This window comes from Xenopus tropicalis, chromosome 1 (genome assembly GCF_000004195.4).
Source record: "Xenopus tropicalis strain Nigerian chromosome 1, UCB_Xtro_10.0, whole genome shotgun sequence".
Classification (NCBI taxonomy): Eukaryota; Metazoa; Chordata; class Amphibia; order Anura; family Pipidae; genus Xenopus; species Xenopus tropicalis.
The window spans coordinates 5,502,353-5,572,190 of NC_030677.2; the positions used below are offsets into that span (position 1 = coordinate 5,502,353).

The 69,838-nt window shown below is 45.4% G+C and overlaps 1 protein-coding gene, 4 non-coding genes and 5 pseudogenes across 5 annotated transcripts in view; 5 read left to right on the forward strand and 5 right to left on the reverse strand.

Annotated features, from left to right (window-relative positions):
• Positions 1-17,806: 17,806 nt before the first annotated feature.
• LOC116408516 lies at positions 17,807-17,932 on the reverse strand. Its single transcript, XR_004221019.1, has one exon. It is a non-coding gene; the product is annotated as a U4atac minor spliceosomal RNA (small nuclear RNA).
• Positions 17,933-20,811: 2,879 nt separating this feature from the next.
• On the forward strand, positions 20,812-20,966 carry LOC116408550 (annotated as a pseudogene).
• Positions 20,967-28,234: 7,268 nt separating this feature from the next.
• LOC116408517 lies at positions 28,235-28,360 on the reverse strand. Its single transcript, XR_004221020.1, has one exon. It is a non-coding gene; the product is annotated as a U4atac minor spliceosomal RNA (small nuclear RNA).
• A 6,510-nt stretch (positions 28,361-34,870) lies between these two features.
• LOC116408538 lies at positions 34,871-34,981 on the reverse strand (annotated as a pseudogene).
• Positions 34,982-36,209: 1,228 nt separating this feature from the next.
• Positions 36,210-36,364, forward strand: LOC116408552 (annotated as a pseudogene).
• A 3,730-nt stretch (positions 36,365-40,094) lies between these two features.
• Positions 40,095-40,252, forward strand: LOC116408549 (annotated as a pseudogene).
• A 5,189-nt stretch (positions 40,253-45,441) lies between these two features.
• LOC116408558 lies at positions 45,442-45,599 on the forward strand (annotated as a pseudogene).
• Positions 45,600-53,196: 7,597 nt separating this feature from the next.
• LOC116408518 lies at positions 53,197-53,322 on the reverse strand. The gene has a single exon (XR_004221021.1). It is a non-coding gene; the product is annotated as a U4atac minor spliceosomal RNA (small nuclear RNA).
• A 508-nt stretch (positions 53,323-53,830) lies between these two features.
• On the reverse strand, positions 53,831-53,956 carry LOC116408519. Its single transcript, XR_004221022.1, has one exon. It is a non-coding gene; the product is annotated as a U4atac minor spliceosomal RNA (small nuclear RNA).
• Positions 53,957-63,704: 9,748 nt separating this feature from the next.
• The window catches only part of LOC116408400 (vomeronasal type-2 receptor 26-like), a 19,152-nt gene continuing 13,018 nt past the window's right edge, over positions 63,705-69,838 (forward strand). The window contains exon 1 of the mRNA XM_031895180.1: positions 63,705-63,757. Coding sequence (XP_031751040.1) covers positions 63,705-63,757 — 53 coding nt within the window. The remainder of the gene's footprint in view (positions 63,758-69,838) is intronic.

Genomic DNA, 69,838 nt, shown 5'->3' on the forward strand with positions numbered 1-69,838 from the left:
AGGGTGGCGCTCTTTCCCTTAGAAGTTTCCTGGAGCCAGGGGGGCAGTTGGGAGAACACTGGGACTTTAGAGTCTACAAATCAGATAAAAAAAGAATATTTAAAAAAAATGATGCTGCTATTACTGTTTCAGCTTTTTATATTAAAAAAATGAGATACTGAAGAGGATGAAAACACTATTCAGTGACTGGGGAAGGGGAGGAGACACAAGAGAATGGGAGGAGCATCATGGCTGTGCTCACATCAGTTCATATATATATATATGGGCTGTACTATCAGTACCCAACAGCTAGATACAGTGTTATACTGTCCCCGGCATCATGGGAAGCATAAACCCATGTCTATTCCATACAAACAGCTGCGCACAATACTGATTGCAATGCTCCCTCCGGCCTGCAGGGCTCGGGGGCAGAAACTTAGCCCAATGGTTTATGTACAATAAACACAAAGTTTTTTCTTCCTACCTGGTTATTGGTGTTTTTTTTCCATATTATCTTTTGGGTATTAATTTCAAGGGAGCTTCCAGATTTCGACCAAAAATATTTGCCAACTAGCGTTTCTTTGAAAACGAACTTTGCTTCACCGTACAGGGCACAGATCATGTAACTCACGGGACATTTCTCAAGTTCATTAAAAACGATTTCCCTTCCTCGTCCTTCATTATAACGAACATTTCTTAGATACCGGTGTAACTGCAAAATGGAAGGAACCATAAGCTGAGACTTATATTCCGTCACTTCCCATGGGTAACGCATAGGGGCAGATTTATTATGCTGTGTAAAACGCATTTGCTGAAAAAATGGCGTAAAAAGCGGAGTAAAATAAACTGAGAATATCACCGCCTGAACGCCAGATTTTACTCCATTATTTTACGTAAGTTCAGGCGTAAGAAAAAACGTATAAAACAATCACACCGATTTTGCGCCGGTTTTTACACGTGCGAAGCCTGACGATGTATGGAGCATTTTCTCGTTAATGCAAAGTTAATACCCCAAAACTTATACTCGCATTTTAGTAAACTGCTGATGTGGCGGCAAATTTTTGTTTTTGACAAATTGGCAGAAAATGTGGCATCTTGCTCTTTGGTAAATGTGCTTTAATGTGAGAATAACGTGGGTACGTGGGTACCTCTCAGAGGTGGATGCTGTAGCACTGTGATTATAATATTGAACTCTATACATATATATTTCTAATATTCTCAACAAATTCCATTGTTACCTCTCTTCTGTGAATGTTTATGGGCGTATCTTTATTATGGGATGTAGAAAGCAGGTCATGTGCTGCATGGGCCAATCCCATCACTGCTCTGTGCACTCGGTGACTCGGATACAATATCTGAGCTGATAATTTAAAGCTTGAGCAATTCCAATACTTATAGTTATAAACCCGTTGTAATAAATCATCCTTCTCTTTATCATGTGTCAGACAACTATAAGTAGTTGTCAGTAGGTCTTTAAGTAACTCGTCTTCTTCAATAGCCATTACATAATTATTAAATTTTGTTTTATCACCCAACCCTACAATTGTTTCTTTGTAAAGGAGGCCGCCATTAAATAACAATATGTTATATAAGGGAACCCAGGTTACTGGAACCAACAAAGTCTTATTTATTATCATTTCCTCTACTTCAGATGATAAAGATCTGGTACGAAAGAGTTCCCCACACAAGATAACCACCTCTGCGCTAGATTTCTGTATTCTCACTAAGGTTTTTATATCTCTGTCCTTATCTTCGGTAAGAGCGGCAATGAAGTCAATGCAGGCGCCATGTTTGGTGATCTCGTTCCTGAGGTTCTTACTCTCCCTTTCCCCATAGTCACCACTAGCTGCCAGAATGATCACCCAGGTCCAACCCAGACGTTCCACCAGCTCTGCTATAGCAATGTGCTGAATGTGATCATTGGGCCCAGTACTAAAATAGTGTGGGTATTGCACTCTATCATTTAGCGCAGGGTGTGTGGCACCGTAGCTGATCTGAAACATAGGAACAAAATTTGAAATGTTATTAAATTGAATAAAACCAAAAGCAAGTTGTCCAATAACTTTTAAGAATGCTTAATTCTATATTGTGTGGGAATACACTCAAATGGTAGCTTTGGCAATAACGTCTCGAAACAACACATGATATCCAAGGTAATTTTGAACAGAAATCTGTCTCTTTTATTTACAATGGATGTTAACAAGAGATAAATAAATGATAGCAGTGCATAACTAATTAACAACAAGTTACAGTTTTTTTTCATTAACCAGAACCGGCTGTTTTACTGGCAGACTGGCTACATGGGTCTTGCTTCCTGCTGCACAGTTCTAGTCCCACTTAGGCAGTCATATCACTCCCAGCCACTGCTACTCTTCTTATATGCTGGGTCTCAGAGCATTCTGGGAGATATGTACTTGTGTTTTCCCCTTGTGTTTTCCTGTGCCACAATAGCTATATCTATAACACATTTACACAGCATTTTGTAGAGATTATACACCATCCACATGATATCACAGTATCAGCACAATGGGGATATTCCCTGTATGTCCCTCTGAATGGTCTGACCATTTCATTATATAAGAAATGTTAATGATAACATCATTAACTAACATCTAGTATAAATAATTCTAAAGCAACTGGACTTGTTAGGTAATCATTGAAGACGTTTCCCTACTCATCCGAGCAGCTTCTTCAGTTCAACTGACTGGTATGGGAAGTTCAACTGAAGAAGCTGCTCGGTAGGGATGTAGCGAACCTAAAAAAAAATGTTCGCGAACCCGTTCGCGAACTTTCGTCGGAAAGTGCGAACGTTCGCGAACTTTGCGAACCCCATAGACTTCAATGGGAAGGCGAACTTTAAAACCTAGAAAAGCCATCTCTGGCCAGAAAACTGATTTTAAAGTTGTTTAAAGGGTGCCATGACCTGGACAGTGGCATGCAGGAGGGGCATCAAGGGCAAACATTTCTCTGAAAAATACGTTGTTGACACAGCGTTGCGTTTTGTGCTGTTAAGGGGAGAAAACACACTACATTCCTAAACTTATGTAATAAACTGCTTTAAAAAGTCCGGCGTCTACATGCCAATCAAGTCGTGTAAAGGTTACGGCCGGTTCACACGCAAAGACAAAACGCCGCGTTTACTGCAACGAAAAAAAACGCAAAAAGCTTTAATGATACTGTCAAGTGTGCGAATATTAGTTTTTACTAGTTGCTTGTCACCTCCAGGACATTCGTCCCGTCGGTGGGAATATTTCTGTAGTGGTGTGTTTAGCAGTCACCGTGCTTGTGCGCACGTGCATGGTCAGGCAGAGGTAATTCAATGTAGAGTAACGTGAACCAAAAAACACTGATTCTGCAGTGTGGGCCCAGGTTTGTCCTACCTTTTCGATCACCTGCGGTGACCATAAAAGATACGATTTTGCCGCAGTTGCAGAACCCTGAAAAATCAGGAATGTGTACATTCCTAAAAAATTATGGTTTTTTTGTTGCAGCCACTGAAGCACAGAGGACAGAAAAAATATCTTAGATAGATGGTATCATAACCATGCCCCAGGCAAACCCTTTCAAAGAACTCAGATAGGGTGACAACAAGCACAGAAGACATTAAAAACATCAAAGCTAGATGGTATAATAACCATGCCCCAGCCAAACCCTTTCAAAGAACTCAGATAGGGTGACAACAAGCACAGAAGACATTAAAAACATCAAAGCTAGATGGTATCATAACCATGCCCCAGCCAAACCCTTTCAAAGAACTCATATAGGGTGACAACAAGCACAGAAGACATTAAAAACATCAAAGCTAGATGGTATCATAACCATGCCCCAGCCAAACCCTTTCAAAGAACTCATATAGGGTGACAACAAGCACAGAAGACATTAAAAACATCAAAGCTAGATGGTATCATAACCATGCCCCAGCCAAACCCTTTCAAAGAACTCATATAGGGTGACAACAAGCACAGAAGACATTAAAAACATCAAAGCTAGATGGTATCATAACCATGCCCCAGCCAAACCCTTTCAAAGAACTCATATAGGGTGACAACAAGCACAGAAGACATTAAAAACATCAAAGCTAGATGGTATCATAACCATGCCCCAGCCAAACCCTTTCAAAGAACTCATATAGGGTGACAACAAGCACAGAAGACATTAAAAACATCAAAGCTAGATGGTATCATAACCATGCCCCAGCCAAACCCTTTCAAAGAACTCATATAGGGTGACAACAAGCACAGAAGACATTAAAAACATCAAAGCTAGATGGTATCATAACCATGCCCCAGCCAAACCCTTTCAAAGAACTCATATAGGGTGACAACAAGCACAGAAGACATTAAAAACATCAAAGCTGGATGGTATCATAACCATGCCCCAGCCAAACCCTTTCAAAGAACTCATATAGGGTGACAACAAGCACAGAAGACATTAAAAACATCAAAGCTGGATGGTATCATAACCATGCCCCAGCCAAACCCTTTCAAAGAACTCATATAGGGTGACAACAAGCACAGAAGACATTAAAAACATCAAAGCTAGATGGTATCATAACCATGCCCCAGCCAAACCCTTTCAAAGAACTCATATAGGGTGACAACAAGCACAGAAGACATTAAAAACATCAAAGCTAGATGGTATCATAACCATGCCCCAGCCAAACCCTTTCAAAGAACTCATATAGGGTGACAAGCACAGAAGAGTAGAAGAGAGAAAAATTCAGGATTTACCTGTCCAAAAAGTTTGGCTTACAATTAAGCCAGTAGGATTTGCACCCTAGTTTGTACGGTGGTGGAGGAGGACGCTAAAGGACAGCTGTGTGTGGTGTCAAGCGGCGTGCAGAGAAGGACAGCTGCATGGGCAGTCAGAACAAGTCTTCCGGCGTGCAGTAACCCTCCGAGATCCATGCCTCATTCATTTTAATAAAGGTCAGGTAATCAACACTTTTGTGAGTTCTCTTCTCAGTTACAATCCCTCCTGCTGCACTAAAGGTCCTTTCTGAGAGGACACTTGAGGCAGGGCAAGACAACAGATTTATGGCAAATTGTGACAGCTCTGGCCACAGATCAAGCCTGCGCACCCAGTAGTCCAGGGGTTCATTGCTCCTCAGAGTGTCAATATCTGCAGTTAATGCCAGGTAGTCCGCTACCTGCCGGTCGAGGCGTTCTCTGAGGGTGGATCCAGAAGGGTCCTGGCGCTGCCTTGGACTGAAAAAACTTTGCATGTCTGACGTTACAGAGTGGCCAAAGTGCATTGTCCTTGCAGGTGTGCTCGTGGGAGGATTACCGGCACCTCTGCCCCTGGAATGTGGAGTGACATCACCCTTAAAAGAATTGTACAACATGTTTTGCAGGCTGGTTTGGAAATGCAGCATCCTTTCGGACTTGTGGTACGTTGGTAACATTTCTGCCACTTTATGCTTGTAACGAGGGTCTAGTAGCGTTGCCACCCAGTACAGGTCCTTCTCCTTAAGCCTCTTGATACGGGGGTCCTTCAACAGGCATGACAGCATGAAAGACCCCATTCTCACAAGGTTGGATGCAGAGGTATCCATCTCCCCTTCCTCGTTATCAAGGACTACGTCCTCATCCACCACCGTCTCCTCCCCCCAGCCACGTACAAGACCAGGGCTCCACAAAAGGTGTCCACAAGCCCCCTGGGAAGCCTGCTCCTGTTGGTCTTCTGCCTCCACAAAGCCACCTTCCTCCTCTGACTCCGCTTCTGACACCTCTCCCTGCGTTGCAGCAGGTGCCTGGGAATGTTCTGGTGATTCCGCCCAGAAATCAGGCTCTTGGTCACGCTGGTCTACAGCGTCATCTGTCACTCGTCGCACGGCACGCTCAAGAAAAAAAGCAAAGGGTATTAGGTCGCTGATGGTGCCTTCAGTGCGACTAACCATATTTGTGACCTCGTCAAAAGGGCGCATCAGCCTGCAGGCGTCGCGCATAAGCACCCAGTAACGGGGGAAAAAAATCCCCAGCTGTGCAGATCCAGTCCTACCACCCAGTTCAAATAGGTATTCATTGATGGCTCTTTGTTGTTGCAGCAGACGTTCAAACATGAGGAGCGTTGAATTCCAGCGAGTCTGGCTGTCGCAAATTAAACGCCTGACTGGCAAGTTGTGCCGCCGCTGAATGTCAGCAAGGCGTGCCATGGCTGTGTAGGAACATCTGAAATGGCCAGACACCTTCCTGGACTGCCTGAGAATGTCCTGCAATCCTGGGTACTTCGAGACAAACCGTTGGACTATCAAATTTAAAACATGTGCCATGCAGGGCACATGTGTTAAATTGCCCAGTCTCAGTGCTGCCAACAGATTGCTTCCGTTGTCACACACCACTTTTCCAATTTTCAGTTGGTGTGGGGTCAGCCACCGATCGGCCTGTGAGTGCAGAGATGACAGGAGTACAGATCCGGTATGGTTTCTACTTTCCAGGCACGTCATGCCCAAGACAGCATGACAACGGCGTACCTGGCACGTCGAATAGCCTATGTGGAGCTGGGGGTGCACAGGTGTGGAGGAGGACACAGCAGCAGAGGAGGAAGAAGCCGAGGAAGAAGCCAAGTTAGAAGACGACTTAGAAGACGACTTAGAAGACGAGTTAGAAGACGAGTTAGAGAGCAAAGGAGGAGTAGAGGTGGTGGCAGACCCACATGCAACCCGTGGCGGTGACACCAACTCCACTGTTGTTGAACCACGCATTCCCTGCTTCCCAGCCATCACCAGGTTCACCCAGTGGGCAGTGTAGGTGACATACCTGCCCTGACCATGCTTGGAGGACCATGTGTCAGTAGTCATATGGACCTTTGCCCCAACACTAAATGACAGAGATGCTGTGACTTGGCTCTGCACATGCTGGTACAGGTGTGGTATTCCCTTCTGTGAAAAAAAATTGCGGCTGGGTACCTTCCACTGCGGTGTCCCAATTGCTACAAATTGGTGGAAAGCCTCAGAGTCCACCAGCTGGTATGGTAAAAGCTGGCGGGCTAAGAGTGCAGACAATCCAGCTGTCAGACGCCGGGCAAGGGGATGACTCGGAGGCATTGGTTTCTTACGCTCAAACATGGCCCTCACAGAAACTTGGCTGGGGGCAGATGAGCAGGAACTGGAAGGCGGAGTGGAGGGTGGTTGAGACGGGTCAAGGACAGCAGAGGTAGAGCAGTAAGATGCTGGAGCAGAAGGAGGGTGGCTTAGCGTTTGGCTGCTGCCTTTGAGGTGTTGCTCCCATAGTGCTTTGTGTTTGGCGTTCATGTGCCTTCGCATAGCAGTTGTACCTAAGTGGGTGTTGGGCTTCCCAAGACTCAGTTTCTGACTGCACTCATTGCAAATTACAGCGCTTTTGTCAGAGGCACACACATTAAAAAAATGCCACACTGCTGAGCCTTTTGATGTAGGCTTTCTAGCAGTAACAGTAGAAGTTGGCGGGTGCGTTGGCTGGCTGACCACAGGTGCCGATTCTTGTTGTTGCCCTACTGTTCCCTGCGAGCTGTCCCTGCTTCTTCTAAGTCTTAATCTCCTCCTGCCTCTCTGACTCTCCGTCTCTCCATCTGAACTATCCTCCTCTTGCTCTCTTCTTGTGGGCACCCACAAAATATCACTCTCCTCATCATCATTCTCCTCAGATGCATCAATTTCTTCTGACAGCTCACAGAAGACAGCAGCAGCGGGGACCTCATCACACCTTATGTCCATCTCTGTTGTGTTGCCTGCCTGAATTATGATATCTGGTGTAACGTCCGCATCTCCTTCATCTTCTTCTGGCAATAATGGTTGCGCATCACTCAGTTCAACAAACTCATGAGTAAATAACTCCTCTGACTCCAGTGAAGAAGGGGTGGCGGTGGTGGAGGAAGTGGTACGTGGGGTGCCCATAGCAAAGGAGGATGAGGATGTTGTGGCAAAGTTAGAAACAGTAGAGGATGGGGTGTGCTGTGTAAGCCAGTCAACTACCTCTTCAGCATTTTGGGAGTTCAGGGTAAGTGCCTTCGGAAAACTGGGCAATTTCCTAGGGCCACAGGATATCATAGCAGCACAGCCCCTAGTGCCTCTGCGTGGCGGCCTGCCTTTGCCTGGCATTTTTTTTATTTTTACAAAACAACAACAACTTGGGTGATGTTTCTGGACACGGAATTATTATTGTTATTTAGACAAATTGTGAAAAAGATCACACAGCTAGGTGGCACTTGGTTGCAGACACCGGGCAACAAGGCCTGCAAGGGCAACGTATACAGTAGTGGATACGGAATATATTATTGATGGTGGAAAACCGTCACTCAAGTGATGTTTCTGGACACGGAATTATTATTGTTATTTAGACAAATTGTGAAAAAGATCACACAGCTAGGTGGCACTTGGTTGCAGACACCGGGCAACAAGGCCTGCAAGGGCAACGTATACAGTAGTGGATACGGAATATATTATTGCTGGTGGAAAACCGTCACTCAAGTGATGTTTCTGGACACGGAATTATTATTGTTATTTAGACAAATTGTTATTTAGACAAAAAATACAGAGCAGTAGAAAGTAGATTACTAGCCAGAAATCCTACTTAAACTCTCCCTGAAATGAATGCACAGCTCCTATCCCCACACAAATACAGAGCAGTAGTAGATTACTTGCCAGAAATCCTACTTAAACTCTCCCTGAAATGAATGCACAGCTCCTATCCCCACACAAATACAGAGCAGTAGAAAGTAGATTACTAGCCAGAAATCCTACTTAAACTCTCCCTGAAATGAATGCACAGCTCCTATCCCCACACAAATACAGAGCAGTAGAAAGTAGATTACTAGCCAGAAATCCTACTTAAACTCTCCCTGAAATGAATGCACAGCTCCTATCCCCACACAAATACAGAGCAGTAGAAAGTAGATTACTAGCCAGAAATCCTACTTAAACTCTCCCTGAAATGAATGCACAGCTCCTATCCCCACACAAATACAGAGCAGTAGAAAGTAGATTACTTGCCAGAAATCCTACTTAAACTCTCCCTCAAATGAATGCACAGCTCCTATCCCCACACAAATACAGAGCAGTAGAAAGTAGATTACTTGCCAGAAATCCTACTTAAACTCTCCCTGAAATGAATGCACAGCTCCTATCCCCACACAAATACAGAGCAGTAGTAGATTACTAGCCAGAAATCCTACTTAAACTCTCCCTCAAATCAATCACAGCTTCTCTCCCTACACTATCTCTTCAAGCACACACAGGCAGAATGTAAAATGGCTGCTGGGCTTCGGTTTATATATGGAAGGGAGTGGTCCAAGGGGGGGGGGGTGGCCCAGGAGGGAGAGCTGCCTGATTGCCTGACATGTATCTGCTGGTCTGGGGTGAGAGGTCAAAATTTGGCGCCAGCTAAGGCGAACCCAAATGGCGAACATCGCCAAAAGTTCGCGAATTTGCGGACTTGCGAACACCCGATGTTCGCGCGAATTAGTTCGCCGGCGAACAGTTCGCTACATCCCTACTGCTCGGATGAGTAGTGAAACATCTGCAATGATTACTTAACAAGTCCAGTTGCTTTAGATTTATTTATACTAGATGTACCATGACCTGGATGAATGAAAATCTTCATAGACATCATTAACTAACCTGTGAGTATCCATATACACCCAGTAGCTGGGCTATAGGCAGGGATGTTACAGTTGAGCGATCTCCAATAAATCCAGCAATTTCCCCTTTGCCCCTACAGGAGTAATTAGGCACCGCATTCCCAGGGCCAGATAATATCTGCAGGGCACTCCCTATAGCGAGACGGGGATCCCCACAGGAATCATATACACGGTATCCCAGGGTGATGTTGGGTAACAGATCCGGGTTCCTGTTGATCTCATCAGCTGTAAATAGTAAGGCCTGGATCTCCAGGTAGTGATCAAGAATGGGGCTAGGGAAATATTATTTTTGTTAGTAAGAAAGTATTTATATTGATTTTTTCCAACCCCCCACATCCACTTGTAATGTAATTTACAGATATGTAACATTTGACAGTTTATGGCAAACGTTGAGATATACTTAAATACTATCTGGAACTTAACCTATACATTTTATTATCACAAATTTCACATCAGTTTATGTCCAATGAGTAGTTTTATTCAATATGTTTGAATAAGCTAGATGCATTTCTGCAACTTGAGTCAGATTAAATATGCAGTGTGGCATAAGGCTCAGAGGGATTTACTGCCATAGGCAGTCGGTAAGTAAATGCCCACTACTTGCCCCCTCTGACTCTCCCACATAACACACAGGAGTGCTGAGAAAATAAATAAATAAATTAGACCTGATAAAATAAGTAAAATATACCAAAATATTCATTCTAAGATAAAATACAAATAAATCAGTATTAAGCTGGTTTGTTATTTTGTCATCAAAAGCAAGTATTTAATGGGAAGCACTTACTTTATGCAGAGAGGTATGTACTTCCCTGTGTTATCTGGTATATAATACACCCCACAATTTACAGAGAACACTCCTCCAATGATGATATCTCCATCCTTGATGTATTTGTATTCATACTTGGGCTTGGTCAGGGGAATACGGCACGGTGAGTCTGACCCACTCAGCTCAGTACTGCAGGCTGTTACCCATATGGCTGCCAAACAGAACATCACGCTCAGCCGATTGGTTGAAGACCACATACAAGTAAAATGAATCATTTTCATTCTTTGAAGCTGTTGTTAAAAGAAGTTATAAACAAGTTATTATTTGCCTGGTAATGAATCTCCTGCAAGTTACACCTGTGATCAACTTATTTCTAACATAGTTCAGTTTCTCATTATGGTATGTGACCTGTTATCCAGAATTCTCGGGAACTAGGGTTTTCCAGATAAGGGATCTCAATACCTTATGTCTACTGAAAAATCATTAAAACATATATCAACCCAATAGGACTGTTTTGCCTCCAATAAGGATTAATCATATCCTACTTGGGATCAAGTATATTATTATTACAGAAAAAAAAGAAATCACTTTTAAATATTAGACCCCATACCTGTACAAATTATTAGCAATGGGTAGTGATGAGCAAATTCTTTCAACAAGCATGGATTCACAGCGAATTTCCGCATTGCGCTATTGGCGAATTGTTTCACGAAACTTCCATGAAAATTTGCCGTAGAAAAATTTCTCGTGCATAAAAAAAAAAAGAAATGCCGTCCACTAAACACTATCGTCCCTGTATTATTACAATTATTGATCTGTTTTCTTTTTGCACTGAAGAGGGATCATATTGTCCAGCAGTCTACCCAGAACTTTCTATAAAGATAACTCTTACTTATACCATCCTTAATGTTATTTTTAATTAAAAAATACCTTCAAAGCCTCCATGTATCAGCAGCCAAAATGTTTTCATATTTCTTTCTATCATAAGAAAAGGGGAGACATAAAAAACATCTTGTCTGACCTGTACCCATATTAGCTTTGTTAGGGAAATAAAAACATGGATGCAATTACCTATACAAGGCAGGGGGTGTTGGGCTGTCCAATGGCAAGTGAGGCCCCTTTCCAGGCACCGTATTATAAAGCTCAATACTGTGTCTCTTTATGAAACTAACACCATACACACAGCACTTTATGCCATTTTACTTGCCTATGCAGTACTGCTCTGTCCATTTACTTTGGTAGAGTCCAATATTGAAGGAGTACAGTAGAACCCCCCACTCTGCAGGCAACTTCAACCGTCTCTTCAAAACATTATCTAGTAGAATTAAGTTTAAAACAACTGGAAGGGTGGATGGGTAGAATTCCCTACCATGCAGTTGAACTGAAGAAGCCACTCGGATGAGGGTGAAATGTTTTCAAGAAAACTCAGAAAGTCCAGTTGTTTTAGACTTAATTCTACTACATACTGTATATCATGGGCTGGATGAATGAGAAGCTTCATAAACATCTCTTTAAAACATTATTAACCAACAATGGGCAAATCTGCCCCTTTTCACTGCGCAAATAAAATTGCGAAATGGCAAAAATTCACAAAGCACATTGAATTTACAAGAGTTTTTTCCAATTCTTGGCATTTTATTTTCCAGAGCACAATACATTGGAGTCTATGGAGCAAAGCCCGGCAAAAAAAAAGTTGCTTATCACTATTAGTAAGTACAGCACCAACATATTCCTAAGGATTTGCAGACATGCTTGGATTTGTGCAACAAGTGACATCCTAGCCCAAAGCCATCGCTTGATAAGGTTATAGCAATAGGACAAGCCATATATACCCTACTGTACAAAACTCTAGTTCATGTTTTTATCTGTATAACTATATAGGCTGATGCCACACGGGGCTGAGGTACACACAGTGGATTTCGGTGTGGAAATGAATCCTCACGTATGTACCTGCCCCGGGCTGGGGCAATGGTTCTGGGTGCAGCCAAGGAAGGAGGTTGATGCCGGCGTGGGGCTGATTCTCAGCCTGTGATTTTCCCACATTCACATACATTTGGCACAGCACATACATAATAATAGTAATAATAATGCTTTATACAATGTTAATTTTGCCTAAACCTTAACCTTAAGCTTTAAACTTGATTAGATCAGTGATTCTGCTCCTGTACAGCAGGGCCCCCCATAGAGTTACAAGGAAGAACGTTACCATTTAGAAGATGAGACAAATGACTTCTTGCTGCCAGAGATGTAAAATGGATCATTGCTCCTTCTATATTGCTGCAGTTGCAGTTGGTCAGTGCCCTCGGTGGAACAGACAGGGAGCTGCTCTATTTATTAGGACAGTGAGGGTGGGTATCATGGTGCTTATATACAGTTCCCTGTTTGCTGATGGCTCTTATGTGATGCTTGGAGCTACTGGGAAGAAATGATTCCCAAAATACCAGTGTTTAATTCTAGCTCAGTGATACCGATATATAGAAAATTAAACATTTATAGGCACAAATGGAACTCACAGTAGATGGATTTGCTGAGGTAAAGAGGCCCAGGCACACTCAGTACCAGAGCGTATCCCACACTCACACTCCTCTCTGGGGACTGAGCAGGATCCCACTCCCCTCTGTGTGACACCCTGTAGGGGGCCTGGGTCACTTCCAGTGGAACCTCCAGGCCCTCAGTCTTCGCAGCAAATTTCCACATTTTGCCATTGGCAAATTCTTTTGCAAAACTTCTGTGAAAATTCACCATGAAAAATTTGGTGCGTTGAAATTTTTTTGTTGCGCGTCAAATTGGGCATGGTAGTGTCAAAAAAGGGTGTGGTCGCGTCAAATAAGCGAGGGCGACAAAAAAAGACATGGGTGACAAAAAAATAGCCACAGGCGACAAAAAAATCGCAGAACAAATGCATTTCACTAATTTTTGGCCATTTCGCGAATTTTCTGGCAAAGCGAAATGGGACAGATTCGCTCATCACTACTGTTATGGCAAAGAAAGCAGCGCCAGAGTGAAGCCCCGTGATAAATACATCACAGAGTCAGTGCAAGTTCAGGAAGTGGTGGTTGCACCTACGTTGGGGGGGGGTGCCCCTTTCCAAACCCACGGCAGAGGGAAGCAGCCAGAAGGAATTGTGGGCCTCACTCAAATGGGTGCAGCTGAGCTTTAGAAGACCTGCTCAGAGCATGAAGCAGATGTGAAGGTGAGATCCAAACCTACAAGAGACACTAAACCCTGCTGTGCAACACTGCTCAACCAAACTTTACTCAGTTAGTAGTGAATTAAAAATCCCAGTGTAGGGGACTGGAAAAATATCTACCACTTTCTCGGGCAGTTTCTCCTAGACAAGGCTGGCACCAGGGGTAGGCAAAAGAGGCACCTGCCTAGGGCACAACTCTGGGGGGGGCACCAGTCAAGTACCTCTCCTGCCTACCCCTGGTCCTAGGGCGCCCAGTCAGCTTGGGCCTCCCCTGTTCCTTGATCTTAGAAAGCTAAGGAGGATTCTTGGGTATAGAAGGGACCTAAAGTCCTGTTCCTAAGGTAAAGTTTGCCCCTGGCAGTTTAGAAACTAAACCAGAATCCAGAGAGAAAATCTGGAGAGTAACTTCTAAAACTTCTATATGCACCACATTAAAGGGAAACTAAAGTCTAAAATAGAAAATAATTAGAAATTCTGCATTTTGTATACAGAACATAAACATTCTGCACCAGCCCAGAGATTGAGAAGCCTGATTAAAGTAAAGCTTTAGGGTTTCAAATTTGTCCACAGGGGGCCGCCATCTTATTACTTTGTTAGACCTTTATTATAAGGGCTTGCACATGCTCAGTGAGCCCTGGGCTGCTGTAAGGAGGCGGAGCTTAGGGAATGTAGTAAATTATCAAAACAAACAACACAAGTCACATTACATCTGCCATAGAAGCTGATACAGCAAAGCTGATTAATAATTAGAATCATAATATGCAGCCTGCACTGGTTCCTGTGTTGCCCTGTAATGTAATGTGGGGTTTAGAGTTTTTTTCTTTTGTTTAATACAAGTTTTCCCAGCTCCTCAGTGTCAATGGCTGCATTAATATGCAAAAGAATCCTCCAATGAGAATCCCAGCTGATGTGAGTAAATCCGGCTCCCTGTTCTCTGTTCCTGCAATTGGAGTTGGGAGCAATAAGCACAGTTTCCCAGCACTGAACAAGTCTGTCCCTTTATCCCCATGTCTGATTCCTGTGCCATATAATGACGGGAAAATGCCATCATTATCTCTATATGTAAGATAATATCAAAATGGCTGATATAGTGCTGGGAATCTAATTAGCATTCTCATTGGTCAATGCTCTTGTGTATATATTTGTTTCCTTCAACCTCCATAGAGAACTAGGTAGAACCTACAAATGACCCCATTGGCACAGAGACACAGGTGCATCATGGGTACAGGTACATATAAACTAGTGCTGCCCTATTATACACATTGTATTACAGGATATCAATACAAACAAGCTTTAGCTCAGTATTTAGACATAACTTGTTTACAGACTCCCAAATATTCCCATATCCCCATCCCCCAAAATATCAGCTCAGGAGATAATTGGGGCTTTTTCTAATATAAACACATTCTGAATTCTATCCTTCTACAAAAGACTTTCTCTTATACTCACATTACACTGACCAAAGCAAAGGGTTGTTGAGCAGACTGGGGGTGCCATACAGCCTGGGGGTGCCATACAGCCTGGGGGTGCCATACAGACTGGGGGTGCCATACAGACTGGGGGTGCCATACAGACTGGGGGTGCCATGCAGACTGGGGGTGCCATACAGACTGGGGGTGCCATACAGACTGGGGGTGCCATACAGACTGGGGGTGCCATACAGACTGGGGGTGCCATGCAGACTGGGGGTGCCATACACAGCCTGTTTATAATAGTGAGACACAAACTCTGAGCTCAGTGTCAGTCACTTTGCAAATCAGCATGCCTGGGAAGGAACATAGTGTTTGTGCAGAGGTTCCCCTGTACATGTTGTTCTGCCTATACACCTACTGGCACAGTTTGGCCTCTCCCCGTGTGTAATGCACACACACCCCCATGCAACTGCTTCATATACACTTTGAGAGAAGTTTTTTGTCTGTTGTGTGGTTGTATATAACAAAAAACAAAAAACAAAAAACAAAAAACAAAAAACAAAAAACAAAAAACAAAAAACAAAAAACAAAAAACAAAAAACAAAAAACGCAAGCAAGCAAGCCCCAGTGCTAAAGCTAGTAATATTCTGTACCTTAGCCCTGGGGGGGAGTGTAAGGGGCAGATACAGTCACTGTGTTACATACAGAGAAACCTTTACAATGGGGCAGTTTATTCCCAGAGGGGCTGTTTGTAACAGCAAAGTGACTGGAACTTTTGTCACAGCTTCTGCCTCTGTTTCCAACCTTTGTAACTTATATTTGTTACACAGCTCAGTATTTGGGATCATTACAAGGGGGAAAGAGAAGCCCCACTAAAGATTCAGCTAAAGTCTCGCCCCAAGCTCAAAGTGCCAGAGCAGGACTTGAGTTATTTAGAGAGCAGCCAGACAGGACTGTGATTGGTTAGCAATAGCAGTATTGGGGAGCTAAACCCTCTGTTAACTTACCCAAGCGGGTATCAGGTGCAAATACTGGAAGAACCTCACCTTGCATGGGGGTCAATAGTCAACAGCAAAAAAAAATAAAAAAAATCCAGTAGCACACAGAAGATGCAAGCCGTGAAAAAAATGTGTTTTATTTGCCCAAGTACATATAAACAAGCAAAGAGAAACGTTTCGGGCCCCTCCGGACCCTTTCTCAAGGACTGTGATTGGTTGGCTAGTATACATGTTTAATAGTGACCAGACCAAGCAGGCAGGGGAAAGAAGAATATTGTGAGTTGATCCCTAAGCTCAGTGACATCAGCCAAGAGCAGACTGAGCATGTGCAGTAGTTGGGCAAAAGATGGAGAGCTACTGTGGGCATCTTCAGGGCCATGGGGCTTTATTTCTATAGAGCTTTGGTGGCTTTGGGCTAGTACAGGGACTCAAACACATAGCTAAACATTTCTAGCCATATTCTTTTTTAGGCTTTAGTTGTCCTTTAAGGTTTGGAGCTAAAAATCACCAGGAAGTAAATAGAGCAAGCATAGGAAAGAAGAATATTGTGAGTGGATCCCTAAGCTCAGTGACATCAGCCAAGAGCAGACTGAGCATTTAGTGTCCTTTAAATGCAGCCATTAGCTATAGAGAGATGGAAAACAAAACTAACAGCTGTCAGAAGCCCCATATACCCAATAACTGAGTAAAAGCCAATAGCTGAGCCCTCATTGCACTGAATGATGATGGTTCCAGGGGAAGTGTGAATGTCCAGTTCCTGAAAGGGAGGAGAAATGGCCAACCAAGTCATGCAGATGATTATTTGAATGGATGAGCAGAACAAGACTACAGAATTGGACAGTTTGACTCCCAGCCATTTTCTCCATGAGCTCCCTGGCTTGGTGGCTTTGAAAGCAACACAAACCATGATAGTCTTGGCCAGGAGAGAAGAGACAGCTATGGAGAAGGTGATTCCAAAAGTGATGATGCGCAGCATGCAGGTTATATCCACAGGGCGACCGAGGAACAGAAACACACTGAGGAAGCTCAGCTTGATGGAGACAAGGAGGAGGAAGCTCAGGCTCCGGTTGTTGGCTCTCACTATGGGGGAGTTCCGGTATGTAATGAAGACGCCTAATATTAGTAGAGTTATAAGAAAAAACAGATCTGAAATTGATGAAAAAATCACAGAAATCCCATCATTAGTGCACGAGAGAATTGTTCTGTTCTTGCAACACACTGATTTTTTTCTCTCATTGGGCCATTCCATGTCTGGGCATCTGATGCAGTTCTCATTATCTGTAACAATAACAAAACAAATGCAAAATAAAATATATTTGGTTATCGGTGATAAACGATTAAAAGAATAAAATTAAGAGTGTACTTACTAATGCTAGCACTGCGCTACGAAAACTGTCATTTACAATTAGGATCATTTTGTAGGTAAATGAACACAAATCCCAGCACTAAAGCTGCCCCACTGCGCCCCCTAGTCCTATAGAAGTTGATAAAAAAACATAATTTTACATGGAAACCAATTCCCCAATGAGAATTCTACCAAAAACTTAATTAAAGATACAAGAGAAGTGACCAATGAGAATGCTGATTCCCTGTGTCAGGCCCCTTGCTGGTACCTTACATATAGAGATAATGATGGCATTTTCCCGTCATTATATGGCACAGGAATCAGACATGGGGATAAAGGGACAGACTTGTTCAGTGCTGGGAAACTGTGCTTATTGCTCCCAACTCCAATTGCAGGAACAGAGAACTGAGAGCCGGATTTACTCACATCAGCTGGGATTCTCATTGGAGGAATGCTTTGCATATTTATGTAATAGTTCATCTGATTTTTATACAAACTTATGGTTCCAAAAATTGCACCTTCCTACTGTGGGAACAGCAGTGGCGCCAAAGTGTTATCAGTGGTGTTAGCAGTACTACTCTCACTACTCGCTCATTGAGCAGCCACTCACCCCAAGACAAGGATGGTTATCAGCTGCAATATTGGATTTATTGGGGGTAAAAAGACAAATCTTGTTCTAGTCGGGGAGACTTTGCCTGTTGTTTCCAGCTGATATGTAAGGGGGTAAATCATGATTTAAACCCAACCATGATGCTGATGCTACAAAGGTTACCAAAAAAAATAATTATAGATGCAAAAAAATTTACCAATGAGAATTCTACTAAATAATAACTTCATTATAAATGCAGAAGGAGTGACCAATGGGAATGCTGATTAACTGTGTCAGGCCCCTTGCTGGTACCTTACATATAGAGATAATGATGGCATTTTCCCGTCATTATATGGCACAGGAATCAGACATGGGGATAAAGGGACAGACTTGTTCAGTGCTGGGAAACTGTGCTTATTGCTCCCAACTCCAATTGCAGGAACAGAGAACAGGGAGCCGGATTTACTCACATCAGCTGGGATTCTCATTGGGGGATTCTTTTGCATATCAATGCTGCCAATGTGGGCACTGGGGAGCCTGAAAAGTTTTATTGTGCAATATTGCTTTAAGAATACAACCCTGATGGACTTCAGCTCCCAGCATGCCTCACCCTTCATTATATGTTACATTATTCTGGGATTTGTAGTCCAACAACAGCTGAGTAAAGTTTGGTTGAGCCGCACTGTGCCGCAGGGTTTAGTGTCCCTTTAAGACTTCAGTTTGGCCAAATTCAAAAGCTGAATCCTACATGACACAACTTCTAGATATAAAAATTTGTTTATATAAAATAGAGAGCCATTAAACGGTCAGTGGTCAGTGGTCAGTGGTCAGTGGTCAGTGGTCAGTGGTCAGTGGTCAGTGGTCAGTGGTCAGTGGTCAGTGGTCAGTGGTCAGTGGTCAGTGGTCAGTGGTCAGTGGTCAGTGGTCAGTGGTCAGTGGTCAGTTAGGGCGAGCCCCTACACCCACGACCCCCAGGCCAAAAGGCACTTAGGTGCAAGGGTCAATGGGAACCTTCACACAAAGGCTAGGGCGCACCCCTTTATCCCACGACCCCCAGGCCAAAAGGCACTTAGGTGCAAGGGTCAATGGGAACCTTCACACAAAGGCTAGGGCGCACCCCTTTATCCCACGACCCCCAGGCCAAAAGGCACTTAGGTGCAAGGGTCAATGGGAACCTTCACACAAAGGCTAGGGTGAGCCCCTTTATCCCACGACCCCCAGGCCAAAAGGCACTTAGGTGCAAGGGTCAATGGGAACCTTCACACAATGGCTAGGGCAAGCCCCTTTATCCCCCAGGCACCAGGCCAAAAGGGTCATTAACTCACCTTCACCTGAAGGTTAGGGAGAGCCCCTTTATCTAAACACACAGCGCAAAAGGCACAAAGGTTGTTGGTTTCACATTCACCCAAAGGCTTGTAAGAGCCCCTTTATCCCTGACCCACAGGCCAAAAGGCACAAAGGTTGTTGGCTTCACATTCACCCAAAGGCTTATAAAAACCCCTTTATCCCTGACCCACAGGCCAAAAGGCACTAAGGGGCAAGGATCATTGGATTCACCTTTGCCTGAAGACTACACTTGTTCATACAGTTATAAAACATCCCTTAGACCTACTACAGTACCCCCAGCATGTGCCCAGTCCATTCACCATGGGGGAAAAGGCAGAAGGTCTATAGGCAAAACCCCACGCTAAGTACAGGGAAACCATTGCACAGACACTATATACCTTCCCAGGCATGCTGATTTGCATATGCAAAGTGACTGATTTTAGGGTGCCCCATTGCACAGCTCTGTCGGGGGGGGGTACGGCCATATTGAAGTTTCCTATAGAAGGAATAGCATTTTTCCCCCTTCTCTAAATTCTCCACCTTAGAGACAAAGATATGCCTGGATTTCCCCTGAAATAAACAACACAATTAGACCCTGACAAATTCACTGACATAATCACAGTAACATTGCTTGTGGCATCTCTTCGCTCCCCCATAACTAGAGATGTAGCGAACTGTTCGCCGGAGAACTAATTCGCACGAAAATCGGGTGTTCGCAAGTTCGCGAACTTTTAGCGATGTTCGCAATTTTGGGTTCGCCTTAGCTGGAGCCAAATTTTGACCTCTCACCCCAGAGCCAGCAGATACATGGCAGCCAATCAGGCAGCTCTCCCTCCTGGACCACCCCCGGACCACTCCCTTCCATATATAAACCGAAGCCCAGCAGCCATTTTACATTCTGCCTGTGTGTGCTTGTTGAGTTAGCATAGGGAGAGAGCTGTGCAGAGATTTGAGGGACAGTTTAGGTAGCTTTGCTGACTAGTAATCTACTTTCTACTGCTCTGTTTTAGCACATAGGGAGAGAGCTGTGCAGGGATTTGAGGGACAGTTTAGGTAGCTTTGCTGACTAGTAATCTACTTTCTACTGCTCTGTATGTAGCTGCTGGGGACAGCTGTCCTGCTGATCTCATCTGCTGTAACCCAATAGTCCTTGTAAAAGCAGTTTATTACACAAGTTTAGAAATGTAGTGTGATTTCTGCCCTTTACAGCACAAAACGCAACGTTGTGTCAACAACGTATTTTTCAGAGAAATTTTTGCCCTTGATCCCCCTCCTGCATGTCACTGCCCAGGTCGTGGCACCCTTGAAACAACTTTAAAATCAGTTTTCTGGCCAGAAATGGCTTTTCTAGGTTTTAAAGTTCCCCTTCTCATTGAAGTCTATGGGGTTCGCAAAGTTTGCAAAAGTTCGCATCTTTTGGCAGAAGTTCGCGAACGGGTTCGCAAACTTTTTTTCTGAGGTTCGCTACATCTCTACCCATAACTTCCTGCCTTCCCAGCAGGTCCGACCTCAGCTTCATGGGGTTTGGCCTGGAGGGAATGTGCCATTGTGCTTGCTGTACTAGTGATTGGCAAGTTAAAGGGGATGTAAGAGCTCTGCGCAGGGGCAGTATCATAGCCAATGAGGTCAAACCGAGGTGTGATTATTGCTAATTGTGATGAAGCTGAAGCTTGATGAAAGCGGAGGGGCTGTGTTCCCATTAGGGAACTGCTGGCTTATTTTTTGTCGGGGGCTTCGCACATGCTCATTATGCCTAATCATGCTTCACTTCCTTTGCCCCAGCCATTAGGCGGTTGGGAAGTATTTTTCTTTTATTCCTTCCAGCTGCCAGCTGGAGCCTTACCAAGGCAAGATTTGTGCACCCTGGATAGGTGTCATTGTCCTTTAGGCTTGACCCTAGGCCAAGACTTGGTGGGTCTCACCCTAGCTTCAGCGAAGGTGGATCTGCCCACACATGCTGTTCATTGGCAAAAGCCTTGGACACATGAGCATCAGAGCCCATACCTTCAGGTACGACTCACAGGCATAAGAACTGAAGCAACATTCCCAAACACAGAAAACATCCCCACACAGATTATGTAGAAGATCCAGCCCAGCAGCCCTCTCCCCCCACTGATACAAACCCCCTTGCACTTAGGGAGACTATCTTTAGAGACATGCAAATGTGCAGTTGTTACACCATGCAGCCATATTAGGATTCTGTAGAACTACAGCTGAAGAAACAAACATTCTGCGGGTTCCCCACACTCTCACTTTCCAAATTGCAGGAGTCTCGGGGCTGGAATATGAAGCAACCCCCTCAAATCCCCAGCAGTAAAGAGAGGAGATGGTTTAGCTCTATTAGCCGGACTACACACTTCATGCACAGCAAGATTTTTGTTCCCACTTTGCACGTCCATTGACTCCCCCACCTTATCCCCAGCCATGTCCCAGACAATCTCTCCAGGGATATTTCCATCAGAAAGTGGACTCACAGAACTTCCAATCAAGAATTCCTCCAATACACCTGCAGTTTGGCTCCCATCATGGGCCCAACCCCCTTCCACTGTATGCCCCTCCCCCACACTCTCCAGTGTAGCCCCCTCAGCTGTTGGCTCAATCACAGGGAATAATTCAGTTTCAGCAACAACATTTTCAGAATTGTCCCTCAGAGACAGCCCCCCCATATTCCCCTCACCCCTTCAGCCTCAGGGGGTTCAGCCCTTCTCACAATCCCTGCATAGGGCACCCCAGCTGCTCAAACTCTGGGGCAGTTTCTAGCCGGATGCTCCTGGCTTCCCCATATATCCCACCACCTTGGCTGTATGCAAGCACCAGCTTCATGGCCCACATTAGCACAATTGCCCCAGCACTTACCCTTAGGGCAGGCATCACGGATATGGCCATAAGTAAAACCTTGCCTACACTACTTGGGTACCAGGGTAATACACAAAACACCTGTTCCCAGCAATAGAAACATTTGCCGGAGGGTGTTTAACCCCTCCAATGCCATTCAGGTCAGGCCTGAGCTTCACCCAAAATTTCAGCTTTCCATTAAATATTTTAAGCAGTTGGTTTGCCTTATACCTCCTTTAATTTTACTGCAGTACTTTTTCGAAAAGGCCAGAATCAGGTCCTAATCCATAAATGGGTTAAACATGTACAGAATAAGAGATTGTTTCTCCATAAAGTATAGCGGGAGCACATCAAAACCTCTAAAGGAGCCATGTTTCATGTTAAATCTTTCAAAAATATCCCCACACACAGATACATTATATAATCACATCATACGATCTAAGCAATATATAATCCTGCCGGCAGAAAATGTCTTTTACCTGAAGCTCAAATTCTGTCATTTTTATCTCTTTCCCAAAAGATCCCAACCCAACTCCAGCCCCACATACAGACTTCCCCTGAAAATGTAGAATTTAACTTGCAGACACAGTCTCCTTCATTTCTATTATGCAAGAATTACAGCACAAGCCAAAACAAAGTTTGCTGAGCAGACTGGGGGTTCCATACACAGCCTGGGGGTGCCATGCAGCTTGGGGGTGCCATACAGACTGGGGGTGCCATACACAGCCTGTTTATAATAGTGAGACACAAACTCTGAGCTCAGTGTCAGTCACTTTGCAAATCAGCATGCCTGGGAAGGAACATAGTGTTTGTGCAGAGGTTCCCCTGTACATGTTGTTCTGCCTATACACCTACTGGCACAGTTTGGCCTCTCCCCGTGTGTAATGCACACACACCCCCATGCAACTGCTTCATAAACAGTTTGGGAGAAGTTATTGGGCTGTTGTGTGGTTGTACATGTAATCCTAGCCTCACCACTTCTGGCACTGACAGTGTTACACTCCACGTGTGGCGCTTACCTGATGGCACGGGACAAACCTGAATCACTCCGCAGTGGTATTGGGAGAGACTGGGTACCTGGTACTTATTAGCACAGCGCCACCTAGTGGGATCTGGGAGTGCACCTACGGGTGGCCCCACTAGGAACAATAATAATGCACACACAGTACTTGATAAACGAAATAACTTTTATCTGAAATAAAGGGGAAACTAATACATATAACACTCCTAACAAAATGGCAATAAGGGCCTTACTAACTAGCTTTGCCAGCGCAAGCTGTCTCACTAACTGTGTAACGTCCTTTAGCTCAGTCCAAAGGAAACAGTTTATATAGTTTAAATCTTCAAGCGCTCCTTTATTACTGTCACTTTAATGATACTCACTCCAGGGATCTCTGTGGATGCTTCACACAGAACCTTCAGGCGAGTCCAGCACTTACAGACATGCAGTGCAACTACCAGCCCCTTTAGCTACTCAGATGGGCTCCCCCTGCAGGCGAGTCCGGCACCTACAGACCTGCAGTGAGACTACTAGCCCCTTTAGCTACTCAGATGGGCTCCCCCTGCAGGCGAGTCCAGCACTCACAGCCATGCAGTGAGACTACTAGCCCCTTTAGCTACTCAGATGGGATTCCCCTGCAGGTGTTTGTTCCTCCAGTCAGGACTCCTCACAGGATCTCTGTCTCTCCAGGTAGCGGATCTGCCTTCCCTGTACCAGCCTGTGCCAAAGGCCAGCTTCTTCTTGTGCTGCTCCTCTCTCTGAGCCCACGTGCAGCTCCTGGAGCTCTGGGACTTTCTCTCTCCTCCCTCTGGCTTCCTCTCCCAGGCTGCTTTGCAACTTCCGGCAGCCCTGAGCTTGCTGTTCACCTTGTTGCTAGGCAGCAGCTCACAGCACAAAGTCTCAGTGCCGGCTCCCCTACAGGGAACAGCAGCAGGAGGGGGGTAAATGCAGGGACCCAGCACTACCTCCCTACATTTTCCCCCTGCTTGAATGGGCAACGTCCTCGCTTGCCCTTTCTCACCATTCTTATTCTCCCTAACCTTTGGGGGAGATACACAGGGGAAAGCTTTCTCACTAACTGCCCTGACACTTCCCCTGCCTGAAGGTCTACGCATTCCCAGGCCCAGTCTCTTACTTTTATTGGGGGTGCCAGAGTGCTCAGAGACCATCCTCGTGCCACAGGATTTCTCTTCACAAATATCCACTTCACATGGGAAAGATGTCACATATACATCAGTGAAGTCTTCATTCCGTCCCCAGTCACAGGTGAGGGAAGTATGACCATACCAACCACAGGTGTAACACTTCACCTGATTACGTCTCTTCCGATACCTCTTTTGGGGTGGCTTCCTCACAGCACAGCCATATGAAATAACTTCTGTAGCTGCAGCATTTTCACGTTGCGTCGGACAGTGTGGGGATATATGGCCCAACCGGCCACAACGGAAGCACTTTGGTGGGTCACCGCGAGCACCACCTGCTTTAGGAAATGAAGAGGGTCTAGACATAGTTGACCCCTCTTCCTTTTCAGACACACGAGCCTTGAGCTGAGCAACCTGTTTTTTTAACTCAGCAATTTCTTCCACTTTCTGCGAATCACTGGATGTCTTTTCAGAACCACGACTTTTCTTCTCTCGTCGCAGAACATTAACTTCCTCCTTTCGGATCTCACGGATCAGCTCCTGATAAGTTGGTTCTTTCTTTCCTCTGTAGAAAGATCTCAACATCACAGCTGTGGGGTCCAAAGATAAAGCCCCTCTGAATAACTGTTGTAGCCTCATAGAATCAACACGATCGGTAGCAATGATTCTTCGGCAAACAAGCAATTTTAGCATTTGCTGCAGTCGCTTCAAGTACTCAGACAGATTCTCTTTTTCTTTCTGCATGCAAGACTGAAATTTGTACAACATTTCAATTTCATCTTCCACCGGTCCATATGTATCTTCCAGTACTTCTATCAACTTCTCAGGACCATCTTGTGGGCACACCTCTCGGTGGAGCTTAATTAGGTCCAATGCAGGCCCTCGCAAACTCTCTTGGATCTTGCGACATAAAGCAGGGCCAGAGCCAGGCCAATCGGTAATAGCAACCAAAGCAGCATCTCTCCAGGCCTCAAAGGTCTCTTCACCTGGAGGAGTAGGTTCCATACCTGAGAATATTTTTAGTCTCTTATAATTTCCATTGTATGCCAGCTGTCTCAAATTCTCACCGACTTGGGCCAAGACTTCCACCAGCTGAGCTGCCTCAACAACATCACTTAGAGGTTGGCTCCTCCCAGCAGAGTTCAAACTTTCACATGATGCAGTGTATTTCAACTTTGTCTCAGGTATCACATCAAACAGTGTTTTAGTCACTGGACTGTGACCAGCAGCAGGTATCTGTGGGGTGCCACTGCACAGGGGATTTGGATTCTCCAGATCGCCTCCCACTTCATCCTCACTGTCACTAAGTTCCTTCTCCTCAGGGACATCCGGTAAGACAATTTGCCAGTAACCATGGTCTTCCGCCTGTACACCACGTGCACATGTTTCTCTGTTAATCTCACCAGGACTATCCACAAGCACATTTAAGAGGATGCCATCTGGGTCTCGTCGCGAAGCTACCACTCTAGGTCTATAAATAGATCCATCTGCATCGAGGATCTTGTAAATAAATTCCTCTTTTGTTTTTGGTATCATAGGGCCCACTACAGCAGTCTTTTTCGGGTTTAGGCCCAAACTCTTGCACCAGTCCAGAACACTCTGGGGACTCTCAGTAGATGACGCCATCTTGTTTCACTTTCGGTGCAACCAGGTCCCAGCCGAATCTCAGCAGTGCCTCCAAAATGTAACCCTATCCTCACCACTTCTGGTACTTTTGACAGTGTTACACTCCACGTGTGGCGCTTACCTGATGGCACGGGACAAACCTGAATCACTCCGCAGTGGTATTGGGAGAGACTGGGTACCTGGTACTTATTAGCGCAGTGCCTCCACCTAGTGGGATCCGGGAGTGCACCTACGGGGACCCCACTAGGAACAATAATAATGCACACACAGTACTTGATAAACGAAATAACTTTTATCTGAAATAAAGGGGAAACTAATACACATAACACTCCTAACAAAGTGGCAATAAGGGCCTTACTAACTACCCCTGCCCGCACAAGCTGTCTCACTAACTATGTAACGTCCTTTAGCTCAGTCCAAAGGAAAGTTTATATACTTTAATCTTCAAGCGCTCCTTTATTACTGTCACTTTAATGATACTCACTCCAGGGATCTCTTTGGGTGATTCACACAGAATCTTCAGGCGAGTCCGGCACCTACAGCCATGCAGTGCGACTACTAGCCCCTTTAGCTACTCAGATGGGCTCCCCCTGCAGGTGTTTGTTCCTCCAGTCAGGACTCCTCACAGGATCTCTGTCTCTCCAGGTACAGGGTCTGCCTTCCCTGTACCAGCCTGTTCCAAAGGCCAGCTTCTCTTTGTGCAGCTCCTCTCTCTGAGCCCACGTGCAGCTTCTGGAGCTCTGGGACTTTCTGTCTCCTCCCTCTGGCTTCCTCTCCCAGGCTGCTTTGCAACTTCCGGCAGCCCTGAGCTTGCTGTTCACCTTGTTGCTAGGCAGCAGCTCACAGCACAAAGTCTCAGTGCCAGCTCCCCTACAGGGAACAGCAGCAGGAGGGGGGTAAGTGCAGGGACCCAGCACTACCTCCCTACAAACATAAAAGAAAAAAAAGAAAAAAAAAGCCTCAGTGCTAAAGCTAATATTATTTTGTACCTTAGCCATGGGGGGCATAAATATAGAGGCTAAAAGGCCCGCGCTTGAGGTGAGTATGGCAAATATCTCCACACACACAGTGTTTTTGCCTTTGGTGCTCAGATAGGCCGGGATCATTGTGATCCAAACACTGCAGAAGAGCAGCATGCTGAAAGTGATGTACTTGGCCTCATTAAAACTGTCCGGTAAGCTCCGAGCTAAAAATGCTAAAACAAAACTAACAGCTGCCAGAAGCCCCATATACCCAATAACTGAGTAAAAGCCAATAGCTGAGCCCTCATTGCACTGAATGATGATGGTTCCAGGGGAAGTGTGAATGTCCAGTTCCTGAAAGGGAGGAGAAATGGCCAACCAAGTCATGCAGATGATTATTTGAATGGATGAGCAGAACAAGACTACAGAATTGGACAATTTGACTCCCAGCCATTTTCTCCATGAGCTCCCTGGCTTGGTGGCTTTGAAAGCAACACAAACCATGATAGTCTTGGCCAGGAGAGAAGAGACAGCTATGGAGAAGGTGATTCCAAAAGTGATGATGCGCAGCATGCAGGTTATATCCACAGGGCGACCGAGGAACAGAAACACACTGAGGAAGCTCAGCTTGATGGAGACAAGGAGGAGGAAGCTCAGGCTCCGGTTGTTGGCTCTCACTATGGGGGAGTCCCAGTTTGCAATAAAAACTCCTAATATTCCCAGAGTTATAAAGAAAATAAGAACAGAGGTGGATGAAAAAATCACAGAAATCCCATCATCAGTGCACGAGATAAATCGTTCTGTTCCTGCAATAAATTTATTTTTTTCTCTCATTGGGCCATTCCATGTCTGGGCATCTGATGCAGTTCTTATTATCTGTAACAATAACAAAACAAATGCAAAATAAAATATATTTGGTTATCGGTGATAAACGATTAAAAGAATAAAATTAAGAGTGTACTTACTAATGCTAGCACTGCGCTACGAATACTGTCACTTACAATTAGGATCATTTTGTAGGTAAATGAACACAAATCCCAGCACTAAAGCTGCCCCACTGCGCCCCCTAGTCCTATAGAAGTTGATAAAAAAACATAATTTTACATGGAAACCAATTCACCAATGAGAATTCTACCAAAAACTTAATTAAAGATACAAGAGAAGTGACCAATGAGAATGCTGATTCCCAGCACTGTGTCAGGCCCCTTGCTGGTACCTTACATATAGAGATAATGATGGCATTTTCCCGTCATTATATGGCACAGGAATCAGACATGGGGATAAAGGGACAGACTTGTTCAGTGCTGGGAAACTGTGCTTATTGCTCCCAACTCCAATTGCAGGAACAGAGAACAGGGAGCCGGATTTACTCACATCAGCTGGGATTCTCATTGGAGGAATGCTTTGCATATTAATGTAATAGTTCATCTGATTTTTGTACAAACTTATGGTTCCAAAAATTGCACCTTCCTACTGTGGGAACAGCAGTGGCGCCAAAGTGTTGTCAGTGGTGTTAGCAGTACTACTCTCACTACTCGCTCATTGAGCAGCCACTCACCCCAAGACAAGGATGGTTATCAGCTGCAATATTGGATTTATTGGGGGTAAAAAGGCAAATCTTGTTCTAGTCGGGGAGACTTTGCCTGTTGTTTCCAGCTGATATGTAAGGGGGTAAATCATGATTTAAACCCAACCATGATGCTGATGCTACAAAGGTTACCCAAAAAAATAATTATAGATGCAAGAAAATTTACCAATGAGAATTCTACTAAATAATAACTTCATTATAAATGCAGAAGGAGTGACCAATGGGAATGCTGATTCCCAGCACTGTGTCAGGCCCCTTGCTGGTACCTTACATATAGAGATAATGATGCCATTTTTCCCGTCATTATATGGCACAGGAATCAGACATGGGGATAAAGGGACAGACTTGTTCAGTGCTGGGAAACTGTGCTTATTGCTCCCAACTCCAATTGCAGGAACAGAGAACAGGGAGCCGGATTTACTCACATCAGCTGGGATTCTCATTGGAGGATTCTTTTGCATATCAATGCTGCCAATGCGGGCACTGGGGAGCCTGAAAAGTTTTATTGTGCAATATTGCTTTAAGAATCCAAACCTGATGTTGCTGGACTTCAGCTCCCAGCATGCCTCACCCTTCATTATATGTTACATTATTCTGGGATTTGTAGTCCGGCAACAGCTGAGTAAAGTTTGGTTGAGCTGTGCAGCAGGGTTTAGTGTCCCTTTAAGACTTCAGTTTGGCCAAATTCAAAAGCTGAATCCTATATAACTTCTAGATATCAAAATTTGTTTATATAAAATAGAGAGCAATTAAACCAGTGGTCAGTGGTCAGTGGTCAGTGAATGGCTAGGGCGAGCCCCTACACCCACGACCCCCAGGCCAAAAGGCACTTAGGTGCAAGGGTCAATGGGAACCTTCACACAAAGGCTAGGGCGCACCCCTTTATCCCACGACCCCCAGGCCAAAAGGCACTTAGGTGCAAGGGTCAATGGGAACCTTCACACAAAGGCTAGGGTGAGCCCCTTTATCCCACGACCCCCAGGCCAAAAGGCACTTAGGTGCAAGGGTCAATTTTTTTATTGAAAAATATACTTTATTATATATATATAATATAAATATACAAAAAACAAACATTTTCTCTTTGCATTCATTCATTACTTTGCATTATACTTTCAAAATAAAGCAATGGAGGTGGGGGGGAGTGGATGGGGGGTGGGAGATGGGGAAAGGGATGTGGAATTTGAAACGCCCAAAGCTTTATTTTCCACTTAAACTTGGACAACAAGGGAGGGATGGGGAGAAGGAGAGGGTTAGTTAGTCCTCTTCTTCCTCAAGGCTGTCCCGGATGTTGTAGTCCCGGAGCAGACTGTGAATCAGTCTGCGGCAGTCTTGGATTGACATCCTCTCTCTCCTCAGAATGAGGCAGTTCCTGGAATACCATAAAACGTCCTTAAAACTGTTCATAAGGCGCCAGGCTTCCTGAATTGCCCCCTCCGTGTGAGTACCCTGAAAAAGCCCATAAAGCACCGCATGGTGCGTAAGCAAGTTCCTGGGCACACAGTCTTTGAGTTCATGTTCCAGGGCATCAAGCAGGACCTGAGCAAATTGGCAATCCCAAAAGGTGTGCAAAGATGTTTCCTCATAAAGGATGCACCGTGGGCAATGCCGGTGCCTGCACAGGTTACGGGCATGCATGAAGGTTCTGAGGGGAAGCCCCCCCCGGATAGCCATCCACGACATGTCCTTGTGCTTGTTGGTCAGGCTGTCTGAAGAAACATTCCCCCAAACAACCTTTGCTGTGTCCTCTGGGAGCCCTGGAATAGACTCCGTCTTGTCTTTGGCTCTGATCAACTTGTGGATTGTCTTTGGTTTCCACAAATCGGGCTTGACTCCCTCCAGTTGGTGTTCCCTCACAAACTTTGTAACATCCAGGTAAAACCAAGGGGTGTTCCAGTTGTAAGGGTAGGAGCTGTCCCACTTGTTCCACCCCAGCGAACGCCAAAGTGGAAGAAGAAAAAAACGGGACATGGAGCTGCCAACAGAGTCCTTTTCTTTGCCGGTGATCGTCTGGCGGATGCAGTTACACACGAAGAAACTCCTCAGCAGGGTGGGGATGTCAGGGACTCCTTTTCTACCTTTGCAGGGGGCCTTGTACATAACTGACCGCTTTACTCTGTCCATCTTGGAGCCCCAGATGAAGTGGAAGACTGCCCTTGTGATGGCCCTGCAGACCGTAGCCAGCGGAGGCCATGCTTGGGCCATGTACTGCAGGACAGGAAGAATCTCATTCCGCAGCACCAGTGTCTTCCCTTCGATGGTGAGGTCTCTGAGACTCCAGAGGCCAATCTTTTGTCTGACCTTTGCCATTCTTTCCTCCCAGCACTTCAGGGCAGCGCCCTCACCGCCAAACCAGACTCCGAGGATCTTAATGAAGTCGGCTTTGATGGAAAAGGGGACGTTGTCAGAAGCCAGGTTCCAGTCTCCGAAGAGGAGGGTCTCTGACTTCCCGCAGTTGACTTTGGCTCCTGAAGCTTTGCTGAAGTCCTCGCAGGTCTGGACGAGCGATCTCACCGACTGCTGATCGGCGCAGAAGACGGTCACGTCGTCCATGTACAGCGAGCACTTGATCTGGGATCTGGCAGGTCCTGGTGCGGTGATCCCTCTGATCTCTGGATTCCGTCGGATGCACTCGGCGAAGAGCTCTATGCAACAGACAAAAAGAAGAGGTGAAAGAGGGCAGCCTTGTCTGACCCCAGAGAGGACAGGGAAGAGGTCAGTTTTCCAGCCGTTCACCAACACCAAGCTGAAAATATCACGGTACATTAGACTGACATAAGAACAAAACATTTCACCCAGCCCAAACCTACGCAGGACCTTGTTCATAAAGACGTGGGACACACGATCAAAGGCTTTTTCCTGATCAAGACTGACCAGGGCCGCGTGTACACGGCGGTCCTTGATGTAGTGCACCGTGTCCCTAATGAGAGCAAGGCTGTCTGCAATCCTGCGCTCGGGAATACCGCAGGTTTGGTCCGGATGGACGATCTGTCCGATGACAGTCTTTAGCCGGTTGGCTAGTACCTTGGCGAGGATCTTGTAGTCCACATTCAGGAGAGAGATGGGCCGCCAATTTTTAAGGTCGCATCTATCCCCCTTCTGCTTATACAAGATCGTGATCATTCCTTCCCTCAGCGACTGAGGCATTTTGCCCTCCACGGCCATCTCCTCGTACAGCTCGAGCAGGTCCGGGCCAATGAGGTCCCACAGCGCTACATAGAGCTCCGCTGGGAGACCGTCACTGCCCGGGGTCCTGTCTCGCCTAAAGGATTTGGCAGCAGAGTGCAACTCCTCCAAGGCCAAGGGGGCATTGGTGGCTGAAAGACCTGCAGGATCAATAAGGTTAGTGATACCTGACAGGAACTTCTCAGCCGATGTTTCGTCTGTTTCCTTTTCCTTGTAGAGGGAGCTGTAGTAGTCTGTGACCACTTCCATCACTCCCTCCTTACCTGACTTCAGGGTGCCTGTCTCGTCGCGGAGCTCTGTCAGGGGTGTGTGGCCGGAGTGGAGCTTTCGGAAGAAGAAAGAGTTGCACTTTTCCCCCTTCTCGAGATGCTCCACCTTGGAGCGGAAGATGACGCGCCTGGATTCCTCTGCAAAGTGCCCTTTCAGGCCCTCTTTGGTCTCCTCCAGATCCTTTCTCACATCCCAGCCACACCGCTGGAGGTCTTGAAGGGACTGTAGATCTCTCTGCAGTCTCTTGAAGTTCCTCCTACGTTCGCAGGCTTGACGCCTGCCCTTGACCTGAAAGAAACTACGCAATTGGACCTTGACAAATTCCCACCAGTCACTGACATTATCATAACAACATTTCTCATTTCTCCACCAAATGTATGCATCCCTCAGTTCTTGCATAACCTCCTCCCTTCCCAACAGTTCACAGTTCAGCTTCCAGGAGCCCGGACCTGGAGGAAAACCACAGCCCAGAGATCCCTGAAAGTGAATGGCCCTGTGGTCAGAGAAGAAGCAGGGGACCATAGCATACCTTGTCTGCTTGATGGTACGGGAGGTAAACACAAAGTCAATCCTAGAACGCACTGAGCCATCGGGGCGGCACCAACTGTAATTCACAGTGCCGTTCCCAATGGACCCAACAGCGTCCTTTAAGGATGCTTCGGTTACCATCTCCTTAAGCAGTTTGGAGGTGACATCCAGTTTGGCACCGTTGCTGGTGCTGCGCCCGTCCTCCTCAATGGGGCAGTTGAAATCCCCGCCCAACACTACCGCCCGGGTGGTTGCTAACTGGGCCCGCAGGGTTTGGAGTAGTTCCAAACGCTCACCCTTCTCAGGGGAGGCGTACACGTTGATAAGCCTAACAGGCTCCCCTGCCCAGGAACCGTCCACGACCAGTAAACGGCCACAGACTAGCTCAAGTACAGAATCAACAGTGAAGAGGCTCCCCCTGATCAGAATGGCGACCCCTGCAGACTTACAGCTATTACCCCCAGACCAGTAGGAGGGACCATGGGTCCACTGACGCATGAGGTGTTTGTAAGACCTGGAGAAAGGAAAGGCACATTCCTGCAACATGTACACATTACAATTCTGGTTATCGAGAAATGCAAAGATGGTCTGTCGTCTCATCAGGTCCTTAATACTCCTAACATTAATGGTGAATAAGTTAAAAGACCCCATTAGTTAAGAAATAAAAGGGAAACCGTTAGCTGTAGCAGGGCCTCTTCCAGTTGCAGGACCCTGTTGACATCTGCAGGCTCGACTGGGATCTGCTCGAGTTCTTCCAGGAGCAGTTCCATGTCCTCTGCTTCTACCTCTGTGGTGTGCACTGCCTCCACCTCCTCCCCCTCCTCTGACGATGTTGTGCCATCCAGGTCAGTGACGGCCTTCTTCCTCTCCTGTTCAGCCGCTGGGCTTTCCTCTGCTTCCCTGGTCCTTTTTTTGCAGAGGGCTGGAGAGGAAGAGAGAGGCTGGGAGGGGTGGGTGAGGGGGGGAAAATCCTCCAGGGAGAAACCTGCAGCCCCTGGAGGGGAGGTTAGTGGGGCTGCAGGGGGAGAGGGAGGTGTGAAGGTGGGGGCTGGAGTGGGAGAGGGTGTTGGGGTAGCAGTGGGGGGCTTACCATTCTTCTCCTTTTTCCCATTGTTCTTGGCCAGAGCCGGAGGTGTTATCTTGGCTTTGGCTGGGGCTGGAGGCTTTCCTTTCTTTTGTGTATTGGCTGGGGCTGGAGGTGTCGGTTTCGCCTGAGCCACAGACGCATAGGTTCTTGATCTCTGTGGGCAGTCTCTGTAGACATGGTCAGCCAATCCACATAAGTTGCAGGCCTTGGAGCGGGGGCAGTTTTTGGCCTCATGGCCCAGCACCTTGCAGATCCTGCATGCATTTGCTGTGCAGGTTTTTGCTTGGTGTCCCAACTGTCCACATTTCCTGCAGGTTTGAGGCTGGTCTGGGTAGTAGAGGAGTCCGGGGGAGCTGCCGAGAGAGAAACTCTGGGGGAGGTGTTTGAGCCCATCTGCTGAGCCCTCTTCCCGCTGGAGCTTTACCAGGACTGAATACTTACCCGTCCAGAAGCCGTTTGAGTCCATGATTTGGCTGGGATCCTTGATGACTGTGCAGAATCTGCTCAGGAAGGTGATAATATCTTTCACTGGTGTGTGGGGGTTTCGCATTGCGACCGTCACCCGCCTTTCCTCTCTTTGAATAGGGCTGTTGCCCACAAAGCGAGTAAAAGGGGATTCGGGCCCCGCCGCTTTAACCCTTTCCCAGTACCTCCTGCAAATAGCCATGGAAGCGAAGGTGATGTAAAACAGTCCCCCTATGAAGGTCTGTATACTCACCGTCTCTGCCTTGGAGAATCCCTGTTCCATTACCATCTTTTTCCCGAACACGCCTGTCGACATGTCCGGGACCTTTCCTTCCACCTCTTTTAGCCTGAGCACAACCGTCTGTCTCATCCATGGCTCCAGATTAGGGGACTGGTTAGCCTTGGGAGGCAGAGTGGAGGCCTGGGCTGGTGCTTGGGTTGCGGGTCCAGTTTTGGGTGGTGCGTTCCTGGAGCCCGTGGAGACATTTTCCGATTTCTTCCCGGAGTTCTTCCCTCTGCTGGCAGCTGTAGCAGGAGCCATCTCTTCCTGTTCCAAGGGTCTGGAAAGGAAAAGAGAGGGAAAAAAAAAAAAGGGTAGAAAGAGGGGAAAAGTCTAGAAAAAGAAGAGAGAGAGAGAGAGTGGGCGGGGTTATGCAAATGACCCCAAGGGTCGTCCTTCAGAGCACTGCAATGGCCCCAGGGAGGGAAGAGAGAGAGAGAGGGGGGGAGGGGAGTAAGAGAGAGAGAGAGGAGTTTTTAAAAAAAAACTCCTAAGTGTTATCAGCTCAAAGCGGAGTTAGAACTCCGAGTTTCTTCTTTGCCGGTCGTAGTCTGGGACTTCTTTCCTGAAGGTCGGCATCCCTGTAGATCGCTTCAAGATGAAGTGCTTCTGTCGCAGTCTGAAGCCGAAGTCGGTCTCTCTGGAGCTGGATCTGCCGAAGTGTCTCCGTCCGTCGGTCGATCAGATGATTCTCTTCCTGAGCTTCAGATCTTCAGACTTCAGCCTGCTTCAGTAGATCTGAACTGATAAGAACAGATACTACACTTGATCTTAGCCAAAAGGCCGAGAAGAGGTGCAAGGGTCAATGGGAACCTTCACACAATGGCTAGGGCGCGCCCCTTTATCCCCCAAGCACCAGGCCAAAAGGGTCATTAACTCACCTTCACCTGAAGGTTAGGGAGAGCCCCTTTATTCCAACACACAGCGCAAAAGGCACAAAGGTTGTTGGTTTCACATTCACCCAAAGGCTTGTAAGAGCCCCTTTATCCCTGACCCACAGGCCAAAAGGCACTAAGGGGCAAGGATCATTGGATTCACCTTTGCCTGAAGACTACACTTGTTCATACAGTTATAAAACATCCCTTAGACCTACTACAGTACCCCCAGCATGTGCCCAGTCCATTCACCATGGGGGAAAAGGCAGAAGGTCTATAGGCAAAACCCCACGCTAAGTACAGGGAAACCATTGCACAGACACTATATACCTTCCCAGGCATGCTGATTTGCATATGCAAAGTGACTGATTTTAGGGTGCCCCATTGCACAGCTCTGTCGGGGGGGTACGGCCATATTGAAGTTTCCTATAGAAGGAATAGCATTTTTTACCCCTTCTCTAAATTCTCCACCTTAGAGATGAAGATATGCCTGGATTTCTCCTGAAATAAACAACGCAATTAGACCCTGACAAATTCACTGACATAATCACATTCTGCCTGTGTGTGCTTGTTGAGTTAGCATAGGGAGAGAGCTGTGCAGGGATTTGAGGGACAGTTTAGGTAGCTTTGCTGACTAGTAATCTACTTTCTACTGCTCTGTATGTAGCTGCTGGGGACAGCTGTCCTGCTGATCTCATCTGCTGTAACCCAATAGTCCTTGTAAAAGCAGTTTATTACACAAGTTTAGAAATGTAGTGTGATTTCTGCCCTTTACAGCACAAAACGCAACGTTGTGTCAACAACGTATTTTTCAGAGAAATTTTTGCCCTTGATCCCCCTCCTGCCAGGTCGTGGCACCCTTTAAACAACTTTAAAATCAGTTTTCTGGCCAGAAATGGCTTTTCTAGGTTTTAAAGTTCGCCTTCTCATTGAAGTCTATGGGGTTCGCAAAGTTCGCAAAAGTTCGCACTTTTTGGCAGAAGTTCGCGAACGGGTTCGCGAACTTTTTTTCTGAGGTTTGCTACATCTCTACCCATAACTTCCTGCCTTCCCAGCAGGTCCGACCTCAGCTTCATGGGGTTTGGTCTGGAGGGAATGTGCCATTGTGCTTGCTGTACTAGTGATTGGCAAGTTAAAGGGGATGTAAGAGCTCTGCGCAGTGGCAGTATCATAGCCAATGAGGTCAAACCGAGGTGTGATTATTGCTAATTGTGATGAAGCTGAAGCTTGATGAAAGCGGAGGGGCTGTGTTCCCATTAGGGAACTGCTGGCTTATTTTTTGTCGGGGGCTTCGCACATGCTCATTATGCCTAATCATGCTTCACTTCCTTTGCCCCAGCCATTAGGCGGGTGGGAAGTATTTTTCTTTTATTCCTTCCAGCTGCCAGCTGGTGCCTTACCAAGGCAAGATTTGTGCACCCTGGATAGGTGTCATTGTCCTCTAGGCTTGACCCTAGGCCAAGACTTGGTGGGTCTCACCCTAGCTTCAGCGAAGGTGGATCTGCCCACACATGCTGTTCATTGGCGAAAGCCTTGGACACATGAGCATCAGAGCCCATACCTTCAGGTACGACTCACAGGCGTAAGAACTGAAGCCACATTCCCAGACACAGAAAACATCCCCACACAGATTATGTAGATGATCCAGCCCAGCAGCCCCTCCCCACACTGATACAAACCCCCTTGCACTTAGGGAGACTATCTTTAGAGACATGCAAATGTGCAGTTGTTACACCATGCAGGCATATTAGGATTCTGTAGAACTACAGCTGAAGAAACAAACATTCTGCGGGTTCCCCACACTCTCACTTTCCAAATTGCAGGAGTCTCGGGGCTGGAACATGAAGCAACCCCCCCAAATCCCCAGCAGTAAAGAGAGGAGATGGTTTAGCTCTATTAGCCGGACTACACACTTCATGCACAGCAAGATTTTTGTTCCCACTTTGCACGTCCATTGACTCCCCCACCTCATCCCCAGCCGTGTCCCAGACAATCTCTCCAGGGATATTTCCATCAGAAAGTGGACTCACAGCACTTCCAATCAAGAATTCCTCCAATACACCTGCAGTTTGGCTCCCATCATGGGCCCAACCCCCTTCCACTGTATGCCCCTCCCCCACACTCTCCAGTGTAGCCCCCTCAGCTGTTGGCTCAATCACAGGGAATTATTCAGTTTCAGCAACAACATTTTCAGAATTGTCCCTCAGAGACAGCCCCCCCATATTCCCTCACCCCTTCAGCCTCAGGGGGTTCAGCCCTTCTCACAATCCCTGCATAGGGCACCCCAGCTGCTCAAACTCTGGGGCAGTTTCTAGCCGGATGCTCCTGGCTTCCCCATATATCCCACCACCTTGGCTGCATGCAAGCACCAGCTTCATGGCCCACATTAGCACAATTGCCCCAGCACTTACCCTTAGGGCAGGCATCACAGATATGGCCATAAGTAAAACCTTGCCTACAGTACTTGGGTACCAGGGTAATACACAAAACACCTGTTCCCAGCAATAGAAACATTTGCCGGAGGGTGTTTAACCCCTCCAATGCCATCCAGGTCGGGCCTGAGCTTCACCCAAAATTTCAGATTTCCATTAAATATTTTAAGCAGTTGGTTTGCCTTATACCTCCTTTAATTTTACTGCAGTACTTTTTCGAAAAGGCCAGAATCAGGTCCTAATCCATAAATGGGTTAAACATGTACAGAATAAGAGATTGTTTCTCCATAAAGTATAGCGGGAGCACATCAAAACCTCTAAAGGAGCCATGTTTCATGTTAAATCTTTCAAAAATATCCCCACACACAGATACATTATATAATCACATCATATGATCTAAGCAATATATAATCCTGCCGGCAGAAAATGTCTTTTACCTGAAGCTCAAATTCTGTCATTTTTATCTCTTTCCCAAAAGATCCCAACCCAACTCCAGCCCCACATACAGACTTCCCCTGAAAATGTAGAATTTAACTTACAGACACAGTCTCCTTCAGTTCTATTATGCAAGAATTACAGCACAAGCCAAAACAAAGTTTGCTGTGCAGACTGGGGGTGCCATACAGTCTGGGGGTGCCATACAGACTGGGGGTTCCATACAGACTGGGGGCTCCATACAGACTGGGAGTTCCATACAGACAGGGGGCTCCATACAGACTGGGGGTGCCATACAGACTGGGGGTTCCATACACAGCCTCGGCTGTTGTGTGGTTGTATATAAAAGAAAAAAAAAAAGCCTCAGTGCTGAAGCTAATATTATTTTGTACCTTAGCCATGGGGGGCATAAATATACAGGCTAAAAGGCCCGCGCTTGAGGTGAGTATGGCAAATATCTCCACACACACAGTGTTTTTGCCTTTGGTGCTCAGATAGGCCGAGATCATTGTGATCCAAACACTGCTACCTTACATATAGAGATAATGATGGCATTTCTCCCCTCATTATATGGCACAGGAATCAGACATGGGGATAAAGGGACAGACTTGTTCAGTGCTGGGAAACTGTGCTTATTGCTCCCAACTCCAATTGCAGGAACAGAGAACAGGGAGCCGGATTTACTCACATCAGCTGGGATTCTCATTGGGGGATTCTTTTGCATATCAATGCTGCCAATGCGGGCACTGGGGAGCCTGAAAAGGTTTATTGTGCAATATTGCATTAAGAATCCAAACCTGATGTTGCTGGACTTCAGCTCCCAGCATGCCTCACCCTTCATTATATGTTACATTATTCTGGGATTTGTAGTCCAACAACAGCTGAGTAAAGTTTGGTTGAGCTGTGCTGTGCAGCAGGGTTTAGTGTCCCTTTAAGACTTCAGTTTGGCCAAATTCAAAAGCTGAATCCTACATAACACAACTTCTAGATATAAAAATTTGTGTATATAAAATAGAGAGCTGGTCAGTGGTCAGTGGTCAGTGGTCAGTGGTCAGTGGTCAGTGGTCAGTGGTCAGTGGTCAGTGGTCAGTGGTCAGTGGTCAGTGGTCAGTGGTCAGTGGTCAGTGGTCAGTGGTCAGTGGTCAGTGGTCAGTGGTCAGTGGTCAGTGGTCAGTGGTCGCAAGCCCCTACACCCACGACCCCCAGGCCAAAAGGCACTTAGGTGCAAGGGTCAATGGGAACCTTCACACAAAGGCTAGGGCGCACCCCTTTATCCCACGACCCCCAGGCCAAAAGGCACTTAGGTGCAAGGGTCAATGGGAACCTTCACACAAAGGCTAGGGCGCACCCCTTTATCCCACGACCCCCAGGCCAAAAGGCACTTAGGTGCAAGGGTCAATGGGAACCTTCACACAATGGCTAGGGCAAGCCCCTTTATTCCCAAGCACCAGGCCAAAAGGCTCATTAACTCACCTTCACCTGAAGGTTAGGGAGAGCCCCTTTATCTAAACACACAGCGCAAAAGGCACAAAGGTTGTTGGTTTCTTATTCACCCAAAGGCTTATAAAAACCCCTTTATCCCTGACCCACAGGCCAAAAGGCACTAAGGTGCAAGGATCATTGGATTCACCTTTGCCTGAAGACTACACTTGTTCATACAGTTATAAAACATCCCTTAGACCTACTACAGTACCCCCAGCATGTGCCCAGTCCATTCACCATGGGGGAAAAGGCAGAAGGTCTATAGGCAAAACCCCACGCTAAGTACAGGGGAAACCATTGCACAGACACTATATACCTTCCCAGGCATGCTGATTTGCATATGCAAAGTGACTGATTTTAGGGTGCCCCATTGCACAGCTCTGTCGGGGGGGTACGGCCATATTGAAGTTTCCTATAGAAGGAGTAGCATTTTTCCCCCTTCTCTAAATTCCCCACCTTGGAGACAAAGATATGCCTGGATTTCCCCTGAAATAAACAACACAATTAGACCCTGACAAATTCACTGACATAATCACAGCAACATTGCTTATGGCCCCCCCTTTGCTCCCCCATAACTTCCTCCCTTCCCAGCAGGTCCAACCTCAGCTTCATGGGGTTTGGCCTGGAGGGAATGTGCCATTGTGCTTGCTGTACTAGTTATTGGCAAGTTAAAGGGGATGTAAGAGCTTTGCGCAGGGGCAGTATCATAGCCAATGAGGTCAAACCGAGGTGTGATTATTGCTAATTGTGATGAAGCTGAAGCTTGATGATAGCGGAGGGGCTGTGTTCCCATTAGGGAAGAGCTGCTGACTTATTTTTTGTCGGGGGCTTTGCACATGCTCATTATGCCTAATCAGCTTCACTTCCTTTGCCCCAGCCATTAGGTGGGCGGGAGGTATTTTTCTTTTATTCTTTCCAGCTGCCAGCTGGGGCCTTACCAAAGCGATTAATGGCATTGCACCCGTACACTTCTGCACCCTTTTTGTGTTTGATTTGTGCACCCTGGATAGGTGTCATAGTCCTCTGGGCTTGACCCTAGGCCAAGACTTGGTGGGTCTCACCCTAGCTTCAACAAATATGGATCTGGATCATGCTGTTCATTGGTGAAAGCCTTGGGCACATGAGCACCGGAGCCCATACATTCGGGTAGGACTCACAGGCATAAGAACTGAAGCCAAATTCCCAGACACAGAAAACATCCCCACACAGATTATGTAGATGATCCAGCCCAGCAGCCCCTCCCCCCACTGATACAAACCCCCTTACACTTAGGGAGACTATCTTTAGAGACATGCAAATGTGCAGTTGTTACACCATACAGCCATATTGGGATTCTGTAGAACTACAGCTTGAGAAACAAACATTCTGCGGGTTCCCCGCACTCTCACTTTCCCAGTAGCTTTGGATTGTACAGCTTCTCTGAAAATTGGAGGAGTCTCGGGGCTGGAACATGAAGCGACCCCCCTCCCCCAAATCCCCAGCAGTAAAGAGAGGAGATGGTTTAGCTCTATTAGCCGGACTACACACTTCATGCACGGCAAGATTTTTGTTACCACTTTGCATGTCCATTGACTCCCCCACCGCTCCCCCACTGCTCCCCCACCGCTCCCCCACCTCTCCCCCATCCCCAGCCGTGTCCCAGACAATCTCTCCAGGGATATTTCCATCAGAAAGTGGACTAACAGCACTTCCAATCAAGAATTCCTCAATTACAACTGCAGCTTGGCTCCCATTAGGGGCCCCACCCTCTTCCACTCTAGGCCCCTCCCCCACACTCCCCAGTGTAGCCCCCTCAGCTATTGGCTCAATCACAGGGAATAATTCAGTTTCAGCAACAACATTTTCAGAATTGTCCCTCAGAGACAGCCCCCCCATATTCCCCTCACCCCTTCAGCCTCAGGGGGTTCAGCCCTTCTCACAATCCCTGCATAGGGCACCCCAGCTGCTCAAACTCTGGGGCAGTTTCTAGCCGGATGCTCCTGGCTTCCCCATATATCCCACCACCTTGGCTGCATGCAAGCACCAGACTGATGGCCCACATTAGCACAATTGCCCCAGCACTTACCCTTTGGGCAGGCATCATGGATATGGCCATAAGTAAAGCATTGCCTACACTACTTGGGTACCAGGGTAATACACAAAACCATGTTCCCAGAAATAGAAACATTTGCCGGAGGGTGCTTAACCCCTCCAATGCCATTCAGGTCGGGCCTGAGCTTCACCCAAAATTTCAGCTTTCCATTAAATATTTTAAAGCAGTTGGTTTGCCTTATACCTCCTTTAATTTTACTGCAGTACTTTTTCGAAAAGAACAGAATCAGGTCCTAATCCGTAAGATTAAGCATGTGCAGAATAAGGGGTTTTTCCTCCATAAAGTACAGCGGGAGCACATCAAAAACTCTAAAGGAGCCATGTTTCATGATAAATCTTTCAAAAATATCCCCACACACAGATACATTATATAATCACATCATATGATCTAAGCAATATATAATCCTGCCGGCAGAAAATGTCTTTTACCTGAAGCTCAAATTCTGCCATTATTATCTCTTTCCCAAAAGATCCCAACCCAACTCCAGCCCCACATACAGACTTCCCCTGAAAATATCTAGTATAAATAAATTTGAAGCAACTGGACTTGTTTAGTAATCATTGAAGACGTTTCACTACTCATCCGAGCAGCTTCTTCAGTTCAACTGACTGGTATGGGAAGTCCTCAGAAACGTCTTCAATGATTACTAAACAAGTCCAGTTGCTTCAAATTTATTTATACTAGATATACCATGACCTGGATGAATGAAAATCTTCATAGACATATTCCCCTGAAAATGTAAAATTTAACTTACAGACACAGTCTCCATCATTTTTATTATGCAAGAGCTAAAACACAAACAAGCTCCCTGGCTTGGTGGCTTTGAAAGCAACACAAACCATGATAGTCTTGGCCAGGAGAGAAGAGACAGCTATGGAGAAGGTGATTCCAAAAGTGATGATGCGCAGCATCCAGGTTATATCCACAGGGCGACCGAGGAACAGAAACACACTGAGGAAGCTCAGCTTGATGGAGACAAGGAGGAGGAAGCTCAGGCTCCGGTTGTTGGCTCTCACTATGGGGGAGTTCCGGTATGAGATGAAGACGCCTAATATTAGTAGAGTTATAAGAAAAAACAGATCTGAAATTGATGAAAAAAACACAGAAATCCCATCATTAGTGCACGAGAGAAATTGTTCTGTTCTTGCAACACACTGATTTTTTTCTCTCATTGGGCCATTCCATGTCTGGGCATCTGATGCAGTTCTCATTATCTGTAACAATAACAAAACAAATGCAAAATAAAATATATTTGGTTATCGGTGATAAACGATTAAAAGAATAAAATTAAGAGTGTACTTACTAATGCTAGCACTGCGCTACGAATACTGTCATTTACAATTAGGATCATTTTGTAGGTAAATGAACACAAATCCCAGCACTAAAGCTGCCCCACTGCGCCCCCTAGTCCTATAGAAGTTGATAAAAAACATAATTTTACATGGAAACCAATTCCCCAATGAGAATTCTACCAAAAACTTAATTAAAGATACAAGAGAAGTGACCAATGAGAATGCTGATTCCCTGTGTCAGGCCCCTTGCTGGTACCTTACATATAGAGATAATGATGGCATTTTCCCGTCATTATATGGCACAGGAATCAGACATGGGGATAAAGGGACAGACTTGTTCAGTGCTGGGAAACTGTGCTTATTGCTCCCAACTCCAATTGCAGGAACAGAGAACAGGGAGCCGGATTTACTCACATCAGCTGGGATTCTCATTGGAGGATTCTTTTGCATATCAATGCTGCCAATGCGGGCACTGGGGAGCCTGAAAAGTTTTATTGTGCAATATTGCATTAAGAATCCAAACCTGATGTTGCTGGACTTCAGCTCCCAGCATGCCTCACTCTTCATTATATGTTACATTATTCTGGGATTTGTAGTCCAACAACAGCTGAGTAAAGTTTGGTTGAGCTGTGCTGTGCAGCAGGGTTTAGTGTCCCTTTAAGACTTCAGTTTGGCCAAATTCAAAAGCTGAATCCTACATAACACAACTTCTTGATATAAAAATTTGTTTATATAAAATAGAGAGCCATTAAACGGTCAGTGGTCAGTGGTCCAGTGGTCCAGTGGTCCCGTGGTCCCGTGGTCCAGTGGTCCAGTGGTCCAGTGGTCCAGTGGTCCAGTGGTCCAGTGGTCCAGTGGTCCAGTGGTCCAGTGGTCCAGTGGTCCAGTGGTCCAGTGGTCCAGTGGTCCAGTGGTCCAGTGGTCCAGTGGTCCAGGCCAAAAGGCACTTAGGTGCAAGGGTCAATGGGAACCTTCACACAATGGCTAGGGCAAGCCCCTTTATCCCCCCAAGCACCAGGCCAAAAGGGTCATTAACTCACCTTCACCTGAACGTTAGGGAGAGCCCCTTTATTCCAACACACAGCGCAAAAGGCACAAAGGTTGTTGGTTTCTTATTTACCCAAAGGCTTATAAAAACCCCTTTATCCCTGACCCACAGGCCAAAAGGCACTAAGGTGCAAGGATCATTGGATTCACCTTTGCCTGAAGACTACACTTGTTCATACAGTTATAAAACATCCCTTAGACCTGTTACAGTACCCCCAGCATGTGCCCAGTCCATTCACCATGGGGGAAAAGGCAGAAGGTCTATAGGCAAAACCCCACGCTAAGTACAGGGGAAACCATTGCACAGACACTATATACCTTCCCAGGCATGCTGATTTGCATATGCAAAGTGACTGATTTTAGGGTGCCCCATTGCACAGCTCTGTCGGGGGGGGGTACGGCCATATTGAAGTTTCCAATAGAAGGAGTAGCATTTTTTCCCCCTTCTCTAAATTCTCCACCTTAGAGATGAAGATATGCCTGGATTTCTCCTGAAATAAACAACACAATTAGACCCTGACAAATTCACTGACATAATCACAGTAACATTGCTTGTGGCATCTCTTTGCTCCCCCATAACTAGAGATGTAGCGTACTGTTCGCCGGAGAACTAATTCGCACGAAAATCGGGTGTTCGCAAGTTTGCGAACTTTTAGCGATGTTCGCAATTTTGGGTTCGCCTTAGCTGGAGCCAAAGTTTGACCTCTCACCCCAGAGCCAGCAGATACATGGCAGCCAATCAGGCAGCTCTCCCTCCTGGACCACCCCCGGACCACTCCCTTCCATATATAAACCGAAGCCCAGCAGCCATTTTACATTCTGCCTGTGTGTGCTTGTTGAGTTAGCATAGGGAGAGAGCTGTGCAGGGATTTGAGGGACAGTTTAGGTAGCTTTGCTGACTAGTAATCTACTTTCTACTGCTCTGTATTAGCACATAGGGAGAGAGCTGTGCAGGGATTTGAGGGACAGTTTAGGTAGCTTTGCTGACTAGTAATCTACTTTCTACTGCTCTGTATTAGCACATAGGGAGAGAGCTGTGCAGGGATTTGAGGGACAGTTTAGGTAGCTTTGCTGACTAGTAATCTACTTTCTACTGCTCTGTATGTAGCTGCTGGGGACAGCTGTCCTGCTGATCTCATCTGCTGTAACCCAATAGTCCTTGTAAAAGCAGTTTATTACACAAGTTTAGAAATGTAGTGTGATTTCTGCCCTTTACAGCACAAAACGCAACGTTGTGTCAACAACGTATTTTTCAGAGAAATTTTTGCCCTTGATCCCCCTCCTGCATGTCACTGCCCAGGTCGTGGCACCCTTTAAACAACTTTAAAATCAGTTTTCTGGCCAGAATTGGCTTTTCTAGGTTTTAAAGTTCCCCTTCCCATTGAAGTCTATGGGGATCGCAAAGTTCGCAAAAGTTCGCACCTTTTGGCAGAAGTTCGCGAACGGGTTCGCAAACTTTTTTTCTGAGGTTTGCTACATCTCTACCCATAACTTCCTGCCTTCCCAGCAGGTCCGACCTCAGCTTCATGGGGTTTGGCCTGGAGGGAATGTGCCATTGTGCTTGCTGTACTAGTGATTGGCAAGTTAAAGGGGATGTAAGAGCTCTGCGCAGGGGCAGTATCATAGCCAATGAGGTCAAACCGAGGTGAGATTATTGCTAATTGTGATGAAGCTGAAGCTTGATGAAAGCGGAGGGGCTGTGTTCCCATTAGGGAAGAGCTGCTGGCTTATTTTTTGTCAGGGGCTTCGCACATGCTCATTATGCCTAATCAGCTTCACTTCCTTTGCCCCAGCCATTAGGCGGGCGGGAAGTATTTTTCTTTTATTCCTTCCAGCTGCCAGCTAGAGCCTTACCAAGGCAAGATTTGTGCACCCTGGATAGGTGTCATTGTCCTCTAGGCTTGACCCTAGGCCAAGACTTGGTGGGTCTCACCCTAGCTTCAGCGAAGGTGGATCTGCCCGCACATGCTGTTCATTGGCGAAAGCCTTGGACACATGAGCATCAGAGCCCATACCTTCAGGTACGACTCACAGGCATAAGAATTGAAGCAACATTCCCAAACACAGAAACCATCCCCACACAGATTATGTAGATGATCCAGCCCAGCAGCCCCTCCCCCCACTGATACAAACCCCCTTGCACTTAGGGAGACTATCTTTAGAGACATGCATAGGCGGATTTTCAATAAGGCTAGAGGCTAAGCCTCCCCAAACCTGATTTGGCACCTTAAAACCTGGCTCCCTTGCTGCACTGTCCTGCAAATCTTCTCGGGGTTCTGCAGAAATCAGCTGTGCAAAATCTCCCGATCCCTGTCTGCACCTGCGCCTTGATTGGTCAATTTTACTGCCTGTCAAGAAAGCTGTGCTCTGATTAGAGAATCCACAAGAAGAAAGATCCAATCAGAGTACAGCTTTTTTGACAGGCAGTAAAATTGACCAATCAAGGCGCAGATGCAGACAGGGATCGGGAGATTTTGCAAACTGGAGCCAGTGCACAACTTTGAACTTTTGCTGCAGTTTTCATCCCACAGGTACTATACTGTATATGTTCTAAAGACTGACCCACTAGCTGGAATTAAATTGTTTTTTGTCATCTGACATTTATAATATCCCCTACCCTAACAGATGGAGGGTAAGTTAACTTTTCCCCCTGACAAAGCTCATTGTGCTTTTATATATTTGTTATGGTTTTTTGCACTTTCTATTTTTCTTTTACTTTTGTCATTGTTTTTTTCATTTCTAGTTAGTTACAGTGGGGCCAATGCTGTGTATCAGTGCCAGTGTTATAGTGCCAGTGTCTGAATATCTGCCATCTGTACCCTCTGCTCCTCATGGCATATATTGTGCTGGTTTTGTATATAAAGACTGTGTCTCGCTGTATATAACGTGCCTGGGATGTCAGTACCTGCTACCTCTCTCTATAAAGCTAACTTAAACACATCTAATGGGGAGGTTCACTTTTAAGTTAACTTGTAGTATATTATAGAATGGCCTATTCCTAGCAACTTTGCAATTGGTCTTCCTAGTTAATTTTTTATAGTTTTTGAATAATTTGCCTTTCGCTTCTGCCTCTTTCCAGCTTTCAAATGAGGGTCACTGACCAAAAAGTATTGCTCTGTGAGGCTACAGTTTTATTTTTCCATGCAGGCCCCTTAACTATTCATATTCCCATCTCTTGTGTAAACCACTACCTGGTAAATAAGACCCTAGCAACCAGATAGCTGCTGAAATACCAAATGGAGAGCTGCTGAACAATAAGCTAAATAACCGAAAAACTATTAAAAATAAAAGATGACCAATTGCAAATTGTCTCAGAATATCAATGTCTAGATCATGTTAAAGTTAATTTAAAGGTGAACTACCCCTTGAAGCTAACTGATCACAAACACAAATGTATAGTGAACCCCCAACAGAAGAGCACATATGAATGCTTTTACATCCTAAGCATTTTAGGGTTAAAAGCACCCCCACCCGCACGTTTGTACAGTATCCCTGGGACTCAGTGGGAACGGCAAGAGGTAGTTGGGAGGTTAATTTTTTACACCAGCAGCGAATCCACTAAGTCTCACATTAGCTTTAGGTCAGTCTGTGTACGGCCCATATTTAGCCCCCAAACAAAAAAGTCACCCTCCGCCTATGGAGACATGCAAATGTGCAGTTGTTACATCATGCAGCCATATTAGGATTCTGTAGAACTACAGCTGAAGAAACAAACATTCTGCGGGTTCCCCACACTCTCACTTTCCAAATTGCAGGAGTCTCGGGGCTGGAACATGAAGCAATCCCCTCAAATCCCCAGCAGTAAAGACAGTAGATGGTTTAGCTGTATTAGCCGGACTACACACTTCATGCACAGCAAGATTTTTGTTCCCACTTTGCACGTCCATTGACTCCCCCACCTCATCCCCAGCCGTGTCCCAGACAATCTCTCCAGGGATATTTCCATCAGAAAGTGGACTCACAGAACTTCCAATCAAGAATTCCTCCAATACACCTGCAGTTTGGCTCCCATCATGGGCCCAACCCCCTTCCACTGTATGCCCCTCCCCCACACTCTCCAGTGTAGCCCCCTCAGCTATTGGCTCAATCACAGGGAATAATTCAGTTTCAGCTACAACATTTTCAGAATTGTCCCTCAGAGACAGCCCACCCCCAGATTCCCCTCACCCCTTCAGCCTCAGGGGGTTCAGCCCTTCTCACAATCCCTGCATAGGGCACCCCAGCTGCTCAAACTCTGGGGCAGTTTCTAGCCGGATGCTCCTGGCTTCCCCATATATCCCACCACCTTGGCTGCATGCAAGCACCAGATTCATGGCCCACATTAGCACAATTGCCCCAGCACTTACCCTTAGGGCAGGCATCACAGATATGGCCATAAGTAAAACCTTGCCTACAGTACTTGGGTACCAGGGTAATACACAAAACACCTGTTCCCAGCAATAGAAACATTTGCCGGAGGGTGCTTAACCCCTCCAATGCCATCCAGGTCAGGCTTCACCCAAAACCCAAAATTTCAGATTTCCATTAAATATTTTAAGCAGTTGGTTTGCCTTATACCTCCTTTAATTTTACTGCAGTACTTTTTTGAAAAGGCCAGAATCAGGTCCTAATCCATCAATGGGTTAAATATGTGCAGAATAAGAGATTGTTTCTCCATAAAGTATAGCGGGAGCACATCAAAAACTCTAAAGGAGCCATGTTTCATGTTAAATCTTTCAAAAATATCCCCACACACAGATACATTATATAATCACATCATATGATCTAAGCAATATATAATCCTGCCGGCAGAAAATGTCTTTTACCTGAAGCTCAAATTCTGTCATGCCATGCCATGCCATGCCATGGGGGGCATAAATATAGAGGCTAAAAGGCCCGCGCTTGAGGTGAGTATGGCAAATATCTCCACACACACAGTGTTTTTGCCTTTGGTGCTCAGATAGGCCGGGATCATTGTGATCCAAACACTGCAGAAGAGCAGCATGCTGAAAGTGATGTACTTGGCCTCATTAAAACTGTCCGGTAAGCTCCGAGCTAAAAATGCTAAAACAAAACTAACAGCTGCCAGAAGCCCCATATACCCAATAACTGAGTAAAAGCCAATAGCTGAGCCCTCATTGCACTGAATGATGATGGTTCCAGGGGAAGTGTGAATGTCCAGTTCCTGAAAGGGAGGAGAAATGGCCAACCAAGTCATGCAGATGATTATTTGAATGGATGAGCAGAACAAGACTACAGAATTGGACAGTTTGACTCCCAGCCATTTTCTCCATGAGCTCCCTGGCTTGGTGGCTTTGAAAGCAACACAAACCATGATAGTCTTGGCCAGGAGAGAAGAGACAGCTATGGAGAAGGTGATTCCAAAAGTGATGATGCGCAGCATGCAGGTTATATCCACAGGGCGACCGAGGAACAGAAACACACTGAGGAAGCTCAGCTTGATGGAGACAAGGAGGAGGAAGCTCAGGCTCCGGTTGTTGGCTCTCACTATGGGGGAGTCCCGGTTTGCAATAAAAACTCCTAATATTCCCAGAGTTATAAAGAAAATAAGAACAGAGGTGGATGAAAAAATCACAGAAATCCCATCATCAGTGCACGAGAGAAATCGTTCTGTTCCTGCAATAAATTTATTTTTTTCTCTCATTGGGCCATTCCATGTCTGGGCATCTGATGCAGTTCTCATTATCTGTAACAATAACAAAACAAATGCAAAATAAAATATATTTGGTTATCGGTGATAAACGATTAAAAGAATAAAATTAAGAGTGTACTTACTAATGCTAGCACTGCGCTACGAATACTGTCACTTACAATTAGGATCATTTTGTAGGTAAATGAACACAAATCCCAGCACTAAAGCTGCCCCACTGCGCCCCCTAGTCCTATAGAAGTTGATAAAAAAACATAATTTTACATGGAAACCAATTCCCCAATGAGAATTCTACCAAAAACTTAATTAAAGATGCAAGAGAAGTGACCAATGAGAATGCTGATTCCCAGCACTGTGTCAGGCCCCTTGCTGGTACCTTACATATAGAGATAATGATGGCATTTTCCCATCATTATATGGCACAGGAATCAGACATGGGGATAAAGGGACAGACTTGTTCAGTGCTGGGAAACTGTGCTTATTACTCCCAACTCCAATTGCAGGAACAGAGAGCCGGATTTACTCACATCAGCTGGGATTCTCATTGGAGGAATGCTTTGCATATTAATGTAATAGTTCATCTGATTTTTGTACAAACTTATGGTTCCAAAAATTGCACAGCAGTGGTGCCAAAGTGTTGTCAGTGGTGTTAGCAGTACTACTCTCACTACTTTTTTTTTTTATTGAAAAATATACTTTATTATATATATATAATATAAATATACAAAAAACAAACATTTCCGTTTTTCATTCAGTCATTGCATTCACATTATACTTTCAAAATAAAGCAATGGAGGTAGGGGGGGGAGTGGATGGGGGGTGGGAGATGGGGAAAGGGATGTGGAATTTGAAACGCCCAAAGCTTTATTTTCCACTTAAACTTAGACAACAAGGGAGGGAGGGGGAGAAGGAGAAGGTTAGTTAGTCCTCTTCTTCCTCAAGGCTGTCCCGGATGTTGTAGTCCCGGAGCAGACTGTGAATCAGTCTGCGGCAGTCTTGGATTGTCAGCACTTTCAATCAAGAATTCCTCCAATACACCTGCAGTTTGGCTCCCATCAGGGGCCCCACCCTCTTCCACTCTAGGCCCCTCCCCCACACTCTCCAGTGTAGCCCCCTCAGCTATTGGCTCAATCACAGGGAATTATTCCGTTTCAGCTACAACATTTTCAGAATTGTCCCTCAGAGACAGCCCACCCCCCATTCTACTCACCCCTTCAGCCTCAGGGGGTTCAGCCCTTCTCACAATCCCTGCATAGGGCACCCCAGCTGCTCAAACTCTGGGGCAGTTTCTAGCCGGATGCTCCTGGCTTCCCCATATATCCCACCACCTTGGCTGCATGCAAGCACCAGATTCATGGCCCACATTAGCACAATTGCCCCAGCACTTACCCTTAGGCATCACAGATATGGCCATAAGTAAAACCTTGCCTAGAGTTCTTGGTTACCAGGGTAATACAAAAACCCCTGTTCCCAGCAATAGAAACAATTACAGAAGGTGTTTAACTCCTCCAATGCCATCCAGGTCGGGCCTGAGCTTCACCCAAAATTTCAGATTTCCATTAAATATTTTAAGCAGTTGGTTTGCCTTATACCTCCTTTAATTTTACTGCAGTACTTTTTCAAAAAGGCCAGAATCAGGTCCAAATCCATAAATGGGTTAAATATGTGCAGAATAAGAGATTGTTTCTCCATAAAGTATAGCGGGAGCACATCAAAAACTCTAAAGGAGCCATGTTTCATGTTAAATCTTTCAAAAATATCCCCACACACAGATACATTATATAATCACATCATACGATCTAAGCAATATATAATCCTGCTGGCAGAAAATGTTTTTTACCTGAAGCTTAAAGGACAACTAAAGCCTAAAAAAGAATATGGCTAGAAATGCTTAGCTATGTGTTTTGGGCCCCTGTACCAGCCCAAAGTCACCAACACTCTATAGAAATAAAGCCCCATGCCCCTGAAGATGCCCACAGTAGCTCTCCATCTTTTGCCCAACTACTGCACATGCTCAGTCTGCTCTTGGCTGATGTCACTGAGCTTAGGGATCCACTCACAATATTCTTCTTTCCCCTGCCTGCTTGGTCTGGTCACTGCCTGGTCACTATTAAACATGCATACAGGCCAACCAATCACAGTCCTGTCTGGTTGCTCCCTAAATAACTCAAGTCCCGCTCTGGCACTTTGAGCTTGGGGCGAGACTTTAGCTGAATCCTTATTGTGGGACTTTTCTTTCCCCCTTGTTAGAAAGGTTGGAAACATTGACAGAACTTAGAGAAACTGAATCCAGCTCAATTATTTTAAAACATAGAAATAGGTTGATTCTATCACTTATATACCATAGAGTGAAAACCCCATATACCCCTCCCACATAGGGAACAAACATAACATAAAAACACAACTTATTGTATACAAAGCAAAGTCAATGGAGATTCCTGCACTGACTGGTTATTATATAGAGAACACAAGCTGTGGCTAAAGTTTCAGTCACTTTACTTATACAGAACAGCCCCTCTGGGAATAAACTGCCCCATTGCAAAGGCTTTTCTATAAGTAACATATTGATTTACAACTTATGATCTCCCCCATGCCCCATGTACAGAGCATTATTGGCTTTAATTGTGGGGATATAAACCAATAACCAGGGCCGGATTTGTTTTCTGTGCACCCCTAGGCCACCCCCCCGTTGAGTTCCTACTGCTCCGTATTGAAAAAAGTGTAAAAATTCTGTTGCAGCGGGGCGGCGGCGGGGGCGGCGGGGGCGGCGGGGGCGGCGGGGGGGGCGGCGGGGGCGGCGGCGGCGGGGCCTCTCCACAAATTCAGGCCTGCCAATAACCTCTCAAAGTGTTTATGAAGCAGTTGCATGGGGGTGTGTGTGCATTACACACGGGGAGAGGCCAAACTGTGCCAGTAGGTGTATAGGCAGAACAACATGTACAGGGGAACCTCTGCACAAACACTATGTTCCTTCCCAGGCATGCTGATTTGCAAAGTGACTGACACTGAGCTCAGAGTTTGTGTCTCACTATTATAAACAGGCTGTGTATGGAACCCCCAGGCTGCATGGCACCCCCAGGCTGCATGGCACCCCCAGTCTGTTTAGCAAACTTTTGCTTTGAAAAAATGGTTTGGTTGAGTTATAACTCTCAGCTTAATATGAATGTCAATGTAAGATATTTGTAGAATGAGTGTCCAGAAGCTTTTTTTTGTTTAGAAAGTACAGTAGTTTATTGCTAGATTAAGGGAAGTGTGTACATGATGTGCTGTAATCCAATGTGTATAATAGGGCAGCACTAGTTTATATGTACCTGTACCCATGATGCACCTGTGTCTCTGTGCCAATGGGATCATTTGGTCAGTATCGTTTATGGGAATCCCCCTAGTACTCTATAGAGATTGAAGAAAAAAATTATAGATGCAAGAGCATTGACCAATGAGCATGCTAATTAGATTTCCAGCACTATATCAGCCATTTTTATATTATCTTACATATAGAGATAATGATGCCATTTTCCCGTCATTATATGGCACAGGAATCAGACATGGGGATAAAGGGACAGACTTGTTCAGTGCTGGGAAACTGTGCTTATTGCTCCCAACTCCAATTGCAGGAACAGGGAGCCAGATTTACTCACATCAGCTGGGATTCTCATTGGAGGAATGCTTTGCATATTAATGTATCTGATTTTTGTACAAACTTATGGTTCCAAAAATTGCACCTTCCTACTGTGGGAACAGCAGTGGCGCCAAAGTGTTGTCAGTGGTGTTAGCAGTACTACTCTCACTACTCGCTCATTGAGCAGCCACTCACCCCAAAACAAAGATGGTTATCAGCTGCAATATTGGATTTATTGTGGGTAAAAAGGCAAATCTTGTTCTAGTCGGGGAGACTTTGCCCGTTGTTTCCAACTGATATGTAAGGGGGTAAATCATGATTTAAACCCAACCATGATGCTGATGCTACAAAGGTTACCAAAAAAAAATAATTATAGATGCAAGAAAATTTACCAATGAGAATTCTACTAAATAATAACTTCATTATAAATGCAGAAGGAGTGACCAATGAGAATGCTGATTCCCTGTGTCAGGCCCCTTGCTGGTACCTTACATATAGAGATAATGATGCCATTTTCCCATCATTATATGGCACAGGAATCAGACATGGGGATAAAGGGACAGACTTGTTCAGTGCTGGGAAACTGTGCTTATTGCTCCCAACTCCAATTGCAGGAACAGAGAACAGGGAGCCGGATTTACTCACATCAGCTGGGATTCTCATTGGAGGAATGCTTTGCATATTAATGTAATAGTTCGTCTGATTTTTGTACAAACTTTTGATTCCAAAAATTGCACCTTCCTACTGTGGGAACAGCAGTGGTACCAAAGTGTTGTCAGTGGTGTTAACAGTACTACTTTCACTACTCGCTCATTGAGCAGCCACTCACCCCAAGAAAAAGATGGTTATCAGCTGCAACATTGGATTTATTGTGGGTAAAAAGGCAAATCTTGTTCTAGTCGGGGAGACTTTGCCTGTTGTTTCCAGCTGATATGTAAGGGGGTAAATCATGATTTAAACCAAACCATGATGCTGATGCTACAAAGGTTACCAAAAAAAATAATTATAGATGCAAGAAAATTTACCAATGAGAATTCTACTAAATAATAACTTCATTATAAATGCAGAACGAGTGACCAATGAGAATGCTGATTCCCAGCACTGTGACAGGCCCCTTGCTGGTATCTTACATATAGAGATAATGATGGCATTTTCCCGTCATTATATGGCACAGGAATCAGACATGGGGATAAAGGGACAGACTTGTTCAGTGCTGGGAAACTGTGCTTATTGCTCCCAACTCCAATTGCAGGAACAGAGAACAGGGAGCCGGATTTACTCACATCAGCTGGGATTCTCATTGGGGGATTCTTTTGCATTTCCCCTCCATGTACTTGGTCTTTGATGCCCATTGGTTAAAGCTAATTACAGAATGACCCTTACCCTGTATACTGAAACGCGACCCAGGAGGTTGAGCTCCAATTATACATTAATAAATCCCTTTACCCAGCTGGAGGGATGTTGCAGTACCTCCCCCCAAAGGGCAGTGCCAGCTGTGCTGCAATAGAATGGTCAGTGGGAAATGAACCAATAACGCTCTAAATCAGTGCTGTCCAACTTCTGTGGTACCGAGGGCCGGGATTTTTCCGGCCTCCATGGTGGAGGGCCGATAAAGGAAGCTAGTTTTGACCACTCCCCTTTGTAAAACCACACCCACTTGAAACCACACCCATGTTATCGCATGACCATACCCATATTAATGGTGGTAGTACAGCAAAAACCTGCCATACTCTGCCTTCCCTACCCTGCCTGTGTGCCGTACTCTGCCTGCCCTATGCTGCCTGTGTGTATGGCACACACAGGCAGCCTACAGTGACACAATGCTGGCACTGCTCCTACAGTCTGCACAATAACTATATATTAAAAAACTTTTTAATTGCAGTACCACCACAGTATATGTTCTTTTTATAGTATGCAGGGATTATTTGTGGGTTTCTACTGCTACTACAGTCTGAGGTGTGAACAGTTGAAGAATGTGGGTGATTACAGTCTGAGCCTGAGGTGGGAACACTGCAGGGGGTAGAACAATGCAGGGATTAAAAGGTGTGAACAACACAGGGGATTACAGTTTTAAACAATACAGGGGGATTACAGACTGAATCTGAGGTGTGAGCAATGCAGGGGGCCAGTTAATCTCAGTACTGATACCATTTAATGCTTACTCAAAGGTAAGCCATCAAAGCAGCCAGACAGGTGGGGGGCCACACAGAGGTGGGTCGCGGGCCGCCAGTTGGACAGCACTGCTCTAAATGATTGGACTTCAAGGTTTTCAGTTTTGCACTAAATAATAATAATAATAATTGAAATCTAACCCTGAGGTTACAGTAACAGATATGATATTCACAGCAAACTATACATTTGGGGGGGTAGATATTTCTGGGGAGACAGGAGAAATCTCTTGCCACTGACCCAGTGCACAATATGGGCCCAGGGATCGGTGTTATCAGGAAAAGGGAATCGTCCCAGCATGCCCCCTACTGGCTGGGCTGCCTTAGGGCTCTGTAATATCAGAATATGGGAACAGGGAACTTGCAAAATGAACTGACCCCCCACATCAGGACCAGTGATATTGTAATTGTAGTGTTAACTGATATATTTATTAAACTAACTCAAAATGTTTCTTTAAAATACAGAACTCATATAAGGACATTAAAAAGAAGAATAATAAGAAAGTGCTGAATCTGTTAATATAAATCTCCATCTAATGAATCTGCTGTTTGTGTATTTGATGCAAAGAGTTAACAGACTTTTCCTGAAGTTCAGTTGTTGCTGTACTGTAACTACAAGGAGCCCTTAGTGATTTGGGCTAATTACAACAAACAGCCCCATGAATAACATGAATAGCGCCTCAGTATCCGGCTGTCAGTAGGTGAGACCCCCGGGGGGATCTATATCCAACTTATATAATTACAGGGATCACTCACATAACTGCTCAGCAAACTTTTGTTTAGAAAATGCCGTCCCGCTGGGTCTCAGGCTGATTGGTTCCCTGAGGGAACGGCACGAGCTCTATGGGATGTTCTGGTTATTCCCGGCACTCGGGGATCTGCCATCGAGTCTCACACGGATCTCCTGTTACTTTCATAGGAACAAAGCTGAGCGTTGGTTTAAAGTGACACAAAACATTTTACTTCGCATTCACCTGAACTGGTTCCTGCACTTATGTAATGGCGTTATTTCTGCTGAATTCACATTTTACTGATTTTCAATGATTTTGTGAAAAATAAAATTGTTATATCCTATCCCCACAGTCAAAGGGCCCTAAAATTGGAAACAAAAATGGAAACAGAAACTCATATTAGTGAGGTGCCCTTTTCTCATTGGATCATAAGGCACTGGCTCTATCCCCATGATGGTGGCCTTCATTAAAGTCCAGGGGACATTTGGGGGTAGATTTATCAAAACTCACTTTAAAAAAAAAAAAAACACCAAAAAAAATCAGAATTTACGCAATCACATGGAACAACATTCTCTTTATATTGACTTTGCAGCGAATTTCTACATTTTGCCACTGGCGAATTGTTCCGTGGAACTTCCAGAAAACTTTGTTGCGTAAAAATTTGCCGCGCAGAATTGTTTTTGTCGCGCATCAAATTGGGCGCGGTCATGTCAAAAAAAGCACAGACAACAAAAAAGACGTGGACGACAAAAAAAATCACGCAACAAATTTGTTTTATGATTTTTTTGCCATTTTGCAAGCTTTTTCATGGTTGAAAGTAATTATTAAAATACACAATTTGTAGCCTAGAAAGTACAATACGGTAGGGGGGGGGAGTGTAAGGGGCATATACAGTCACTGTGTTACATACAGAGAAACCTTTACAATGGGGCAGTTTATTCCCAGAGGGGCTGTTTGTAACAGCAAAGTGACTGGAACTTTTGTCACAGCTTCTGCCTCTGTTTCCAACCTTTGTAACTTATATTTGTTACACAGCTCAGTATTTGGGATCATTACAAGAGGGAAAGAGAAGCCGCACTAAGGATTCAGCTAAAGTCTCGCCCCAAGCTCAAAAGGCCTTTAGTTTTTAAGAGAGCAGCCAGACAGGACTGTGATTGGTTGGCCTGTATGCATGTTTAATAGTGACCAGACCAAGCAGGCAGGGGAAAGAAGAATATTGTGAGTGGATCCCTAAGCTCAGGTCACTGACATCAGCCAAAAGCAAACTGAGCATGTGCAGTAGTTGGGCAAAAGATGGAGAGCTACTGTGGGCATCTTCAGGGGCATGGATCTTTATTTCTATAGAGCTTTGGTGACTTTGGGCTGATACAAGGGCCCAAAACACATAGCTAAACATTCCTAGACATAACCTTTTTTAGGCTTTAGTTGTCCTTTAACACATCAGGAGAGGAGCGGTCAGGCAGGGAAAGCGCAGGTAAGGGCCTTTTCCAACCCTAGTTATTATACAGAAATCCTGCTCTGGTTATTTTGAGCTTGGGGCAAGACTTTTCCTTCTACCAAGTATTGATCCCAATACTGAGCTGTACAGTACATCAAGTGTTTATGAAGCCAGTTAAATGGGGGTTTGTATGCATTACACACGGGGAGAGGCCAAACTGTGCCAGTAGGTGTATAGGCAGAACAACATGTACAGGGGAACCTCTGCACAAACACTATGTTCCTTCCCAGGCATGCTGATTTGCAAAGTGACTGACACTGAGCTCAGAGTTTGTGTCTCACTATTATAAACAGTGTATGGAACCCCCAGTCTGTATGGAACCCCCAGTCTGTATGGCACCCCCAGTCTGTATGGCACCCCCAGTCTATTTAGCAAACCCTGGCGTTGGTTGTTACATAGTATAAATTATGGAGACTGTGTCTGAAAGTTTGTGCATTGGCAGTAATGTAGCTAATGAGGTACAACTGAGATGTGATTATTGCTAATTGTGATGAAGCTGAAGCTTGATGATAGCGGAGGGGCTGTGTTCCCATTAGGGAAGAGCTGCTGGCTTATTTTTTGTGGTGGGTTTTGCACATGCTCATTATGCCTAATCAGCTTCACTTCCTTTGCCCCAGCCATTAGGTGGGTGGGAGGTATTTTTCTTTTATTCCTTCCAGCTGGAGCCTTTCCAAGCCAATTAATGGCATTGCACCCACACACTTCACCACCCTTTTTGTGTTTGATTTGTGCACGCTGTATAGGTGTCATAGTCCTCTGGGCTTGACCCTAGGCCAAGACTTGGTGGGTCTCACCCTAGCTTCGGCGAAGGTGGATCTGCCCGCACATGCTGTTCATTGGCAAAAGCCTTGGGCACATAAGCATCAGAGCCCGTGCCTTCGGGTAGGACTCACTGGCAATGACTCAACATTGTGTCTGTAAGTTAAATTCTACATTTTCAGGGGAAGTCTGTATGTGGGGCTAGAGTTGGGTTGGGATCTTTTGGGAAAGAGATACAAATGACAGAATTTGAGCTTCAGGTAAAAGACATTTTCTGCCGGCAGGATTATATATTGCTTAGATCATATGAGTTTCTATAATGTTTGTAGTCTAATTCCAGGCAGTGTCATTCTGTGGCTACTAAAGCAAATAAAGTGCTGTCTTGTATAAACAGGGCATTGACTCAAGGGATGAGAACATAATTTTGCCCCTTTATAGGTCCCTGGTAAGGCCTCACCTTGAGTATGGGGGGCAGTAACAGTGAGTATGGGGGGCAGTAACAGTGAGTATGGGGGGCAGTAACAGTGAGTATGGGGGGCAGTAACAGTGAGTATGGGGGGCAGTAACAGTGAGTATGGGGGGCAGTACAGTAACATGAGTATGGGGCAGTACAGTGAGTATGGGGGGCAGTAACAGTGAGTATGGGGGGGGGGGCAGTAACAGTGAGTATGGGGGGCAGTAACAGTGAGTATGGGGGGCAGTAACAGTGAGTATGGGGGCAGTTTTGGGCTCCAGTCCTTAAGAAGGATATTAATGAGCTGGAGAGAGTGCAGAGACGTGCAACTAAACTGGTTAAGGGGATGGAAGGGTTAAACTATGAGGTTAGACTGTCAGGGTTGGGGTTGTTTTCTCTGGAAAAGAGGCGCTTGCGAGGGGACATGATTACTCTGTACAAGTACATTAGGGGGGATTATAGGCAGATGGGGGGGTTCTTTTTTCCCATAAAAACAATCAGCGCACCAGAGGTCACCCCTTTAGATTAGAGGAACGGAGCTTCCATTTGAAGCAGCGTCGGGGGTTCCTCACGGTGAGGGCAGTGAGGGGGTTGGGGAATGCCCTGCCGGGGGATGTTGGGTAGGGGGTTCCTCACGGTGAGGGCAGTGAGGGGGTTGGGGAATGCCCTGCCGGGGGATGTTGGGTAGGGGGTTCCTCACGGTGAGGGCAGTGAGGGGGTTGGGGAATGCCCTGCCGGGGGATGTTGGGTAGGGGGTTCCTCACGGTGAGGGCAGTGAGGGGGTTGGGGAATGCCCTTCCTAGTGATGTGGTAATGGCAGACTCTGTTAATGCCTTTAAGAGGGGCCTGGATGAGTTTTTGAACAAGCAGAATACCCAAGGCTATTGTGATACTAATATCTACAATTAGTATTATTGGTTGTATTTATAGTTTGTGAGTGTATAGTTTGTGAGTGTATAGTTTGTGAGTGTATAGATTGGTTAGTATAGGTTGTGTGCTGGGTTTACTCGGATGGGTTGAACTTGATGGACAATGGTCTTTTTTCAACCCTATGTAACTATGTAACTATGTATCTGTGTGTGTGGATATTTTTGAAAGATTTAACATGAAACATGGCTCCTTTGGAGGTTTTGATGTGCTCCCGCTATACTTTATGGAGGAAAAACCTCCATGGAAACCTGAAATTTTGGGTGAAGCTCAGGCCTGACCCGGATGGCATTGGAGGGGTTAAGCACCTTCTGGCAAATGTTTCTATTGCTGGGAACAGGGTTTTTTGTTTTTTTTTTGTATTATCCTGGCCAACCCAAGTACTGTAGGCAATGTTTTACTTATGGCCATATCTGTGATGCCTGCCCTAAGGGTAAGTGCTGGGGCAATTGTGCTAATGTGGGCCATGAATCTGGTGCTTGCATGCAGCCAAGGTGGTGGGATATATGGGGAAGCCAGGAGCATCCGGCTAGAAACTGCCCCAGAGTTTGAGCAGCTGGGGTGCCCTATGCAGGGATTGTGAGAAGGGCTGAACCCCCTGAGGCTGAAGGGGTGAGGGAATATGGGGGGGCTGTCTCTGAGGGACAATTCTGAAAATGTTGTAGCTGAAACGGAATAATTCCCTGTGATTGAGCCAATAGCTGAGGGGGCTACACTGGAGAGTGTGGGGGAGGGGCCTAGAGTGGAAGGGGGTGGGGCCCGTGATGGGAGCCAAACTGCAGGTGTATTGGAGGAATTCTTGATTGAAAGTGCCGAGAGTCCACTTTCTGATGGAAATATCACTGGAGAGATCGTCTGGGACACGGCTGGGGATGAGGTGGAGGAGTCAATGGACGTGCAAAGTGGTTATAAAGATCTTGCTGTGCATGAAGTGTGTAGTCTGGCTAATAGAGCTAAACCATCTCCTCTCTTTACTGCTGGGGATTTGGGGGAGGAGGTCGCTTCATGTTCCAGCCCCAAGACTCCTGCAATTTTCAGGGAAGCCGTACAATCCAAAGCTACTGGGAAAGCGAGAGTGTGGGGAACCCGCAGAATGTTTGTTTCTTCAGCTTTGGTTCTAGAGCAGGGGTCAGGAACCTTTTTGGCTGAGAGAGCCATAAACACCACATATTTTAAAATCTAATTCCGTGAGAGCCATACAATATGTTTAGCCGCGGATGCTACGGGGCAAGGTAGGGTGGGTCCCAAGGATGCCGGATGCGATGCAAAGGAGGGCGTGGCCTGCAATCGGCGGATAGAAGACGTATTCTAATACTTAGAACACATCTTCTATCCGCCGAGCACAGGCCACGCCCCCGTTATTATTTTTATTAAAGATTTGGCAGTGACCCAGATGCAACCATCAAAAGAGCCACATCTGGCTCTCGAGCCATAGGTTCCCTACCCCTGTTCTAGAGAATCCTAATATGCCTGCATGATGTAACAACTGCACATTTGCATGTCTCTAAAAATAGTCTCCCTAAGTGTAAGGGGGTTCGTATCAGTGGGGAAGAGGGCGGCTGTGCTGGCATTATTTGCATGATTTGGGTGTTTTCTGTTTCTGGGAATGTGTCTTCAGTTCTTTCCTTTAAAAGATTGAGTGGAACTATGGAAACACTCTTTGGTCTAAATTAGAGAGCACTGAAAGTGCGGACCTGGGGGTATTGATTAATAATGTGAATATAACAGTCAGTCAGTATATGGGGGTTGTTCTTGGAGAGTGTTAAAGGGGCACTAAACCCTGCTGCCCAGCGTGGCTCAACCAAACTTTACTCAGCTGTTGCCGGATTACAAATCTCAGAATAATTTAACAACAATAATAATAATTTAATAATTTGAGGCATGCTGTGAGCTGTAGTCCAGCAACATCAGGGTTGCATTCTTAAAGCAATATTGCACAATAAAACTTTCCCAGCTCTCTAGGGCCCGCATTGGCAGAAATGCAAAAGAATCCTCCAATGAGAATCCCAGCTGATGTGAGTAAATCCGGCTCCCTGTTCTCTGTTCCTGCAATTGGAGTTGGGAGCAATAAGCACAGTTTCCCAGCACTGAACAAGTCTGTCCCTTTATCCCCATGTCTGATTCCTGTGCCATATAATGACGGGAAAATGCCATCATTATCTCTATATGTAAGGTACCAGCAAGGGGCCTGACACAGTGCTGGGAATCAGCATTCTCATTGGTCAATTTTATTGCATTTATAATCAAGTTTTTGATCAGTAGAATTCTCAGTGGTGAGATTGCTTTGATCTCTATTTTTTTTTTACAACTTCTATAGCAAAACTAGGGGGCGCAGTAGAACAACATCATGATTGGGTTTCCATCCCCTTTAACTTAACAGCACAGGGTGCGGTGCCAATCACTAGTACAGCAAGCACAATGGCACATTCCCTCCAGGCCAAACCCCATGACGCTGAGGTTGGACCTGCTGGGAAGGCAGGAAGTTATGGGGGAGCAAAGGGGGGGGCCCATAAGCAATGTTACTGTGATTATGTCAGGGAATTTGTCAGGGTCTAATTGCGTAGTTTATTTCAGGGGAAATCCAGGCATATCTTCCTCTCTAAGGTGGAGAATTTAGAGAAGGGGGAAAATGCAACTCCTTCTATAGGAAACTTCAATATGGCCGTACCCCCCGACAGAGCTGTGCAATGGGGCACCCTAAAATCAGTCACTTTGCATATGCAAATCAGCATGCCTGGGAAGGTATATAGTGTCTGTGCAATGGTTTCCCTGTACTTAGCGTGGGGTTTTGCCTATAGACCTTCTGCCTTTTCCCCCATGGTGAATGGACTGGGCACATGCTGGGGGTACTGTAGTAGGTCTAAGGGATGTTTTATAACTGTATGAACAAGTGTAGCCTTTGGGCAAAGGTGAATCCAATGATCCTTGCCCCTTAGTGCCTTTTGGCCTGTGGGTCAGGGATAAAGGGGTTTTTATAAGCCTTTGGGTGAATGTGAGGCCAACAACCTTTGTGCCTTTTGCACTGTGCGTTGGGGAAAAAGGGTCTCTCCCTAACCTTCAGGTGAAGGTGAGTTATTGACCCTTTTGGCCTGGTGATCTTGGATAAAGAGGCTCGCCCTAGCCTTTGTGTGAAGGTTCCCATTGACCCTTGCACCTAAGTGCCTTTTGGCCTGGGGCTCGCCCGATAAAGGGGCTCGCCCGATAAAGGGGCTCGCCCGATAAAGGGGCTCGCCCTAGCCTTTGTATGAAGGTTCCCATTGACCCTTGCACCTAAGTGCCTTTTGGCCTGGGGGTCGTGGGATAAAGGGGCTCGCCTGATAAAGGGGCTCGCCTGATAAAGGGGCTCGCCCTAGCCTTTGTATGAAGGTTCCCATTGACCCTTGCACCTAAGTGCCTTTTGGCCTGGGGGTCGTGGGATAAAGGGGCGCGCCCTAGCCTTTGTGTGAAGGTTCCCATTGACCCTTGCACCTAAGTGCCTTTTGGCCTGGGGGTTGTGGGATAAAGGGGCGCGCCCTAGCCTTTGTGTGAAGGTTCCCATTAACCCTTGCACCTAAGTGCCTTTTGGCCTGGGGGTCGTGGGAATAAAGGGGCGCGCCCTAGCCTTTGTGTGAAGGTTCCCATTGACCCTTGCACCTAAGTGCCTTTTGGCCTGGGGGTCGTGGGATAAAGGGGCGCGCCCTAGCCTTTGTGTGAAGGTTCCCATTGACCCTTGCACCTAAGTGCCTTTTGGCCTGGGATAAAGGGGCTCACCCTAACAGTAAGTCAAAAGAAAGAAAGAAAGTAAGTTTTGTGTATAGAGTTGCTGGGGTCTTGAACTGATTCCATAAGGAGCAGGTTGTAGTACAAGGAATACGGCTTCATCTAAAGCTGGGGTGTGCTATATTGGGGTTCCTTATAATGAGATATGGGGCAGTTTAATGGCTCTCTATATTATATAAACTAAGGTGAATAAGTGCACTTGCCGCAGAGGCAAAAGAACCTCCTACAGATCCAGCCAGTTTATCATTTCACTCATTTCATTATTTATATAAATATATTGCCCGAGTGGGGGGAGATCATGGGGCTCATTACGTCTGCAGGACTCACCATTATGCAACAGAACAGAGAAAGGTAAGGAAATTCAGCTTTTAGGTAATATAATAATGAAACAAATATTTTTATATTTTTAATGTTAAAGCAGTTGTTTTGTGGAAAGGTTTTATTGTGCAATATTGCTTTAAGAATACAGCCCTGATGTTGCTGGACTACAGCTCCCAGCATGCCTCACCCTTCATTATATGTTACATTATTCTGGGATTTGTAGTCCGGCAGCAGCTGAGTAAAGTTTGGTTGAGCAGCGCTGGGCAGCAGGGTTTAGTTTCCCTTTAAAGGACAACTAAAGCCTAAAAAAGAATATGTCTAGAAATGTTTAGCTATGTGTTTTGGGCCCTTGTACCAGCCCAAAGTCACCAAAGCTCTATAGAAATAAAGCCCCATGCCCCTGAAGATGCCCACAGTAGCTCTCCATCTTTTGCCTTGCCCAACTACTGCTCAGTCTGCTCTTGGCTGATGTCAGTGACCTTAGCTTAGGGATCGACCAACCAATCACAGTCCTGTCTGGCTGCTCTCTTAAAAACTAAAGGCCTTTTGAGCTTGGGGCGAGACTTTAGCTGAATCCTTAGTGCGGCTTCTCTTTCCCCCTTGTAATGATCCCAAATACTGAGCTGTGTAACAAATATAAGTTACAGAGGTTGGAAACAGAGGCAGAAGCTGTGACAAAAGTTCCAGTCACTTTGCTGTTACAAACAGCCCCTCTGGGAATAAACTGCCCCATTGTAAAGGTTTCTCTGTATGTAACACAGTGACTGTATATGCCCCTTATGACTATTGGATCAGATATTCTGACTACTAATTACGCTGTCATGTGACTTATTTTGTTGTTTCATTGATTTGCGCAATTTTTGTGGTTTTATTGCATTTTTATCCCTATATTAGTGTTTCTGATCTGTTTTTAGCGTAGCTTTGCCATGTGTAACTTTGGCGTAGAAAAATAACTTTACCTATTTTGAATTCATCAGAATGTGTACTTTCCAAAACTATATGGTTTTCTAGGGTCTCTGTATAGTTAGGGGGGTTACGGTACATAATACGCTGTCAGGGGGCTCTGTATAGTTAGGGGGTGTTACGGCACATAATACGCTGACAGGGGGCTCTGTATAGTTGGGGGGGTTACGGCACATAAAACGCTGACAGGGGGCTCTGTATAGTTAGGGGGGTTACGGCACATAATACGCTGACAGGGGGCTCTGTGTGCAAAACTGAGTTGGCAGGTGAGAAATCCATATGCGCTATTTTTATTTTGGGGTCAGTACATACCACAGACTTTGGTATATCTATGCATATTGGGCATCAAACTGTTCAGTAGACCTTTGGTGTTTTTTATGCGATTTTCTGAAATGTCATAAAAACCATTAACTTTAGGAAAGCTTTGCAGGTACTTTGGTGTAGAAAGGACTCTTTACCCATGTTGGATTTGTCAGAATGTGTACTTTCCAAAAATATAGGGTTTTTAGCGGTCACCCTACATTTCTGCAATTTCTATCCCTCATAAAACTGCCGTGTGCTTATGAATTAGGTAAAGAGAAGCCATGAAATTAGTGGCACAAGGTATATTTTGGGGTCTCTAAGTGCCATGTGCTTTGATAAACCTATGTACAGTGGGCATCAAACTGTTCAGTGGACCTCTGGGGTTCATATTTAGGGGGTTTTATCTTGGTACCTAATGACCTGTAGAAAATAAGATGCTGCATATTGGAAGTTTTGAGGTGATTTTTGGAAATGCCATTAAAATCATCAAACTTAGGAAAGCTTTGCGGCTTGGTACTTTGCAGTAGAAAGACACGGGTACCCATTTTAGATTTGGGGGAATATGTACTTTCCAAAAATATATGACTTTCTGGGGTGAGTGTACTTTTTACTAGCTTTATCCCACATATAATGATGTAAATTGTTGATTTTGCAGAAGCTGAAATGACAGAAATGATAGATCATATGGGGGTATGTTCCCATTGGGGCCCCTACATGCCACATACTTAGGTAAACCTATACATATTGGGCATCAAACTGTTCAGGGGACCCCTGGAGTTCATATTTAGGGTGTTTTATCTGGTTACTTTATGACTTTTAGGAGATAAGATACTATAGACTGGAAGCTTTGAAGCGATGTTTAAAAAATTTCACTTATTTTGATAAAAACCAAAGTCGCAAAGCATTGCGACTTGGTAGTTTGGAGCAGACAGGCAGTTCTACCTATTCTGGATTCCCCAGAATCTGTTCTTTCTAAAAATGTATAATTTTCTGGGATAAACTGGGGAAGAACTTTTTTCTGGGATAAAATTTGGTAGTGTACTGCTGGGAGTTTTTGACCTATACATGTGGGAAATCTCCATAAAACTATATATATTTGGTATTGGCATGTTCAGGAGACATGGGACTTTCCAAATAAGTTGTATTTTCATGCATAAAATAATTTTTGTTTCTGCTGTATGTGTTTATATTATGGAAAAAAAATTCCATCTTTTAGACATTTAGAAGCCTATATCTTGTTACAGAATTAGAATTACACAAAAATTCCACCATATTTTGAAAACTTAGGTTGTCCTGAAAAAAACGATATATTGTTTTCCTGGGCAAACTAAAAGTCCCCCCAAGGAAAGGCCCCTAAAGTGAAAACTGTCTGGCAGTAGAAGTTCCGCTTTGTCCAAAATGGCTGGCAGTGAAAGGGTTAATATGGAACAGGCAGTGACTAGAGCAAGCATAGGAAAGAAGAATATTGTGAGTGGATCCCTAAGCTCAGTGACATCAGCCAAGAGCAGACTGAGCATGTGCAGTAGTTGGGCAAAAGATGGAGAGCTACTGTGGGCATCTTCAGGGGCATGGGGCTTTATTTCTTTTCTCTGTAATAATAAAACAGTATCTGTTCTTGATCCCAACTAAGATATAATTACCCCTTATTGGGGGCAGAACAGTCCTATTGGGTTTATTTCATGGTTAAATGATTCCCTTTTCTCTGTAATAATAAAACAGTACCTGTACTTGATCCCAACTAAGATATAATTACCCCTTATTGGGGCAGAACAGCCCTATTGGGTTTATTTCATGGTTAAATGATTCCCTTTTCTCTGTAATAATAAAACGGTACCTGTACTTGATCCCAACTAAGATATAATTACCCCTTATTGGGGCAGAACAGCCCTATTGGGTTTATTTCATGGTTAAATGATTCCCTTTTCTCTGTAATAATAAAACAGTACCTGTACTTGATCCCAACTAAGATATAATAACCCCTTATTGGGGGCAGAACAGCCCTATTGGGTTTATTTCATGGTTAAATTATTCCCTTTTCTCTGTAATAATAAAACAGTACCTGTACTTGATCCCAACTAAGATATAAATAATCCTTATTGGGGGTGAAACAATCCTATTCGGTTTAATTAATGTTTTATTGATTTTTTAGTAGACTTAAAGGACAACTAAAGCCTAAAAAAGAATTTGGCTAGAAATGCTTAGCTATGTGTTTTGGGCCCTTCTACCAGCCTAAAGTCACCAAAGCTGTATAGAAATAAAGCCCCATGCCCCTGAAGATGCCCACAGTAGCTCTCCATCTTTTGCCCAACTACTGCACATGCTCAGTCTGCTCTTGGCTGATGTCACTGAGCTTAGGGATCCACTCACAATATTCTTCTTTCCTATGCTTGCTCTAGTCACTGCCTGTTCCCTATTAAACATGCATACAGGCCAACCAATCACAGTCCTGTCTGGCTGCTCCCTATAAAACTCAAGTCCTGCTCTGGCACTTTGAGCTTGGGGCGAGACTTTAGCTGAATCCTTATTGTGGGACTTTTCTTTCCCCCTTGTTAGAAAGGATGGAAACATTGACAGAACTTAGAGAAACTGAATCCAGTGCAATTATTTTAAAACATAAAAATAGGTTGATTCTATCACTTATATACCATAGAGTGAAAACCCCATATACCCCTCCCACATAGGGAACAAACATAACATAAAAACACAACTTATTGTGCCCAAAGCAAAGTCAATGGAGATTCCTGCACTGACTGGTTATTATATAGAGAACACAAGCTGTGGCTAAAGTTTCAGTCACTTTACTTATACAGAACAGCCCCTCTGGGAATAAACTGCCCCATTGCAAAGGCTTTTTTATAAGTAACATATTGATTTACAACTTATGATCTCCCCCATGCCCCATGTACAGAGCATTATTGGCTTTAGTTGTGGGGATACAAACCATTGACTCCTGTCAAAGTGTATATGAAGCAGTTGCATGGGGGTGTGTGTGCATTACACACGGGGAGAGGCCAAACTGTGCCAGTAGGTGTATAGGCAGAACAACATGTACAGGGGAACCTCTGCACAAACACTATGTTCCTTCCCAGGCATGCTGATTTGCAAAGTGACTGACACTGAGCTCAGAGTTTGTGTCTCACTATTATAAACAGGCTGTGTATGGAACCCCCAGTCTGTCTGGCACCCCCCCAGGCTGCCTGGCACCCCCAGGCTGCTCAGCTGCCCTTTGCTTTGAAAAATGATTTGGTTGAGTTATAACTCTCAGCTTGGTATGAATGTCAATGTAAAATATTTGTAGAATGAGAACATTCAGAAGCTTTTTTTGTTTTTGTTTAGAAAGTGCATTAGTTTTCTGATAGATTGAGGGAAGTATGTATATGATGTGCTATAATCCCATGTGTATAATAGGGCAGCACTAGTTTATATGTACCTGTACCCATGATGCACCTGTGTCTCTGTGCTAATGGGATCATTTTGCCAGTATCATTTATGGGAATCCCCCTAGTACTCTATAGAGGTTGACGGAAAAAATTATAGATGCAAGAGAATTGACCAATGAGAATGCCATTTCGGTTCCCAGCACTATATCAGCCATTTTGATATTATCTTACATATAGAGATAATGATGGCATTTTCCCGTCATTATATGGCACAGGAATCAGACATGGGGATAAAGGGACAGACTTGTTCAGTGCTGGGAAACTGTGCTTATTGCTCCCAACTCCAATTGCAGGAACAGAGAACAGGGAGCCGGATTTACTCACATCAGCTGGGATTCTCATTGGGGGATTCTTTTGCATATTTATGCAGTTATTGGCTTTGTGCTGTTGTTTTGATAATTTACTACGTTCCCTAAGCTCCGCCTCCCAACAGCAGCCCAGAGCAAACTGAGCATGTGCAGGAGCCAGATCTTATAGAAGATGGTATAACAAAGTAACAATATGGCTGCCCCCTGTGGACAAATTTGAAAGCATAAATCCTTATTTTAATTAAGATTCTCAATCCCTGGGCTTGTGCAGTAAGTTCATAATGTTTATATCTATGTTCAGTATACAAAATAAGTGCAAGCAACGAATCCATGCTTGACAAAGGGGCTGTCCTAGCCTCGAAACATTGCATTTCCACAATAAAGGATTTTTTAAGGGCAAGGCCCGTATGTAGCTCTTGAGTGCCGTTGCTATTTGCTTGTTCAGTATACAAAATACAGCATTTCTAATTTTAGACTTTAGTTGTCCTTTAAGGTATGGAGATCCAAATTACAGAAAGACCCATTATCCAGGATACCCTTGGTCCCGAGCATTCTGGATATTGGGTCCTCTACCTGTAGTGTATATCAAATGTGCTCTACTCACTCTGTTACAGAAACTAGGTATAAGGATATTGTAATAAAGATATTGTAATCTAAATTGCTTTTCTTATTTATATATATAACTGTTTTCCTACTGAGCTAAAATTGTAAATGTAAAATTCATAAAAGGTCAGAGCTCCCCCGGTGTCGGTGCCTATATTCATTTTACTGAGCAAATCCTCTCTCTGCTCTCTATAAAATGAGGGTTGGATGAGCCGGGCCCCTTACTCTGTTCTACACACACAGCCCAACCCTGGGGCCCCTGTGTCTCTCTGTGCCACTGACTGTTACTGGGGCAAATCCTCTCTCTGCTCTCTATAAAATGAGGGTTGGATGAGCCGGGCCCCTTACTCTGTTCTACACACACAGCCCAACCCTGGGGCCCCTGTGTCTCTCTGTGCCACTGACTGTTACTGGGGCAAATCCTCTCTCTGCTCTCTATAAATGAGGGTTGGATGAGCCGGGCCCCTTACTCTGTTCTACACACACAGCCCAAC